Here is a 67976-nt window from a genome sequence, read left to right as displayed (position 1 = left end):
AGCAAAATGGCCCCAGGAGCACAGTGTGGATTTCACGCCTTGGGGAGCTGGGAGCAGACCCTCGATGGCTCTGATCTGGGGTGCACACGAGCTGCAGGCTTTCCCCTCCCTGTTCCAGCCCTGCTTTCGGCCCAGCTGCCCCCTGACTTTGTTTGCTGGGGCAGCTCACCCTGCCCACCCCACGAGCAGCCTCCCTGTGGCGGATGGGTGGCTCAGCCGCGGCTCCGCTCCACTTATCAAGGCTTGAAAAGCCCTTCCACGGCTGATCCCGGTCCCTCCTCCTGCGATTCCCCTCCCAGGGTGGTCTGGGGGCAGGTTGGAGCAGGAGGAGCGAGGGATGCGCGCACGCAGGGCTGCTGGCTGCTGAAAGGGGATTTGCATTCCAGCAGATTCCAGGGGCTCTGTCCAGCCACTCTCTCCCCTCAGGGCTCTGAAATGTGTTCTAAGGCCCGTTCCCAGGCAGCTCTGGCAGCTGTTTGATGTGGTGGCAGCGCTTTTTAGAGAATGGCTGGGCCGGTGACAGAAGTGAAACTCGAATATTCTCCAGTAGGCTCTGCGGTTCCTTCATTAAAAACAGACAGACAAACAAACAAATTACAGCCCATTATGAGCATGTCCTTCGGTTCCTCTTCAAACAGCTTTTTGCTGTTTTAGAAAGCCTTAAATAAGGACACAGTCTCCCCAGTCTTGGCCATAAACCCTTGGCTTTCAGCATTCCCTGTGCCTCTGGATCCGCTGTCTTTGCTGCCTTCGAAGTGTCTGATGTGAGCTTTTAATTCCTTTGGCTTTTCCTGGCGAGAGGCTTCAGAACAAGATTCCTCGTGTGCAGCCTTTGATGTTGCACCACAAAGAATCTCCCCCTTTTTCCAAATGCTCTGCTGAACCCCCATTAAAAACAAAACAAAACAAAACAAAAAAAAAAAAAAAAAAAAAAAAAAAAAAAAAAGAGAAGAGTTTCACGTAGCCAGGCTGGGAGGAAGTGGGGTGACCCATGGAAATGGTTTTTGTGTTTTTGTGTCCCTGACAAAGGCCCCAGTGCTATGGTGATGGGCTCAGCCAAAAGATCTGCGCTCATTTGGGCAGGGCTGGGCCGAGTTTTCTCTGCAGGCTTGGAAACATCACGTGAAACACTCAGGGGAAAACCCAGCCAGAATTTTCCTCCTCCAAAAGTGCTTTTAGAGACCTGTTTTGCTTCCTCTGACACTTGGTGGCTTTTGCTTTGTCAGTGCTGAGCTCCTTGGGATTCTGCTGCCCTCTCACATTTGGGCTCATGGGGTTGTTTCTGCTCCCAAAGCTGAGGGAGAAGCATTGTCAGCATCACAGACTGGGCACAGCTCTGCCTTGGGTGAAACATGCTGGGAAAACCCAGCCAGAATTTTCCTCCTCCAAAAGTGCTTTTAGAGACCTGTTTTGCTTCCTCTGACACTTGGTGACTTTTGCATTATTGGTGCTGAGCTCCTTGGGATTCTGCTGCCCTCTCACATCTTTGCATTTGGGCACATGGGGTTGTTTCTGCTCCCAAAGCTGAGGGAGAAGCATTGTCTGCATCACAGACTGGGCACAGCTCTGCCTTGGGTGAAACACACTGGGACAACCCAGCCAGAATTTTCCTCCTCCAAAAGTGCTCAGAGACCTGTTTTGCTTCCTCTGACACTTGGTGGCTTTTGCTTTGTCAGTGCTGAGCTCCTTGGGATTCTGCTGCCCTCTCACATCTTTCCTGGGGTTGTTTCTGCTCCCAAAGCTGAGGGAGAACAATCAGCATCACAGACTGAGCACAGCTCTGCCCTGGGCTGGCTGAGGGGGTTTGGGACCATTTTGTTTGGGCCCCTGCTCAGACACCAAACCCCGAGCAGGTGCTTTGGGTGCAGCCTGTGAACCCTCAGCTTGGTTAAAGGGCTTTGTTCCAAGTGTGCTCTGCAGAGGAGAAACCCAAGCACTGACCCCTTTCAGGAGCATCTGATGCGTGCACCGTGATTAGAAAGGGTAGGGGAAGTTAAAAATAACCTGTGGAGGAGGCATTCTAATGAGCAATTATCATTCCTCTCCATTGACTTTTTGCAGCAAGGCTCTCCATGTGTTTAGTCTTCTCCAAAGAACATGCCAGATGTTAGAGTGAGTGACTTGTTAAGTCCCTGAATTCTATTCTCACTGGTGTTCTGAAGCAGTGTCAGGTTCTTTTTATTTTTTTTCCCCTTTTTATTTTTTTTTTTTGTAACTATTAAAATAATTGGGCCCTGAACATTCTGACCTGATAATGCAAAAGAATCTTGGCTGGCTTTCCTGAGGGTCAGGATTTGTGAATAGAAAACTTGGGGAGGGTTTGCCAGAACAAAGAAATGTTTCTGCATGCAAAGATCTTCAATAAGTTAATCTGAGGTGGAATCATCTGGCTTCAGAAATCATGCCTCCTGGCAAAATCTGACTTTTGCATTTCAACATCCTGAACTTTAGTCTCCAAGGAAGCTTTTGTGCTTGTGGGGCTCTGCTTTTCTCCCTCTTTAGAAATAATTGACGACGAGGCCGATTCCAAAATTTTCATATTGGGGGGGGGGGAAAGCGATGAGGAAAAGCAAAAGTTCCCTTTACAAAGCCACCAGAGCCTTTTGCCATCCCCATCCCCTCTCAGGAATCTTAATTGGATTAAAATCCAAATCTGTATATTGTGATTTTGCATGCCATGGATCCCACCCTCTTGTTTTTAGGCGCATTGGCCAAACTCAATGAAGTGCACGGTCAATGTTTGAGCTCTGCCTTTGGTGTCCCTCGGTTGGAGCTCATTAAGCATTCGGGGAATAATAATTCTGGGACTTGAACTTTGATCTGAGGAATCTGGGAAAGAAAGGGCCGGAAATTGCAGCAGCCTGATTAGCTACCCCAAGTTGATCAACTTTTCTGCCAGATGCAGGCAGAGCTCCCAGAGGCTCGCAGACAATGGTGGGGGTGAGGCAGAGCCGTGTTGTGTCTGCGCTCCCATCACATCCCATTACTGTCTGCCATGCAGATGGCACTTTGAGCCACCCCACAGCCAGCCACAGCCTTTGTCCAAAACATCTACTTGCCAAAAAAATTAATAATCATTTTCATTTCATTTATTTTTTTTTTTTTAACTTTAAGCGTTCGCGGATTTTCACACATTTCGTTCCGTTAGCGCTGGAAGCATCAAATTATCTCGAGAAAACTTTTCCATCAGAGCTTTGCCTGAAATTTTCCTGACTCTGAATTTGTGGCAATTTCAGTGGGACGCTATGAATTCAAGTCAAAGCCACAACTAAATTTTGCAAAGGTGGAATCGGCCTCGTCGCCAATCATTTCTAAGGAGGGAGAAAAGCAGAGCCCCACAAGCACAAAAACTTCCTTGCAGACTAAAATTCAGGGTGTTGAAATGCAAAAGGAGGCAAAACTGGGCCAGGCTGTGGGGTTTTACATGGGCAATACTTTACTCCCCTGGAGGAAATTTAGATTGGGGTATAAAAGCTAAAATGCTCAGATGTAGAACAAGGCAGGGGTTGCCATGTATTTCCATTTCACCCAAAAGCACCAGGAGAATCTCAGCTGGAATTCAAGCACATGTTGTGACAGCCTAAACTCGATGAGGAACCAGATTCAGAGCTCTGCTGTGTCTGGCTGGGGATTTTGTGACCTTGGCGACTGAGAGCTCCCAGCTGGAGCTGAGACAGGAGTGGGATGGAGCTGCTTCTCCCAGAGCAGAGCTGGAGACTTGGAAATCTCCTTCTTGGGAAGGAGACACCCCTGCCACCGCCAGAACACCTCCATAAAACCAAAATACTGACCCCTCCCATCTATGGAAAACCTTCCTGATTGTTTGGTTGTTTTTGTTTTTCCTCAAAACTTTTCAGTTTCTGTCAAGAGACGCATCAAATATCTACCTCAATATCCAAGGGAAATAAATATCCACAAGCTCAGTGCCATGTTTCTGGAGGCTTGGCCAGCTGGCAAAGCAGGAATGGGATGTGGAGCTTTTCCAGAAGGGCTTCTGATGAAGACAAATTTCTCTTTTTTTTTCCTTATTCCCGCTAGAAATCAAATACTAAATATTGTAGTTGAAAACCCAAATGGTTTAAGTTCCAGCAATAAGACATCCTGGTGCCTTGTGCCTGCAGCGCTGTTTGATCCCTCCTTGGTCCCTCTGCTGTCCCAGGCTCGGGGGTGATGCAGTTCTCCTTCACATGGAAATGTGCTCAGGATGTTTTCCAGGAGGAAAATCACTGTCAGGGCGAATAATATTGTTTGAAAGAAAGTTTCCTTCTCAAATGGAAAAAAAAAAAAAACCGTAATATGGTTTTGGCAGGCTCCCATCTGCCTCCCATTGCAGACACTCCATGTTGTGGTTGTGTGTAGCATCAGGAGCTGCCTGTAATGTGATTTTGGAAATTCTGTGTTGAGTGGCTGGGTCTCAGTTTTCATGGTGGAGAGGTGTCTCCTTGTCAGAGCGCCAAACGTTCTGTCAGATCCCGTTTTTCTGTCCCTATATAAAGCCGAGCTTTGGTTCCAGGCTCGGTGACGGAGGAAGCTGACACTATTCCAACATGTTGTTCATATCCTGAAGTCTTTTAATTTCCCCTGGCTGCTGTTGCGACAGCACCACTCCACTGAATAAATTAATCACAACCCAAGATTTGTTGAATCTGAAGCCTCAAAAGCCAGGTTCCGCTTGGGGCTTGGAGAAAGCTGTTCCACTGGGGTGCTCTGGCATTATTTTTTTCCCCCTCCGTGGGTGAAATGGTTACAAGAACCTCTGCTATTGTTGCTAGGAAAAAAAAAGTGGCTTCCTGTGATAGAAAGTAATTTTTTCAAATAGGAAACATATGGCTGGTCCCTGACAACAAAGTAATATTCAGGTGCTGGTGGCATATGCCTCCAGTGCTGCTGCAGGAAGCTGTCTTGGAAATCTGGTGGCAGAGCCTTACCCACAGTGATTTTCAGGAAGTGGGGTGTGGGGATGGAATCTGAACCTGGTATCAGTAATAAATGCATTTACATTTCTAATTTTTACGGGGATTTCTTTGCTGTAACTGCTTCAGGAGTCTCTGCAGTGCATCCCTGGTTAGCTGTGATAGACAAACCCTGGGTGAGGTCTGGGGGGCTCTTGGATACCCATCTGAGGAATAAAAAACCCCAATAATTCCATAGTGAGAGCCCCTCTAAGGGTTTGGTGTCTCTCATGAGGAGCGACAGGAGTCAGTAGGTTTAGGTTGGATATTGGGGAAAATAATCTTTATTGTGATGGTGGTGAGGCCCAGGCACCAGTTGCCCAGAGAAACTGGGGCTGCTCCATCCCTGGAAGTGTTCCCTGCCTCTTCCATGGATTTTTGGGAGCTCCAAGAGCTGCTGGGGTCATTATTTATCCTGAGTCAAAATGTTTTGTTGTGACTCTCAACCTTAATACAGCCAGGGCTTGGGCTGAACCATAGCTGGGGATATTTTTACCTTCCAGTACTGGAATTTTTGCCTCTAATAATTAATAATATTTCCTATGTGAGCCAAACTTCTTTTTCTCCTGGGTTCTGGCTGAAAATTTGAATTTTTACTTGAAAATTAAAGTGTTGTTCATCATAGCTCAGATATTCAGGTTGTTTCTCAGCTTGAGCTTGGGTTGGGCTTGCAGCTCAAAGTGAATTTGGTCAGCAGGAGCTGATGGGGCTTTGCCATGCCCAGATCAGCCCCTCTGGGGTGAGAATCACACACCTTGGGTGCCAAACTCACCGTGGTTTTTATTTCCCTGCACAGGATCCTGTGTTTGGGGTTTTCCAGAGTGCTGCAAACCCCGCTTTGCGCCGAGCTTGCCTTCATTACTGCTCAGCCACCCCGTTAGTGCTCTCACACCTGCAGCTTCCTCATCTACACGGCTTTAACCCTTTGGAGAAATGTCAGGATGGGAGGTGAAAAAAATCTCAGGATTTGGGGTGACTTCTGTGCCACCTTTGAGTTTGTTTCATCCCCATATTTCAGGAGTGATTTTTGTTTGGCAGCGAGCTCTGAGGAGGCAAACTCAGCATTATCTTGCAGCATCAGGAAATAAATGGACAAGCAAGGATGCCAGAATTTCCTAGTGGAGATCCTGAACCCTGGAGGAATCTTCTCCAGAGCTGCAGGAAGATGCAGAGAGCCACAAGAGCCGGGCAGGATTGATGGAGTGCCTGCAACTCCGAGTCTCTGCCATAAAAGTGACAAATGGGGGACAGGAGTGGGGCTGCTGCAAACTTAGCATGACTGGAGGAAAAAATAAAAATGCACAGGGTAATTTATTGGCAGTGAAGAACCATCAGCAGGAGAGAGGGAACTTAATTCAGCCTGGTTAATTAGGTATGGGACTGAAACCTTGGTCGTGCACAGCTCCAGCCACGGAGTCGCTGGGGCGCTCTGAGGATTCTGCAAAAGCTTGAAATGAATTTTAATTGTTGGTTCCAGGCTCTGCCAGAACAATAACCAGGAAAACCCCCCTGGAAAGGCCTGGGGTGGGATTCCACCATTACCAGAGGCTTCACCCGGGGGTTCTGAGTGTCCAGAGCTGTTTTAGCATGGGGGTTTTAAACATTTTCTTCTGTTTAAAAGGGCAGTGTGGGGTGGCACAGCCTTTGGTCATCTCCAGAGGTCCCTTGAACCTCAGTTCTTCTGTGATTCTGTGCCCACCCAGACCCTCAGCAGCCCCCCAAATTCTGGATGTAGCTTAACACCCACCCTCTTGTCCCCAGCCCCCTAAACACCCAAAATTACCTGGGGATGACTTTGTTAGCCTCTTAGACATCCCCAGGTAATTTTCCCTTCTCCCAAACCTTAGGAAGCCCTAAATCCATAAAAGGAGCACAGCGTGGATTTTTGGGGAAGGGTAAAAGGAGCGCAGTGTGGATTTTGGGAAGGAAATGGAGAAAAGGAGGGCAGTGTGGATTTTGGGAAGGAAAAGAGCAAAAGGAGCAGAGTGTGAATTTTTGGGGAAGGAAAAGTGTGAAAGGAGAACAGTGGGGATTTTGGGGAAGGGCAAAGAGAGCATGGTGTGGATATAGGGAAGGGAAAGGGCAAAAGGAATAAGCATGGTGTGGATTTTGGGAAAGAAAAGGGCAAAAGGAGGGCACTGTGGATTTTGGGAAGGAAAAGGGTTAACGGAGCAGAGTGTGGATTTTGGGAAGGAAAAGAGCAAAGGAGCATATTGGGGATTTGAGGAAGGAAAAATAAATCCATATGGGTTACAGTGGGATGGAGAGGGAGAAACAGCAGCACCATCCAGGATAAAAAAAAAAAAAAATAAAATAAATAAAGATTCTGCGGGATAAAGCACAAAGAAGATGTTTTTTATGGGGCTGGGTGAGGCTGCTGTGCTCAGAGGGGAACCCTGATAAAAGGAGAATTTCATGTGATGTCACTGCCGACACTCACTGAGGCTCCGGGCAAAGGCAGTGTGGTCAGCCTGAGGAGGAGGACGAGGAGGAGGAGGAGGAGGAGGAGGAGGAGGAGGAGGAGGATGAGGAGGGCATCCCAGAAGGATGTTGTTACAAATAAAGCAGCACCACCAACCAAACCGCGCTCGGGCTGTGCCGATCCAGGGCAGAGCTCGCCCTGCAGAAATGATTTGTTGGACAAGCCCAGCCGGGAGTGGGAGCAGGGGGAGGAGGCTGCGAGGAGCCTTGGGATGACTGATGGGCTCGGCTGAACATTTCATCCCATTTCCACCTTCTGGGAAAGGGGGCTGAGCTGGGCTGGGCTGAGCCGAGCGGGGGAAGGGGGAGAAGTGAGAAAAGGCGAATGGAGACAGGCTGGGCTGCCGTGGTATTTTATTTTTCGCCGCTAAATGCAAAATTGATTTTTTTTTTTTTTTGGTGGTGCATTAAAAAAAAAAAAAAAAAAAAAAGGCAAGCGAGCAGCCTCTACCTCTCTGTTTTAATTCCCAGACAAAGGAAGCTGAAGCAGACACCCCAGACAATGGATGGTCCTGTCTCCCTTAAGCATTTGCCTTTCTCAGCGGTTAAGGTTAAAAAAAAAATTAAAAAAAAAAGCAAAACCAACCAGAAACCCCCTAATTGAAGGAATGAATTAAAAAGATGACCCCGGAAAACGTGGCAGCCTTTTTATTTGATGAGGAATCAAGTTCACAGCGTGTCAGCAGAGGTGCTGCGGCCCGGGCTCTTTTATTTGAACATTCCTTTTCAGCCCGCTATCATCCTCTCATCTTCTCCCTCCCTCTTTCCATCCCTCTCTTCCTCGTCTCGCGTCCTTTTTCCTTCCTCCCTTTTTTCTCCATCACCCCCTGGCCCTTTTTTCTCCTCGCTCGCCAGTCCAGGCATTCTCACATACATTACCCCTGCCTTTCATCTCGGGAGTGACCTGAAATGACCTTTTGCCTGGCACTAGACGTGACTTAACTGATAATAGCAGAGACTCGGGGGCCTCAAGCGGTGGCTTGTCTCGGCACGTAGAGGGAGGGGAGAGAAGGAAGAAGAAGAAGAAAAAAAGAAGAAAAAAATTCAAAAAACAATCGTATTTTTTAAAGCAGAAAAAACAATTTAAAAAAAAAATTATTCTTTTTCAAAGAAGAAAAAAAATTGAAAAATTCTTCTTTTTAAAAGAAGAAAAAAAAGTAAAAATTCTTTTTAAAAGAAGAAAAAAATTTTAAAAAAAGTCTTTTTAAAAGAAGAAAAATATTTCAAAATTTCTTTTTAAAAGAAGAAAAAAATTTTAAAAGATCCTTTTTAAAAGAAGAAAAAAAATTTTAGAAAAAGGTCTTCTTTTTAAGAAGAAAAAATATTAAAAAAAATTTCTTTAAAAGAAGAAGAAAATTAAAAAAAATTCGTTTTAAAAGAAAAAAAATTAAAAAAAATTCTTTTTAAAAGAAGAAAAAATTTTTTAAAAATTTTAAAAAAATTTAAAGAATTAGAAAAAAATGAAAAATGTAGAATAAAAATTTTTTAAAAAATAATTATTTATTTATTTATTTTTACAAAGGGAAAACACGGCTTTCTCTTCGCAGCAGCATTTCCTGCGAAGAGCTACCAATTAACGACACTTTTGTGCTGTTCTTTGCCCGTGAGATAAAAAAAAAAAAATCCTTCAAAAAAATCTTCCCTGGGAGTCTCGAGCCCGGAGCTGTCGAGGAGCAAAAGGAGAAGGGAACAAAATCTGTCTGCAAGTGGTTAAAAACTCCAGAGCAGCATTTTGATGCCACTGGCTACTGGCGCTCTGCATTGCGTCTTCCCCTTCTTTGTGCTCCAAATTCTTGTTGGAACAGCACAAATGTCCTTCTGTCTCCAATAATCGCCACTTTTAGGTGACTAATCTGGGCAAAAGGTTATTATTTGCCTTCTTAATGTCCCTTGAAGCAGAGATAAGATTGCAGCCGGCCCCGCTGGGGCTGGGGGATTTTTAATTTTCGCTATTTATTTGGATACTCGCTGAGGCTGGGTGAGTTTCCACAGCAACCACCGGGAGTCTCGAACATGAAAGGGCTCTTATTGTGCCATGTGGTGCCTCGGAGATACAGAGAAAGGAGGAGGCGGGGAGGAGAATTCCTCTTTGCAGAAACAATGGCCAGACGTGATGTGAACTTTTTTTGGGGGCTTTATTATAAAGTTTGAAGCGAGGGTTGGGGGGTTTAGGGGATGAGCTGCAGTCTGCAGTGAAAAAAAAAAAAATTAATAAAAAATGTGCTGAGTTGCAGAAGTTTGGGGAGAGAGGTGTACGTGTGTTTGTAGAAATATTAATTAATGAAGTGGGAAATGAAAATTTAAGCTTTAATATTTGTATTTAGGGTTTTTTTCTAGCAGATCGTTCAGCCCAGGCAGAGCTTAAGGGCAGAACCCAAAGTGTGTTTTTTTAAAAAATTTATTTTATTTTTTGAACTTTGTGAAGAGAAAGGGAAAGGGGTGGGCACGGGGATGTGGAGGAAGGTACCAGAGTGCAGCCTGGCCCTCATTGTCCCACGGAGCCACTGAGCTGCAGACAATGGGCAAACCTGGATAATGGGGTGACCAAAGGGTGCAGAGCGTGAATGGCTGCGTGTGGGAGCAGCTTTGGAGCAGGGGAGCTCATTAATTCCCATTTTCTGCCACCTTGGCTGGCTCCGGTGCCACCCCAGTGTCCCTGTGCCGTGTCCCCGTGTCCCAGAGGGGATTTTTGGTGCTGTGCTGAGATTTGGGCTTGGCTTTGCCCCGCCTGTGAGGCACACTCAGATCCCCACCCTGTGAAAAACTGGGTGCAAAAACATCCCCAAATATCCAGGAATTAATGCAAATCCCAGGGTTTTGTGGGGGTCACCATCCTGGTTTCTCCTCCCCAGCTGAGCTCATGAGTTCTGGCACCTGCTGTAACTCAGGGAGACCCAATGTCCTTCCCAAACATCCATTTCCGACTCAATTCGGGGTTTTCTCTCCCAACTCCAGCACTTGGGGTGAGGGCAGAGAGGTGGGAATGTGTGAGAGGGGAGCAGGGATGGACCTGACCCAATTTCATTCCCAAACATCCATTTCTGGCTCAATTTGGGTTTTTCTTTCCCAGTTCCAGAGTTTGGGATGAAGCAGACAGGTGGTAATGTGTGATAGGGGACCAGGGATGGACCTGACCCAATTTCCTTCCCAAACACCAATTTTCGACTCAGTTTGGATTTTTCTCACCCAATTCCAGCGTTTGGGATGAGGCAGAGAGGTGGGAATGTGTGATGCAGGAGCAGGGATGGACCTGACACAATTTCCTTCCCAGACACCAATTTTTGACTCAATTTGGATTTTTCTCACCCAATTCCAGCATTTGGGGTGAGGGCAGAAAGGTGGTAATGTGTGAGGGGGCAGTAGGGATGGACCTGACCCAATTTCCTTCCCAAACATCCATTTCTGAGTCAATTTGGATTTTTCTCTCCCAATTCCAGAGCTGGGGTGAGGGCAGAGAGGTGGGAATGTGTGATGGGGGAGCAGGGATGGACCTGCTGCAGATGAGAACTCTGCTGGTTCAGCTCCAGGGCTCAGCCTGAGGTGGCACGGAGGTGTTATCCAAAATATTCTGATTTTCCATGGCGTGTTGGTGCTGGAAAATCCCCCAAACTCCCTGGGCAGTCCCCAAAACTCCCTAAACAACCCCCAATTTCCCCTGTGAAACTCATGCTTGGATTTCCTTTCTTTGGGGTGATCCTGCAGCTTGCCCTGCAATTTCCACCCTTCAGCCATCACAGCTGAGCAAAGCTCTTGGAGTTCCCCTGAAATTTCAGGGAAATGCCAACTTTTGGTGAAGGAAAAGGGATTTCACTGGGGTTTAGCATTGCTCCAGCAGCTTTGAAACAACCCTGAGTCATTTCTCCAGCGCTTCTCGTTCCTCTCTGCCCTGCGAGGTTCAAATCTTGGAGTGTGAATTGTCACTAAATTAACATCAGGCATAAAGAAATAAAATTGTGGCTGAGTTAATATTATAATATTATTAGTTAATATTATTATGGTATGGGAGTAACCATCTTTGGAGTGTTTAATCTCATCAGCTGCTTCCAGGTTTGTGGAATATTGAGTATTTGCTGGCCTGGAATATAATATAATATAATATAATATAATATAATATAATATAATATAATATAATATATCATGTTATATTATATCAATATTATATATATTATTAGTATATATTACATATTATATACTATATATTATAGATATTTATTATTTATATAATATTATTTATTGTACTATATTATATATAGTATATAATATATAATTATTAGTATATAGTATATAGTATATAGTATATAGTATATAACATATAACATATAACACATAATATATAATACATAATATATAGTATATAGTATATAGTATATAGTATATAGTATATAGTATATAGTATGTAGTATATAATATGTATTATGTATTATGTATTATGTGTTATATAATATTATATAATATTATGTGTAAATATAATACAAAATTAATAATTAAAGAATTAAAAAGTATTGTGTGTGGTGCACAGTGTGGTGCTCATAAAAAATTTAAAAAGTTAAAAATTATAATAAAATTAATAATATAACAATATAACAAATATATGATTATATATAAAATATTATATAATATTATATATAACATATAATGAAATTAATGATTAAAAATTAAAAAGTATTGTGTGTGGTGCACAGTGAAGAGGGTGATGCAGCCACAGGGACAGCAGCGTTTGCAGCACAAGGGGCTTTTAAATTCATGGGCCATCGACAAACATCCCCTGACAGCCACTTTGACCCTGCAAACTCCTTAAAGGGGATAAGCCAAGTTCCCAACAGGCAAAGAAAGGAAAAGGGAGATATCGAGAAGAAAGGAGAGTCCTTGGAATAAATCAGTGACCAGGCAGTGCCTTGAAAAGGCAGGGGGTGTGTGTTTGATGAAATTACAAACAAATCTTGATTTCCCTCCCCATTTTTTTTCCCTTTTTTTTTTTCCCTTCTCATTTAAAGTATCATGTCTGCTTGAAGTTGAGCTGTTTCCAGGTTGGGAATGCAGCACAAGTGATGCAGCTCAGCTCCTTCACAAGAATTGCACTTCAACATCTCTCCACGAGTATTTATCACAGGTACCTGTGCACACAAAACATTTAGCCTTGAGACAGCTCTCTCCTGAGAGAGGAGAGAAATTAAATTCCCTGAGCTCAACGCTGCTGCTTGTGCAGTCTGTCTTTTCCTCCTCCTTCCATACACTTTATTTTTAATACAAAACCAGAGGCTGTCACAGGTGAATGCCTGCTGTCATTTATTACCCTGCAACAAGACACTGGGAAAAAAAAAATCATCATTAATTTCATTTGTTAGACTGAGTTGAGCCCCCTGGAATTCTGTGGCTGCGTTTTTGCTGCATTATTTGCTGGCTCAGCTTTATCACAGCAACTTTTGATCACTTTTAATCAGGGCCCAAAGTTGTGTGGAAGATCAGGGGGATGCTGGGACAGCCTTGGGAGCTGCTGTGCTTCCTGCCCTGCCCTTGCACCATCCTCAAAGTTCAATTTCCTTGTAATTTAACATTAAACATGTCTGGGTTACCTACCAGCCACTCTTATTTAGTGTTCCATCAAATTAATGCAGTAAATTATTCTTTATTTAATAGGTCCCAAAGTTGGAAGAGACCAATAGTTTGGCACATTTTTGTACACATCACAAACTTTCACTCCATTTTTTGTACATTTTTGTGCACATCACACACTTCCACTCTGTTTTTTGTGCACATCACACACTTCCACTCAATTTTTCTACATTTTTGTGCACATCACACACTTCCACTCCTTTTTTGTACATTTTTGTGCACATCACACACTTCCACTCCATTTTTTATACATTTTTGTGCCCATCACAAACTTTCACTCCATTTTTTGTACATTATTGTACACATATCACACTTCCACTCCATTTTTTGTACATTTTTGTGCATATCACACACTTCCACTCAGTTTTTTGTACATTTTTGTGCACATCATACACTTCCACTCCGTTTCTTCCCTCTGCTTCTGCCTGCTGGGGGTTGGAGCTCTTTAGTAGGCTTTGCAATCTTAATTTCCTTTTTAATTCCCAACAGAATCAGCCCCAAAGTCTCTTTGAGTCAGACTTTGTCTCTGGTACCAGCTCTGGAGATCCCTCCTTGGCATCCTTGGCTCTCTTATCTGATCTTCTGGAAGTTTCTCTCTTGGGGACATTGGGGACACACCATCATCTCAACTTGGGCTGAGTTGTCTGGTTTTGAATGTTCTCTGACATGACCTAAACTCTGAGTTTTTTGTCCTGTCCATAGCAATGAAGTCTCCTGGGTTATTTTGCTCTCAGTGCAAGGTTGGAATGAGCTTTTCTAGAGCAGCTCCACCCATCCCAACAGGCTCCAGAAGTCACCCCGGTTATATCCCAGCCCCAAACACCCAGAGCCTGTGCCAGGGCTGTGAAATGCCCATGGAAAAGCCAGGATGGCTCTCCAGACACTCACATGCTTCTTGCAGCTCCAGCAGGAGCCCAACTCCCGCTGAAAACCAAGAGATTTGAGGTTTCTGACTCACTGGAAGCCTTTTTGAAAAGCTCTCCAGCGGCCAAAAGCGAGCGTGACAGTTCAGAGGAGCACAAACCCAGCCCCACCCTGGAGAGCCGTGCTTCAATTTGTCCTTTCCCACCCAGAGCTGCAGGATGGATGCTGAAACAATGGGGACACAGACACAACTCCTGGGGAAATGCAGTTTATTCCCTCTGTAGCGCTTCCAGCGGGCACAAGGCGGCACGGGCAGGTAGGGCAGGGCTGGCAGGGCTGGCACAGGCAGCAGTGCCCGCTGTTTGCATATGCTGGAAAAATCGGGATGCGCCTGCAATGCCCCCGGGCAAGGGAGATGCTGGAAATAGCATGGCCACGGTTCAAGCTCTCGCAGCACAGTGGGAACCGATCCAGGCTCCGCTGGTGTCAGGAAGGAGAGCAGGAACGCGGTTTGTGCCTCCTGAGGGGGAGAAGAGGAGGCAAAGCTGTCCCAGCTGGAGCTGCTGGCTCCGGTTAAAAGTGGCAGAGCTGAAGGAACAATGGATGTTCTTAATGGATGGTGCCCGTGCCTTGCTGGGCTCTGTCCTCACCCTGCGTTGGGATTTGCAAGGGAAGAGAGGAGAATCATGGCTCCACGTTTCAGAAGGCTGATATTATATTTATTATATTATATTATATTAGTCATGTTATATTATATCCTATCCTATAACCCTATTGTATTATATTATATTATATTATATTATATTATATTATATTATATTGTATTGCATTGTATTGTATTATATTGAATCATATTATATTATATAGTATCATTATATATTATATAGTATCATATTATTCTATTCTATTCTATTCTATTCTATTCTATTCTATTCCATTCCATTCCATTCCATTCCATTCCATTGTATTATATTATATTTACATTGTATTCCATTCCATTCCATTGTATTATATTATATTTACATTGTATTCCATTGTATTCCATTCTATTCCATTGTATTATATTATATTTACGTTGTATTCCATTGTATTCCATTGTATTCCATTGTACTACATTCTATTTACATTGTATTCCATTGTACTATATTCCATTGTATTATATTGTATTATATAATATCATATTATATCATATCGCATTGTATATGCTATACTAAAACTATACTAAAGAATAGAGAGAAAGGAGACATCAGAAAGCTGGAAAGGAGTAGAATGATAATAAAAACCTGTGACTGCTCAGAGCCTCGACACAGCTGGACCAAGATTGATCATCAAGTCAAAATAATCCACATGAGATTCAATATTTATATAATATATGTTTTTTGTGTATATAGTTATATATACATATGTTTATTTATATAGATATAAATATATATTTAATATATAGAAATTAATTAAATAATAAACTATACCAAAGAATAGAGAGAAAGGATAGATCAGAAAGCTAGAAAGGAATAGAATGATAATAAAAACCTGGGACTGCTCGACAGAGCTGGACTAGGATTGATCATTAAGTAAAAACAATCCACATGAGACCAATCAAAGATGCACCTGTTGGTGAAACATTTCCAGACCACATTCCAAGCAGTCAGATAATTATTGCTTACAATTCTTTTCTGAGGCTTCTCAGCTTCTCAGGAGAAAAAATCCTGGCAAAGGGATTTTCATAAAACATATTATTATATTATATTATATTATATTATATTATATTATATTATATTACATTACATTACATTACATTACATTACATTATATTATATCATATTATATCATATTATATTATATTATATTATATTATATTATATTATATTATATTGTCATATCATATCATATCAATCACATAATATATCTGCTATACTAAACTACACTAAAGAATAGAGAGGATACATGAGCAAGCTAGAAAGGAATAGAATGACAATAAAACCCTGTGATGGGAGGGTGAATTCTGTACCCAGAGGGTGGCAGACCCTGGCACAGGTGCCCAGAGCAGCTGGGGCTGCCCCTGGATCCTGGCAGTGCCCAAGGCCAGGCTGGATGGACACTTGGAACGCCCTGGGATGGTGGGATGTCTCTGCCAAGGGATGAGCTTTGGGGTCCCTCCCAACCCAAACCATTTCAGGACTCTCTGAACAGCTCAGGGACACGAGGATGTCTGAAATCACCACTCTGCGTTATCAGTTCAGAGCTCAGGGCAAATCCTTTCAGCCCCTGCCCCCTGTTCTCCATGGACATCCATAAACACCTGATTTCAGTCCTTGGCACATCCCAAAAAACCTTCTCAGATGGTCCAGGAGGAGATAAAATCCCAATTTAGCTGCCCATTAGGAAAGTCCCCTGTTAGGGACTTTATGCATCTGAGGGGAACCAGGGACTTTCCTGAGCACAGGAAAGCTTTGGGATGTGAAGTGGAAACAGCGAAGAGAAAAAAGCTTTTTGGTCACTGCATTTGGGTTTAATTAGCCTGCCACGGCTGCTCCTCCAAACCAGCCCAAAACTTTCTCTGGGGGTTTCCAAAACCTCTTCAAGCTCTGCATGCACTGGAAATGCAGCCCAGCTTGGTTTTGTCATGTAGGATTTGGACTTTTTCTCCTATGATCCTGAAGGAAACAAGGGAAACCAGAGATGTGTGGGCAAGGAAACAATTTTTTTAAAGAAATGACCTCACTTGGCTGCCCTTAGGAGCAACGTGGTTCTGAAATGGATTTGTGTGAATCCATTCCCACTATGCACTGTCACAATCTGCAACCTAAATTGGGTCTGTGCTCTCAAGGTCTGGCCCATTTGGGCTCCAGAAATGTCATTTCTGTCATGGTTTGTGCTGCTCCCATCAGCCTGTGGAGCCTGGCTTTGCTCAGGCACCGAGGTCATGATGAGTTTTAACTTATTTTAAATTTAGGGGCCTCAGAGTGTAATGTCCCATGCAGTTGTGACTGGGATTAGTGCTCCTCACCCTGACAACATTATGGCCTGTGTTATATCATTTTAATTCTTGCACTTGGGTTTTTCCTGGAGGCTGTGACAGAACCAGCAGAGACTCCAGGACAAAAATTTCTACTCCTTTTGTGGAGGAGGATTGAGACATGAGAGCAAAGTGAAAAAAAAAAACCTGAAAATACAATGAAAAGCTTTAAAAACAACCCATGCAATTTTGCAAAATTGCTTCTCTTCAGCAATTCCCTGTGAATTTGGGGAAAATTTGGGGAAGGGGGAGTTTGCTGCTGTGCAGGGCTCAGGCACAGCAATGGTGTAAATTGCAAATTGAAGTGCCAAAACCAGTCTGGCCTGTGCAGGTCACTGGAGTAGACACAGCTCTTGCCTGCAAGCATTTGTAATCTAAAACCCCGGCTCTATTCCCACTGGAGGTAATGACAAAACTCCTTGTGATTGCAAACGGAACAGGATTAGACCCTAACTAAATAAAAGGAGCTTTTTTTTTTTTTTTTTTGCAGTCACCAGATACTCCTTCCCCACGACAAATTCAAACAGCTTTTGTTCAGGAGTCCAAGAACTGAGTTTAGTCTGGAAAAAATAAAACAACACAACTTCTTTCCTCACTTTCCAGCAGGTTCGGAAAGACAAGATTTGAAAGAGAGAATTCCCATCTGTTATTGGAGCATTTAATCATTCTCCAAAAGGCAGCAGAGTTTTTATTTTCTCTGGGGAGCCAGCAGCATTAGCCGAGGCATAAAGCAAACTCCACCAAGTGTAGAAAAAACTCACCCTGATGTCCTGTTTGACAAACTGACCCGCGGGTCACAACCTGAGTTTATTGATCCGTGGGGCCTTGTCTGGGTGCCGGGCATGTTTTCTGGACTTTGGTTTCAGCTGCATTCCTCACTTCTCGGAGAGGGGGTGTGGATTTCTGCTAGGAGCAACCACTGGGAAGGAAGTAATGTTCATTAAGTGTGCAGGCAGTGCAGGACCAAGCATGCTCAGTGCAAAAAAGCTTCGCTGCCCTGCCTGTCAAGCCCGAGGTTTGAACTCGGTCCAGAACGCCGGATTTACTTTTCAGGAAGAAACCCTACCTGCCTGGGCTGCTTTCTTTTAATTCTCCCTTCCCTCCTCCTCAGAGGAGCGCAAACAATGTTCTTTTGATGCTTTCCTGCGAGTGGGAATCTCGCCCTGGAGAAGGAGACAAAACTTTGCTACCTGTGAAACGAAGACTGCTTAGGTCAGTACGAGGGGGCGCAGAGGAACTTTGCGAGCAGCTTTTGGTGACTTTTGAACTCCCCTCTTTCTGCTCTCCTCTATCCCTTCCCATCTCCAGCACAGCTGAACTTTTTAGGGGAAAAAAAGAGAAAAATATAATTTAATATGTTCAGCAGTTGTTCAGCAGTTTTCTGCTTGCTCATTCTCTCTCCTGAAGGTAAACTTGGTTTAAGTGAAAACAGCCCGAATTTGCTGGGAGCTGAGCTTAACTTTTGCAAAGTTGGCTTGCAAAAGTTCAGCTCAGAGAGATTTTTATTTTCTTCACTTTTTCTTCTCTTTCTTCTTTTTCCTCTCAGTGCAAGCCTGGGCTTCCAGCGTGTGCTTTAAAAGCTGTTCCCCCCTTTCTCTCCCCGCCCTCTGCCTTCGAGCTGAAAATGAGACTCGTTCTTGAATAATAAACTCTGTGTTATCAAGCAAATCTTGTGGCTTGTTCATGTGATTGCTCCCAGTCCCAGCATCGATGGCTTTTGCCTTTTAATACATTTTCCAGCTCTTTCTGGAAAAGGAATTGCAAAACTTTTAGCAGAGAGGTGAGAGAAAGCAATTTTAGTTGATAACTGAGTTTTACTCGGTGGCTGAATTTTTAAGTTTTTCAATTTTTAAGTGCTCTCTACTTTTTGCTTTTAAAAGCATATTTAAAACTCCTGTCTCCCAAAATATTCCCAACCTTGGAGTGGGAAAAGAGAATTTTCCTTCTTTTTGTGAGACTTTGTGCTGCCTAATGGAGATTTTTTCTGAACATAGGCCAAATGGCCAAGAAACAAAATGACCACTGAATAAGAAGTGAAATGGACTTAAATAATTAGAAACTGCCTGTAGTTAATGATTGTTTGAAGTGGGTCAGAAACATTTGGCAGCTCCTGGTGTTAAATTTTGTCCTGGGATATACTTGGGAATAGTTATGTGGTTTATAAAAAGTTGGGATTTAAGTTTGTGTGTTTGAGGAGTGGGCACAGACTTGGATATTTGTTTTAAAAACTGGAGAAATGACTTAAACATGTGAAAATGTGAAATCCTTGTGTTTAAGAGCTGTATATTTATTATTTGGTTGTTCTAAACTGGGAGTTATCCCATGCAGAGGATCTCAGTAGGGAAAAAAGGGATTGCAGGTATGATGAATAACTCCTAGCTGGAGCACTGGGAGTGGAAAATATCTTTGCAAACTCCAAGAATTTTGCAAAAATAAAACCTCAGTGCAGAGAGGGAGAGGAGGATTGGGTTTTGCTGGATCTCCTGGGGCATTCCCACTGGGATTACCTGCAGCCAGGCCAGGCAGAAGGAATCTGCAAAAACCCAAGGCTGGAGCTCTCTGATCTTTCCCTGTGCGCGCCCCCTGAGATCCAGGGGAGTTTTTGATGAGGGAAACGTCTCTGGATTTTGATTTGGGGGCCTGCTGGGGATTGGTGGTGCTGCAGATGGACACGGTGAGGCCACGGGGCTCTCTCTGCCCCTGGACATTCCAGCCCTCCATTTCCTGGGAAATGGGGAGGGTCCTTTGTGAGGCACTTTGCATATTTATGGGAGAGGAAAAAAAAAAATTGCCTTGTGCTTTGAGAGGTGAATAAAGCCAGGCTGCAAAGCTGCACATCCTCGTCTGAGGGCTGAACACAGAGTTTGGTGCCTGAGATTGATCCCAGATCCATTGTCCTCACCCAGGCACAAACAACGTGGCCTCCCCCTTTGTTCCTTTGCAGGTACCCAGATTGCACAGATCCAGCTTTGTACAAACACATTTCATGTTGAAATTATAACTCAGGACAGGAAATATTTTGTGATTATTTAATTTCCCTCCTTAGGGATGAGATTTTTCAATTTATAAGTTTGCAAAAGTTGGAAGTGGAAAAAACTGTTGGCCCAAGGAGCCAAGATATTTCACCTGTGATGCAGAATATTCAGGTCCCCATAGTTCCTTTGCAGGTATCCAGATTGCACAAACCCAGCTTTGTACAAACCCATTTAATATGAAAATATAATTCAGGACTGGAAATATTTTGTGATTATTTAACTTCCCTCCTTAGGGATGAGATTTTTCAATTTATAAGTTTGCAAAAGTTGGAGGTAAAAAAAAAATTCTTGGTCCACAGAGGCCAGGCTTTCACCTGTGATGTGGGATACTCAGGTCCCCATTGTTCCTTTGCAGGTACCCAAATTGCACAAATCCAGATTTGTACAAACCCATTTTATGTGTAAAATTATAATTCAGGACAGGAAATATTTTGTGATTATTTAATTTCTTTCCCCAGGGCTGAGATTTTGCAATTTGTAGGTTTGCAAAAGTTGGAAGTGGAAAACAACTCTTGGTCCACAGAGGCCAAATATTTCACCTGTGCTGTGGGATATTCAGGTCGCCATTGTTCCTTTGCAGGTACCCAAATTGCACAGATCCAGCTTTGTACAAACCCACTTCACATGCAAGATTATAATTCAAGACAGGAAATCTTTTTTATTCATTAAATTTCCCTCCCCAGGGTTGACATTTTGCAAATTGATAGGTTTGTAAATGTTGCAAGTGCAAATCAACTCTTGGCCCACGGAGCCAAGACTTTCACCTGTGATGTGGAATACTCCGATCCATTAAATGAAGATCAGCCAGGTTTTGGCCAAGAATCCATTCATTCTCCTGTCCTCCTTTGTTTTCACCCTTAAATAGAGATATATTTGTTCCTCCACCTCCCCAGGTATTCCCAAGGCAAGTCTGCTCCTGTTTGTGGGTTGCATTTAAATCCTTCTTTATTTCTAAACCAAGGGAGGGGAATTCCACAGTTCCTGGAAAGGCTCAGGTCTTTCTAAGGTTTCATTTACCTTTTCCAAGCTTTCATTTACCTCCAGAGTGGAGCAAGCCATTGCAAATGGGCTTAACCTCATTTTCTGCCCTCATTTTTGTGCCGAATCCTGGGGTTTTTAACTGTTTAAATAGGGGAAAAAACGCTTAATGTGTCCCTCCAAAGTTCCATGGATGGTTTTGCTCTTTGAAATGGAGATGTCTCCATCTGAATCCAGCCACAATCAAGAAGCAAAGGTGAAATTTGGAGGATTTGGAGGAGAGGAATGGGTTGGATCCCATCTCCTTTAGCTGTGGGGCTGCTCTTGGGATTCTGGAGCACTTCAGGCACCTCCCAATGTTCACCCGTCCTTTTTTTATTTTTATTTTTTGAAGATGGGGATTTCTCAGAGCATTTTGAGGATCAGGATGTCAAAATCCATCTGAAACACCCTGAAAAGAGGGGCAGCAGGGATGAGGGGAACAGCCCCACATGGGGATGGCTCTGATGGGTCATTCCTGCATCCTAAATGGGATTTAGGAGCATCCCTAAATGTGATCTCTGCAGGTAAAGGACTCTGTGGTTGTTGGGATGTTCTCCCAAGAGCAGGACTCTCCATTTGGGAGAGCTCAGGGAGGTGGAAAAGCAGGGAGGATTTATTTTTGAGGAATGATGGGATTTATTTTTGAGGAAGGATTTATTTTGAAGAGATGAGGACGTGGAATCTCTTTGGAGGAGGCATTTAAAACTGCATTTTTTCATGTCTAGAGCAGAAATGTGAGGGGAAAACTGCAAATGGTGCCTCGGGCAGTGTTGGGGGTGTCTGAGGCTGAAATGTGCATTACCATCACCCTCTTGTCCTCGAGGAGAACCAAGGAACAGCAGGGCAGGGCACATTTGTACAAACCCATTTAATGTGAAAATATAATTCAGGATAATAGATAATATAATATAATATAATATAATATAATATAATATAATATAACATAATATAATATAATATATAATCCTGTGCCTGATGTTTGCCCCGAAACGCCCCTGGGAACATCCAGAATGTTCTTCTGTCCCACCTTCCCTGTCCCCACGTGGAAACTGCTGCGGGGAATGAGCCATGGAGGAGTGGGGAAAGTTCAAAATAAATCTCTTTACAAGTTCAAAATAAAACCTTTTCCCTCCAGCTGTTGAATTTACCCCAATTTCTCCAAAAAGGCAGAGAGGTGTTTGAGACATGAGCAAAAACCGATTCCTGGTGTTAATGGTGAATTCCTCCTTCATTTTTGCAGGTAGCAGTGGAAATGAAAGCAACTCTGTTTGGCCACACAGGCTCCACAAATGTAAGTACAAACAGAATTTCTTTTCCCACTTTTTTGGTGGAAGTGTGAGTCCAACACGAGATCAAAGCACAAGACTCGTGTTGATGTTGTGTGGGGATTTTTTTTTAAAATAAAAGCAAACAAACAAGGAGGTCAGGGGAAAGTTATTTATTTGACATTTTCCTGCTGGCTTTGCAGAAAATCAGGGTTCATTCGGATTTAGATCCAGCTGCATTTGGGCCAAAGTTGTCTCTGGGGAAGTCTAGGAGGGGACAGGAGAGGAGAAAAGCTTTTAGCTCTGTCTGCTGAGAAACCTCCTGGGCAGCAATTGCAGAAACTCCTGCGGGACTCAGAAGTTGAACTCCTATTTTTAGAAGGATTGTAGGAGCTGAAGTCAAGCCTTTAAAGCTTTTAGGAACCTGGCAAGGCAGGTGGGAACCCCGTGGGATGTGGGAAGTGTCTGAACAGGTTGTGAGAGTTAATTCTTAACTCACCAGAGGGACATTAGCAAAACCCACTCGACTCCGGCATCAATCTTCCAAATATCCAAATCCTTGTAAATCTTGTATCTCCTGGTTCCAGAGGAGCTGAAATGCAGAAATTCTGAATCCTGAATTTGAGCCTCTCAACGATTTTGGGTGTTTTATCCATTGCTTTCAAATCACAAATTAAAATAATGAATGCAAGACATATTTCATGTGTTGCTGCCCTGTGGAGTTCACCAAAGTTCAGGGAAGGTTTTTTTATTTTTGTTTGAGGTTGGGGAGCGCTGCAAAATTTCAGCTGAAGGCTCAGTGCAGATTCTGCCCTCTGCAAAAAAAAAAAAAAAAAAAAGTTTTTTAGAGTTACAACCTGGGCCAGAGTTCAGCATCTCAATCCCCTTTGCCCGGGCAGAGGTGCAAAGAAATGGAACTTTGTGCATCGAGATGCAAATTCCCCATAGAAATGGGGCTTTTCTGAGCTGCTCTGGGGGTTCAGGTGGCTGAAGAAACGAGCTTTGTGTTCCCCGGGCAGCAGGGCCCGGCGTTTGTGCAAAGTGCCTTTGTGTGGGGACGTGTAAAGCCCTCAATGTGCCATTCTTTCTGCTTCAGCTGTGAGAGACTCCCATCTTCTCTATTGATTTTACCCAGAGCTCTGCCTGCCCTTGAAGGTGTGACCTGTACCTCGGGCTAATTTATTTCTGTCATGGCTGCAGCGTGGCTTGGAGGGCAGCAGGGGCTGGGAGGGAGAACAATGAATCCGGCGTGGAATATAAATCCCGAGGCTGCAGCCCTCAGACATTCCAGCACACAGCCCATTCTCCTGCCTGGCATTCTGCACGCTCTCGGATTAAAAAGGGGAAAAGAAAAAAAAAAAGGGAAAAAAAAAAAGAAAAAAAACCCCCAAAAATAAAAGGCAGGCATTTGTATAACTAATCAGGTGAGCCGTTGTGGGTAATCCCTTTGGTCACACACGCTGGCATGGATATTAAAATTTGCTGGGCTTCTAAACCACTTACAATGACATCTTAGTTTGTGAACCTGAATGGAAAAGCCTCACCTTGATGGCCAGGGAGTGCTTTTGGAGCTGAGCACTGGAAATTTGTGTGTGGATGGGCAAAAGGTTTGGGTTTTGTGCTGAAAACTCATTTTGGTGGGCAGGCTGATGGATTATTTTATTTGATTATTTTATTTTATTATTTTATTTTGTGTTGTACCACATTGATTTTCCTGTTCAGCTTTTATAAACTTAAATATAAATTTAAATGAGGTTTAAACGCTGCAGCTGCTGGCCCCTCTCTCAGTGGGGTTTTCTCTCCTGCCCTGCCTGTGCCCCGCAGCCTTTACCTTAAATAACTGGATTTAGGGAATCCTAAATCCTAAATCCACTTCCCTGGGGAAAACTTGTTGCTCCTGAGTTCCCTTGGGGGAAAGCTGAGCATCCTGTGCTGGATCAGAGCTTTGGAAACCTTGTGCTGGCAGTGCAGGCAGCACTGGGGTGGCTGCAGGGATCTCCAGGCTCCCTCCTCACACCTGGGTGAGGTTTTGGGTGAAATTTTGGGGTTTTGGGTGAAATTTTGGGTTTTTGGTCATCCTGTGATGAGGGTGATGGTTTGGGGCTGATTTTCTGCAGTTCAAGGTTGTGCAGCACAAGAGGGGGTTTATAAAACAGGAGTTTGCATCATTCCAATTCGCTGCTTTCCCTGGGCAGTAAATTTAAATTTAAAGAATTTAGGGCTCATCCTTCAGAAGGGCTGAGGCAGGAGCAGCTGCCCTGGGGTTTCTGCTGTGGGTGAGGGCAGTGGGGCCAGCAGGGAAAGTCAGCATTCAAGGCAATGCAGAGCACTCTGGAGCTGGGTTCATTTCATTTCCAGGTGATTTTCTGGGAGCTGCTACCACAGAAAGCACTAAATTAACCTGGGATAGCTGAATTTAGTTTTGAAATTGAAAATTCAACCACCCTGGCCTGTGGAGCCCCATTTGTTCAGCCTGTGTGCCAAATTTAAAGTTTGCAGCTAAATCTGGTTATTTTCTGTGGGATTTGGGTTCCAATGGGTCCCTGTGCCACAGCCATAAAAGTTTGGTTTTCTTAACCCAAAGATTTTGTGCAGAAATATTTTGGTAGAGGGGAAAAAGCAGAACAGGAGGTGACAAATCTGAGTAGAAATGTGAATCAAAAGAAGATTTAGGATCTATGGAATATATATATACATTATTATATTTGTTATAATAATATTTAGTTGAAGTGAAAATGAAGAGCAGCTCACAAGCTGGAGGGAACCTGAGGTACTCAGGGTTTCTCTGCCTCTACCAAAATGCTTTTGTGCTTCTGAATGGTGTTTCATTATTAATTGATGTTTACAGCTTGGTGATTTTGTGATTCCCTCCCTAAAATTCAGGTTTTGGCAGTGGTTTCAGCTCTTGCTGCAGAGGCTGGGGTGGGACAGGGTGAAAATTTCTGCTGTGGCCTTTTTGGTTCCTAATGACACTCAATTTCATCTCCACATCATCCTGGCTTATTTCATTGATATTTTCTCCCTGCATGCACTGGGCAACTTTGGAAATTAAAGAAAGGGGAAATAGAATAAATAAAATGCTCAAGACCCTCAATGGAGCAGCTGTGCAGTGGGAATTCTCCTCCTTTAGACCCTCAGAGCTGTCAGCACTGAAGACATGAATTCAGTCGATGTTTCCTTGATATTCCGGAGGTTTTGGGGTTTTTTTCCTTGTTTTTGGGTGTCCTAAAAAGGTGTTGGGGTGCTCAGGTTAACACCAGAGGCAACTGTGAGGGGAGAAATGAGTCCCAGGGCTGATGGCAGGAACAGAGAACACCGAAACCCTCTAGATAAGAAGTCCAAGGTGTAATGGGGGATTTTTAGGACTGAAAAGCATCCCATTAATTCAGCTGAATTTTTATTAATTAACATCTTATCAACTAAAAAAATCACTCTTTTTTTCTTTTTTTTTTTTATTTTGGTAGCAAAACGAAGCGGAAAAAAAAAAATACCCAAAGCTGGGTCTGAGAGGGATGGTTGCAAAATAATTTAAGAGCTGAGGTGGCCTTTCATGTGCTGCCCAGATGTGCAGCCCCAAATGTCTGTCCTGGGAGGCTGATTATGGAATACATGCATTTAGAGCTGGCAGCAAAGGGAGAATTGATTTCTTTCTGGAGTGCAGTGGCTGTTGCTGTGCTGGAGATAATTAAACATCAGAGCAGAAGCAAAACTGAGCTGGAAAAGGAGAATTATTGCACCTCTAGGTGGGAAGAACTGTGGGATTGTCTGCACTGGGGTGGGCAGAAGTTGATTTTTATTAAAGTGGGGATGCACAGATAAAGTGAATTGAGTGACTTTGTGGTCTTGGTGGAAGAGATTTTGTGTAAACTTGATTTGGTTCCAAACTATAATGCAGTGAAACCAAATTCAAGCCACTCTTATTGTGAAGCCTAAACAGAATCTTAACAGTTCTCAACCAACTCACCTCAAAAATTAATTAACATACTTTGGTTATCTTGAGTGCTCTGCTGCAGATGCTCAAAGTCCATTTTTGATTTTATCATTCTCTCCTTGCAGTATTTGGTTTTTTTGCCTTGCAGACTCCAAGATAATGTGCTAATTTCAGCTTTCACAAGGAAAAAAAAAGGTGTTGCCGAGAACATCTTTGAGAATATGAACCCCAAAGGTGTCGATATCAGAATTCAGATAATTTTAGTCTTATTTTAATTTTGCTTTCGGAAGTTCAGGTTTGTAAATGCTGGAGGTTTATTCTGTGCCCTGGAGGGAGTGGTGGGATTTTAGTGTCACAACTGGGGATCTGATTTCTGTCAAGTGGCTTAGCACTGATTATCCCATCCAAGGAGGGAAAAGAGCTTGGCTGAGGGATATCCAAGTTGGGATGAAATAAATTCCATGGAATGACAGGAGGGGTTGGGAAGGACCTCAAAGCTCATCCAGTCCCATGGGCAGGGACACCTCCCACTGTCCCAGGCGTTTCCAGCCTGGCCTTGGGCACCTCCAGGGATCCAGGGGCAGCCACAGCTGCTCTGGGAACTCCATCCCAGCCCCTGTCCCAATATTTCATCCCAAAATCCCATCTAAACCAGCACATGGAATCCTGGAAGGGTTTGAGGGGCCTCAAAGCCCAACCAGTCCCACCATGGGCCCCACAACTCCCAATGTCTGAGGGGGTTCAAGCCTGGTCCTGGGCACTGCCAGGGATCCAGGGACCGCCACAGCTGCTCTGGGAATTCCATCCCATGGCCTTTCCACCAATCCCAGCCAGAAATTCCTTCTCAAACTCCCACCTAAACCTGAATTCCATCCCAGGGCGTCCTCACACTCCCAGCCAGAAATTGCTCCCCAAAATCCCACCTAACCCTAACCCCAACCCTCTCCCAAGATTTCTCCCCAAAATCCCATCTAAACCAGCACATGGAATCCTGGAATTCTTTGGGTTGAGGGACCTCAAAGCCCAAACAGTCCCACCATGGGTGCAACACTTCCCAATGTTCCAGGAGGTTCCAGTTTGGCCTTGGGCACTTCCAGGGATGCAGGGGCAGCCTCAGCTGCTCTGGGAATCCCATCCCAGCCCCTCCTCACACCTCCAGCCAGGAATTCCTTTCCAAACTCCCACCTAAACCTGAATTCCATCCCAGGGCCTCCTCACGATCCAGCCAGGAATTCCTTCCCAAAATCACACCTAACCCTAACCCTCTGCCAAGATTTCTTCCCAAAATCCCATCTAAACATGGAATCCTGGAATGGAGGCACTTCCCAAACCTGTGGTGGGTTGAGAAATTGTAATTTTTTAGAGATTGAGACCAAGAAAAGCAGGAGCCTGGTGGGTTTTATTCCCCCTTTTGGGGGACAGGTAATTTAAGAGCTCAGTGTGTGTCTCAGCTTCCTCACCTGTCAGTGGGGGAATTGCTTCACAGGGGACTGTAAATATCATTATAATGATCCTTGGGATGTGCTTTCATATGCTGGGAAGGAGAGTGGGAGCGTTCACATGTACCAGAGAAAAGGGAAAAAGTAGGTTAGGCCTGTCTGAGCTTGTCATGCTTCTCCTGTGTCAGCAAACTCGGTGAGACAAGAGAAAGGAGAGGAAGAGAGATCAAAAGAATACATTAAATTAAAAGGTAAACAGGGAAAGTTAAACTTAAAGCAGCCAGGAGGGAGCTGCACGGGGCTTGGCTGTGTTCATCTGGATTTTCTATCCCGGGCCAAGGCCTTGGTCATCAACAAAAATCCCGAGGAAATTCCTGTGCAGGGAAGAGCTGGGGGTGCTCTGCATGAGGGGAGAGGCCTGGGGAGGGAATTTGGAGGAAATTTGGAGGAAATTGGGAGGAAATCTGGGGGGAATTTGGAGGGGAATTTGGAGGGAATTTGGAGGGAATTTGGAGGGAATTTGGAGGGAATTTGGAGGGGTTTTCCCCTGGCAATGGAGAAAGCAGGGCCCTGGTGGAGCTGGGATGCTCAGGTTGGCACGCTGGCAGCAAAGGAAAGATTGAGTTATTGCTCACTGGCAGGGGTGAGAGGCATTAACTCTTTATAAATGTGGTTTTATGTCCTCACAACTCTCAGCAAACTGGGTTTTAGGGACTTCCTAAAGATTCTGGAGCAGCTAAGCTGGACTTTAATGTTGAATTTTGAGTCTAAGTGTCCAAGGCCATGTTGGACAGGGCTTGGACGGCCTGGCCTTGTGGAAATGTCCCTGCCTGAGGTTTGAGATGAGCTTTAACCCTGTGAGCAGACAGAGCTCTGAGCTGTGCTGATGTTCTGTTCCCTTTAATCTGTTCTGTCTGAGGGTGAAATAGGCCAAGGAAGCTTTAAATGCAGATCTATACCGTGAATTTTCCATATAAAGTAGGTGGAGGAGAACAAAAAGCACATGGGGGAAAATTCCTGACAGTCAATAGACAGAGGCTTGGTTGTATTTTTACAGAATGATAGGTCAAACACCAGGCTGCCAAAAGCAATCACACCACTTGTAATCTTCTTTAACTGTATCCAGTCAGAAAAAAAGATGAAAAATTGTTTTTCTGCCTTTGAAGAATGGAAATATCTTTTCCCATTCCCACCCTGACCTGTTTTACTTGGAGAGATTCTGGGTCCGCTCACTCAGCTAAATTATCATAAGCAGAGTGAGATGGAAACAAAAAACTTGCCCTAAAATTCTGCTTTTTTGCACCTCCAGCAGGTGGGGAGGTTTTTTTTTTTTTGAGGAAAAATGCTTGATTTGCATGCTGAGCCTTATCTGTGGCAAAGTTGGGTGCTTGCAGGCCGGCTTTGTGTGGTATAATCTGATTTCTGCACATGGTGAGGCTGTTTGGCTGTGTGTCATGTCCAACCTTCCTTTTGGGGAACCTCCACTCACCAGGAGTTTCCTCCAAGGGGCTGCAGAGGAGTTTTTAAACAGATTCAAGATAAACAAAAGTGGTGGGATGGGGTAGGAACCTCTTGGGAAACCAAAAGGGGAAGATTCCCCTGGCAGATGAACTGTGCTGAGGTAACAGAGCCCAAAATCAGGTGAAACAACCATGGGGAATGTGGAGAGCTGGATTTGAGGTGCTCACACCTGAAAAACATTTTGGTTTGTGAGTGCAAAATCCCTGCAGCTGGAACATCTGCCTGGTGTGCCACTGGCAAGGGAATGGGGCATGGAAAGGTAGGGAGATCTCTGTATTTGTGTTTTAATTAAAATTAAATGTGGAGTAGCAAAACCAGCTTGGTATTTTAGGAGATTTGTGCTGTGGTGGGGCTGAGTGTTGGGGATGTTGTGATGAAGCTTCTTCATCTTTCAAACCTTGCAAAAAGATGTTATTTTATTAAAACAAAAGCGCTTTTTGGGAGGAGTGGAGCAGTCATCCAAGTGCCTGAGGATTTTGTGTGTGATTTTTGTGTGTTATGCTCACATTATCTGTAAGGGCAGGTGGGAACAGGACAAAGGGGAACAGCTTCAATGCCCAATGTTGGGCACTGCCAGGGATCCAGGGGCAGCCACAGCTGCTCTGGGAATCCCATCCCAGGCCCTCCTGACCCTCCCAGCCAGGAATTCCTTCCCAAACTCCCACCTAACCCTAACCCTAATCCTCTCCCAACATTTCGTCCCAAAATCCCATCTAAACCAGCACATGGAATCCTGGAAGGGTTTGAGTGACCTCAAATCCATCCAGTCCCATCATGGGTCCCACACTCCCAAGTGTCCCAGAGTGCTCCAGCCTGGCCTTGGGCTCTTCCAGGAATCCCATCCCAGCCCCAGCTGCTCTGGGAATTCCATCCCAGCCCTTCTCCCAACATTTCATCCCAAAATCCCATCTAAACCAGCACATGGAATCCTGGAGTGGTTGGAGGGACCTCAAAGCCCAACCAGTCCCACCATGGGTCCAACACTTCCCAATCCCCCAGGGAGTTCCGGCCTGGCCTTGGACACTTCTAGGGATCCAGGGGCAGCCACAGCTGCTCTGGGAATCCCGTCCCAGGGCCTCCCCACCCTCTCAGCCAGGAATTCCTTCCCAAAAGGAATTGGCAGAGAATTGGCTGAGATTGGATATTCAGGGGGAAATCCTGCTCTGTGAGGGTGGTCAGGCCCTGGCACAGGATGCCCAGAGGAGTTTTGGACACCCTAAATATCCAAGGCCAGAATGGACAGGGCCTGGAGCACCCTGGGATAGTGGGAGGTGTCCCTGGAAGATTCCATGGCCTGATGAAGGTGACCATCCTCACCAGCAGCAGTGAGGCAGAAGCTGCAGAATGAATTTGGGGTTAAATATTCCCCCCAGGGCTGTCAGCAAGCACTGCATCCAGTTTTAACCCAAATGGAAATCCTGTGGTGCTGCTGTGGTGCAGTTTTGGATGGAAAACCCACTTGCATATTTTTAATTACTCCCTTCATGGAGAATAAATTGCAATATTCTGGTGCATTTGCAGAACAGAGTAACCCAGAACCAACTCTGGGCTCCTCAGCAGGGTAAGGAAATTTCGGGTGACGTTTGTAACTCTTGCTTTGAGATTTAATGCAAATCTGAGTTATGGCAGAGAAGAATATTTAGCTTTTAATTCAGAAGTGCACGTGGCGAGTGGCATCTACCACAGCAAAAATTGGGGTTTTGAGGCACCCTCCAAACTCCTTCACCTTTTGATGCCATTCCTCAGAGCCAGCTCAGCTGGTTGATTTAGTGATGCCATAAAACAGGAGCCATCTCTGCTATTTACAGACTTGTTTTCGTGCTTCCCTGATGGTGCTTAAATTTTCTTACCCCTCGTGCCACCTTCCCAGAGTGTCAGCCCATCACAGCCTGGTTCTTCTTTCTCTTTAAATCCTATTTTTTTTTTTGCTTTTTTTGCAAACCCAACAGCAGCCACTTTCCCTTTTCCCAGTAGTCCCCAAGCAGTGAGGAAGGCTGGCCACTGGCCAATTCATTTAAACCTCTGGAATAATAGTTTGCTCTCTAATGAATAGTCTGGCTTTAAATCTCTCCATTCGAGGGTGGTGGCACTCCTGAAGCTGACAGGTACTTATGAGACACTGAGGAAAGGTCATTTGTTGGGTGTTACTTTCATTGATCTGGCCAGAAAACCTCCTGGCCGTTCCTCTGTGCTCCTTGAAGGCAATAAAAAGAGGCAAAAAAAGCGAGGCAGAAAATCCATTCATTTTCTCATATTTGCTTCAGAAGCCACAAACAACCCATTTCCAGTCAGCAGTTTCCTATTTAAATGTCACAGAATTCAGCCTCACAGTTGGCATCGCCTTATTCTGATCAGGGAAACTGAGGCACGGAACAGGGGGATTGTTTTTCCCTGGCCACCAGGTGTTAATCCTGGGCTGGAAGCTGGGAGCTCCTTGCTGTGGCTGGCAGAGAGCTGGAGGAGCACAACTGGTGGGAGATTTATTGCTCATTTCATCCCTCTCTCCCCGCACCCATAAATCAAATGCTACCATTTTCTTCCTGAAGCTGGAGCTTAATGAACCTAAAAGCAATCTGAGGAAGTAGCACCAAAACCTGGCTGTGCTAAAGCCCTGGTCCATCTACAAATGAGAACCCAGAGCATTGGCAAAGTTATTTTTAGTGTAACTTGAGTTTAGTTTCCATAGGAGTTGCCAGAGCCATATTTCAAGGCCTGGCTTCTTGATGCCCAGGAGAATAAAGTGACTTTGACATCTCCTAAACCAGGCTGGGAGGGAATGGCTCCTACCTGGATTAATGATTTTGATGCCTCAGATTTTAGCATTTATATTTTTCAGGTTCTGTGCTGCTTTAGTGTGTGGGTCTGGGTTCCCATCAGGGCATGGTGAGCTCTGTGCACAGAGCAGGGAGACAAAACAATTCCTGCTCCAGCTGGGCACCAAGGACAAATGACCCAAATCTCAGCCCAGGAGCACAAACACCGTGGGCTGGAGAGAGAAAAACAAGCAGGGTGGGACTGCAGGGGCTAAAGCTGGAATGGGACAATGAACTGCAAGGTGCAAATGGAGCAGAACTGATCCAAGGGAGAGACCCCGGGAGCGCTCGTGCATTTTGGGGCCATTTTGGGTCATCTTGGGTTCATTTTGGGACCATTTTGGTTCACCTTGTGTTCATTTTGGGACCATTTTGGGTAATCTTGGGTTCATTTTGTGACCATTTTGGATTCACCTTGGGTTCATTTTGGGACCATTTTGGATTCACCTTGGGTTCATTCCCATGTCTTGCACCTTCATCCATCTTCTTGCACCTCTTCATCACCAACAGGAAAATGGTCCCTGTTGGTGATGAAGAGGTGCAAGACTTCCATTTTTTGGAAAACACCTCAGGATCTGTTTCCCACCTCAAGCTCTGCAATAATTATTCCTCCCTCAGAGCATGGTGAGCTGTTGGATTCCCATGTGGAAAATGGTCCCTGTTGGTGATGAGGAGGTGCAAGACTCCCATTTTTTAACTCTGTGATCTCTACACATCTCTGAATTCTTTCACGAGGTCAATCTACTTCTGTTAGGAGGAGGAGGCAAGGAAAAAAAATGGAGGTAAATTGCAGCAACAAAAGTGAAAGAGAGGGGAAGCAGAAGGTATTTACTTCTCACCTGCTACAAATTACCCTGCAGCAGAAAGCAGGGAGGAGGAGGAGGAGTGGGATGGTGCAGAACAAAAGGCTTTTCTGCCTCGAAATGCACCAAGGTGGGAGCTCTGCGTTTCTCAGGAGTTTGGTTTCAGCAGCCAGACACATCCTTGGGAAGGGCTCTGGGGGCTCTTTCTGCTCCCTAATGACACTCAGGCTTTGTCCCCTGGCCGGGCAGGGTTTGGCTTGCAGGCTAAAGTTACAGTTGGAGCAGAACTCGTTCCATATTGGCTTGTTTGATCCTGGGAGAAGGGGAAAAATCTGCTCAATGCGGTTCTCATTAGCCAAAAAAGCTGTAACATGCTGGAGTCATTAGTAGTTTGTTGATTGAGTTAACCGTGCAAGGCGGGCTGCAATTGATCATCTGCATTCTCATTAAATATGCTGCAGTCTCGGGGAGGTTGTTATGGAACTGCTTGGAAGGCAGGCAGGAGCAATCTTGGTTTCAGCCCAGAGCACCGGTTTTAAAATCTCTTTTGACTTCAGGCTCGAAGTGCATAATTAATATCAGAGATGGGACTGAGGTGTGACATAAAAATAATCTTTCACTGGAGTGTAACTGGGCAGGGTCGTGTTTCAGCTTGAAACGGGGAGGCTGAAACTTGAATCCAAATTTAAACTTTCTTAGTGCTGCAAGAGGGAAGTGGTGAGGGGTCTGTGGCTGCAGCATTTCCACTTGGCCCTGTCTTGTAGGTATTTGAAGGAAGGAAGCATTGCTGTGCTTCATTTAAAGATAATGAGGTCTAATAAACCCTAACCAAAAGTCAAATTCACTTCATCTTTGCCTTGCTCATAAGCGAGTCAATAAGTGAAAAAAGATCTGTGTAGAGAGAGGTGATAGAATTTCACTTTCAAGAAATGGGTGAACAGGAGTTGCTGAAGAGTGTTACCTTGAAAATATATCATGATCACTTTAAACCTTGTCTATGTCTTTCAGCTTTTGAAATGCTGAAGATCACATCTTGAGGGAATTTGTTGGAGCCTTTGAAGTATTTTTATGTTAGGCCCCTATGGCAGAAGATTGTACAGATCAAGAAAGTACCGAGTAGATTTATTCACAGAAAATGCATTTAAATTACCCAGCTATACGGGCTCACATTCTTCATTTATAGCCTGGCGTCTGGGCTCTGAAATCCTCCCAAGAGCTGAGGTCATAGGATTGGAAAATGAGCTTCTGTACACCATCCTCGTGGCCTTTGGATGTAATGGAGTCTGCACTGTGTGGTAAATTGGACGGAATTCAGAGAAGAGCAACAAAAACAATTAAGGGAGGAGAGGAACTGACTGACATGGAAAGATTAAAGCGTTACAAATTTGTGGCTTGGTGAAGCACAGACTACTGCGAGTGGTTGGAAGTTTCTGGAGACAGGAATGCAGCTTCAAAAAAAAAACCATCCCTGCTCTTGTCTGAACATGGTTTTGTTTGTGTGTTTGTTTGAAAGGAAAATCTTTTCCGAGCAATATCCTCATCTGGTGTGGCTTACCCCAGTGCCAGTGCAAACAATGGAGCAGGGAGATCTGGGCCAAATTATTCTGTCTGAAAATGTGGCCCTTGCACTCCTTTAAAGCTGGCACAGCAGGGGTGGAAGTGGTAGTTTAGGGAGGCAACTGGTGCCTTAACTCCTGCAAGGTAACTCCTGGTTAAATGGGGGTTAAATGTGGAAGATTTTTGGGTTTCTTCCTTCTATAGCACCTCTACAAAATGCTGTAAGAGTCAGCAAGCTTAAAACATATAATTGCTTGGCTGAAAACTGGCAAATAACGGGCAGGGAGGGCATTTCTGTTTCCATGCTCTTGCAGAAACACAGGCAGCTTTAAAATAGGAGAGAAAAGTCTGAAATAGTCCCAGAATCTGTGGTGTGAAGTTCTGAGGGGCTGCACGTGTAACCCAGCCCTGGGTGAGCAGCCTATGAGTAGCCAGGCCCTGAGTAGAGCCAGGCCCTGAGTAGAGCAGTCCATGAGTAGAGCCAGGCACTGAGTGGAGCAGTCCCTGAGTAGCCAGGCCCTGAGTAGAGCAGCCTATGAGTAGCCAGGCCCTGAGTAGAGCCAGGCCCTGAGTAGAGCAGTCCATGAGTAGCCAGGCACTGAGTGGAGCAGTCCACGAGTACTCAGGCCCTGAGTAGAGCAGTCCATGAGTAGCCAGGCTCTGAGTGGAGCAGTCCATGAGTAGCCAGGCACTGAGTGGAGCAGTCCACGAGTACCCAGGCCCTGAGTAGAGCAGTCCATGAGTAGCCAGGCCCTGAGTGGAGCAGTCCATGAGTACCCAGGCCCTGAGTAGAGTAGTCCATGAGTAGCCAGGCTGTGAGTGGAGCAGTCCATGAGTAGCCAGGCACTGAGTCGAGCAGTCCATGAGTAGCCAGGCCATGAATGAAGCAGTCCATGAGTAGCCAGGCCATGAATGAAGCAGGCCATGAGTAGCCAGGCACTGAGTCAAGCAGTCCATGAGTAGCCAGGCCATGAATGAAGCAGGCCATGAGTAGCCAGGCCCTGAGTGGAGCAGTCCATGAGTAGCCAGGCACTGAGTCGAGCAGTCCATGAGTAGCCAGGCCATGAATGAAGCAGGCCATGAGTAGCCAGGCCCTGAGTGGAGCAGTCCATGAGTAGCCAGGCCCTGAGCAGAGCAGTCCATGAGTAGCCAGGCCCTGAGAGGAGCGGTCCATGAGTAGCCAGGCCATTGAGTAAAACCATCCATGAGTGTCCAGCACTGAGTGCAGCAGTCCATGAGTAGCCAGGCCCTGAGTGGAGCTGGCTGGGGCAGCCCAGGTTGGCAGCCCAGGCTGGCAGCCCCAGGAGCCCAGAGTGCTGTCCTTGCTCAGGGGATTTGGGATGGAGGCTGCCCTGCACACACAAGGCACGGATTGTTCGCAGGGATTGAGTTACAGCGAGGCTGAGCAATTAAAAACAGGGAGGAAAATGAAGTGTGAAGCCCCTTGGGCTGAGGAACAGTCTCAGAAGGGAAGTGGAGGAGGCCCTGGTCCTTGGGAATGGGACTTGTCCTGAGGATGGGGTGTTAATGGAGGCATGGTGGCCAGATTTGAATGAGAGGTTAATTCCTGGCTGTCTCCCCTGGTGTCTGTTCCAGCTGGGCAGGGACAGATCCCGTCCCAGGGCTGGAGCCTGGTCAGCCTGGCTGCACGGGGAGCTGAGAAGCTGCCACCTTTCCCATAATTGCTTTTATGGGGCAGCTGAAGCTGCCAGGGAGCAGCAGCAGGAGCTGGAAATGTGGCAGCTTCTGCATGTAAGTTGTTACAAATATCAGTTTCCTTTGTAAGCCATGGTCTTCACTGAGGGGTGAAGGGGGCCAAACCTCTGTGATTAGGACTAATTTTGAGTTCTAAAACTGCAAAACCCTAAAGAACCTGTGGAGATTGTGGTGCCGTTACCTCCATCGTGATTCCTTTGGGTCAGGAGGAGTGGGGAGCAGTGACTGCCCCATCCATTCCTGCCCATCCCAGCTCGGTGGGTGAACAGTGACTGCCCCATCCCTGCCCATCCCTGTTCTATCCAGCTCAGTGGGAGTGGGAAGGAGCAGGGACTGCCCCATGCATTTGTGTCCATCCCAGAGCTTTGCAGCTCAGGTGTGAGTATTGACTGTCTCATTTCTGCCCATCCCTATTCTATCCAGCTCAGTGGGCAGTAGGAAGGAGCAGTGACTGCCCCATCCAATCCTGCCCATCCCATTCCTGCCCATCCTAGCTCAGTAGGTGATCAGTGACTGCCCAATCCATTCCTGCCCATCCCAGTTCTATCCAGCTCCGTGGGGAGTAGGAAGGAGCGGTGACTGCCCCATTTCTCTCCTCCTATTTCTGCTCAGCTCACCGGGTGAGCAGTGGCTGTCCAATTCCTCTCCTTCCATTCCTGCCCATCCCATTCCTGCCCAGTTCAGTGGGAAGCAGTGACTGCCCCATTCCTGCCCATCCCAGTGCTGCCCAGCTCACCTCAGCTCACTGGGTGAGCACAGACTGCCCAATCCATTCCTGCCCATCCAGTTCCTGCCCAGCTCACTGGGTGAGCAGTGACTGCCCCATTTCTGCCCATCCTAGCTCAGTGGGTAAGCGGTGACTGCCCAATCCATTCCTGCCCATCCCATTCCTGCCCATCCCATTCCTGCCCATCCCAGTGCTGTCCAGCTCAGTGGGGAGCAGTGACTGCCCCATTTCTGCCCATCCCAGCTCAGTGGGGAGCAGTGAGTGCCCCATTCCAGTGCTGCCCAACTCACTGGGTGATCAGTGACTGCCCAGTCCATTCCTGCACATCCCAGTGCTGCCCAGTTCAGTGCTGCCCATCTCACTGGGTGATCAGTGACTGCCCAGTCCATTCCTGCCCATCCCAGTGCTGTCTAGCTCACTGGGGAGCACTGACTGCCCCATTCCTGCCCATCCCAGTGGGTGATCAGTGTCTGCCCCATCCCATTCCTGCCCATCCCATTCCTGCTCAGCTCACTGGGTGAGCAGTGACTGCCCCATCCATTCCTGCCCATCCCATTCCTGCCCAGCTCACTGGAGAGCAGTGACTGGCCCATTCCTGCCCACCCCATTCCTGCCCATTGCAGCTCACTGGGTGAGCAGTGGCTGCCCCATTCCTCTCATCCCATTCCTGCCCATCCCATTCCTCCCATCCCATTCCTGCCCAGCTCACTGAGGAGCAGTGGGGAGCAGCAAGCATCCCCCTCCAGAGCAGAGTGTCTGGAGAAGCGGGATTTGGAGTGTGAGAAGGAGGCAGCCAGACAGGAATACGGAATGTGGGCTGAGGATGCCGGGGGGAATTGTTTCCATAGAAACCCAGCCATGGAGGCTCGCACTGCTCCCCCACCTCGCGCTCACAAACTCATGTGATTGCCTTCATGGTCACCAGCAAGCGTGCAGGGGAGTGGGTGATGAGGAGAACTGGAGTTTGCTGCAGGTGTGGGAGCTGCCTGAGGGACCTGGGTGGCTCCAGCGCTGGGATGTGCCGCAGGAAATCAGAATGAGCTCCTGGGCACTGAATGGTGCCCCACTGGTGTCACACAAAGGGAACCAGGCCTCATTTCTTTTAGATAAATGAAGGGGGGAAAAAAGGGGTTTTCATTTGTTTCTTGCTGCATTGTTCTGCCACCTTTGTTGGCCGGGCCTTTTGCAGACATCATCTCTGCCTGTAAATGCACAGCATTCAGCAGTGCCTCAGGAAATGCTGCTCTGAAATGTCCTCCAGGGAAGCACAGGCCTCTCCCTGCCACAATTTATCAGGGGCCCTGGGAGCCTGTTCCCTTCATTTGCTCCTGGAAAGATTTCTTCGTGGAAAATCCAAGATGTTCAGGGCTGATTTCTGTTCCTGCAGCCCCTTCAAAGAAAGCAGCACCTACAAGAGCTCCCCAAAACCTCCAAATGCAACCCCACATAGGAGTCAAATAGGAGTCAATAGGAGTCAAATTTTGTGTGAAGAAGATGTTTAAGGAGGTCAGAGAACACTCAGAAATGTGGAGGTGCCAATGTTTAGAGTAGATGTGGGGTTTGGGCTTCTCTGGCCATCTCCTGGAGTTTCATTTGGGCCCAGCTGATTGGGTCTGTCTGATTTTTTCCCAAAAACCTCTAAATGCAACCCCATATAGGAGTCAAATAGGAGTCAATAGGAGTCAAATTTTGTGTGAAGAAGATGTTTAAGGAGGTCAGAGAACACTCAGAAATGTGGAGGTGCCAAGGTTTAGAGTAGATGTGGGGTTTGGGCTCCTCTGACCATCTCCTGCAGTTTAATTTGGGCTCAGCTGATTTGTTCTGATTTTTTAAAGCAGCCAAGCTCCACAATCCACAAACTTCATCTTTTATCCTCTTTTTAGAGGAGACTCTGGGTGTGGAGGGGAGAAGAGAGCATGAAGTGGAGATTTGGATGATTTTGGACATGATTTGCTCTCTGTCCTGTTCTCTGAGGAATGGCTGCACAACCAGAAATACATGTGATGTTATTTTTCCAGCTGCACGTGGTGGGGTAAGGAAAATAAAGGCTGAAATCTTGAGGGAAATGTCTCCCATCTCTCCTCCTGGTTTCCCCAATCTCAAAAAGTTTCTGGAGACCCTGAGAGCTTTAAGAGTAACCCAGCTGTGGGCTGGTCCTTGCTAAGCACAGATAATGCTCCTGCAGCTCCGAGAGGAAAACATCTGAGCTTTGGGAAGGCTCAGCTTTGGGAATGGCACGCTGCAAACGTGCAGGGCAATGCAAGAGCTGCAGGTTCCACCCAGGAGAGAGGAGAGCCCCAAACCTGGATTTACACAAAAGGATTTTCCCTCTCAGATTTGTGAGAGTTCAGAGTTAACCCCCACCCATGGTTCACTTGTTTTGTGCTGGAAATGCTCTCAGGATTCACAGCTGAGATTGTTCTCCTCATTTTCCTGTCTTTGTGGGGAATTGGGCAATATTTGATATTTTCCTTACTCCCCCAGTGACAGGGGAGTGTGTCTGTAGCGTTGAGGCACCCTCATTTCAGCTGAAACCTCTGTGTGTGATGCTAAAACTGAAATTTTGGCTGCAAGAGAGTTAATTTTCCTCATGGCAGCCAGCACGGGGCTGTGTTTTGGATTTGTGCTGACAACAGAGCTGATAACACAGGGATGTTTTAGTTCCAGCTGAGCAGAGCTTGCACAGAGCCCCTTTTTGCACCTCACCCCTCAACGAGGCTGCACAGGGAGCAGGGAGGGGACACAGCCAGGACAAGTGACCCTGAGCAACCACAGGGATCTCCCACACCACGCTCAACATAAAAAACCCTGAGCAGCCGCTCTGGATTTCCATAAATAAAGAGAGAAAAGGTGCAGCCTGTCCCCAAATCTTGTCTCTGAGCAAACATCTCTCACTGCTAGAAGGAGAAAATTCTTCATTTACTGATGGTTTTTTCCCCATCAGTTAGTGAGGAGAGCAACTTTGTTGAGCTTTTAATCTGGGCAGATTTTTGCTGAATTGCCTCTGCATATAAAATGGAATTGGTTCCATTTCCCACCTCCAAAAGCTGAGTGACCACAGGGATTTCCCACACCATGCTCAACATTAAAAAATACTGATCAGCCACTCTGGATTCCCCTAAATAAGTAGAGAAAAGGTGCAGCCTGTCCCCAAACCCCGTCTGTGACCAAACATCTTCTCTGTCACTGCTAGAAAGAGAAAATTCTTCATTTACTGATGTTTTTATCCCATCAATTACAGAGGAAAGTGACTTTGTTGAGTTTTTAATCTGGGCAGAGTTTTGCTGAACTGCCTCTGCATATAAAATGGAATTGGTTCTATTTCCCACCTCCAAAACTGTTTTTTTTTTTTTTGCGATTGTGTTGGGTGATCTTTGTGGAATTATTCCTTGACTTCTATCTGAAATCCATTGGTGATGGTTATTTAAGCTTTTTTCAGCGCTCTCTGGTTGTTTTAATTTCAGGGAGTCCATCGAGGAGTTTAAGTGTGTATTAGTTATCATATTGATGGATCAGCCAAGCAAGGAGCATTTGGAAATGCACATATTCCTGTTCCATTGACCTGGGAGATTTGAAGGATGAGGCTCTGCATGCCATTAGCACTTGGAGCATCCATAAACATCCCTTGGCAGCTTTCCATTTGGGTTTGGGATATTTGGAGTGAGATTTTTGTTCCCATTAATCCATCCCGGGGTATTAATTGGTTTGTTTGCCATTTATTTCACATTTTTCACTCAAAGGGGTGTTGGGTTTGTGCTCAGCAGACTCAGGGCTCTGCTCCTGCTAAATCAACCCCTCTGATGGCAAATAAATCCCACTGGAGGCACGAACAGCATCAATTCCTTGCTTGTGAGTCTGCTTGGGGTTGATACGAGGAAAAAGAAGGAACTGTGGCCGAAATTTGCTTCCCTTGATCAGGTGATGATCTTTGAATGGTGATTTTCCCACTGCTGATTGTGATTTTCCCACAGCTGATTGTGATTTTCCCACTGCTTCACCCCAACTTCTTTCAGATGTAACCCTGCTAAAATAAGCACAAACTGGTTAAAATTTGGTGACTTGGTGATGCACGATCCAAGGAGATCTCTCCAGTCTTTAATTCAGGTGATCCAGATGTGGAATCAATATTTACACCCTCTCTGGGAGTGTTTGGAGGCTAAATTCACTCAAATGTGGAAATCACTTTGTGATCTTTGGGTAAAAAAATTATAAAATGCAGGAACACAAGCTGGGGAGTGTAAAGAATATTGAGAATATTATTCTCTTTAAAATTCCAAGACCCCCAAGGTTTCTGCTACAGCATCTCTTCAGAGTCCTGGTGACTGCACCAGAAGTTAGGTCTGGTCCTTAGGCAGAGAATTAATCTGGACTATTCTTACAAAACCCATCTCAAGTGAAACTTTTGCCGATATTTTTCCCAGAAGATTCTTCTCTTTCAGTCCAGAATTTTATCAGCGATTCTTATGCTAACAGGGGTCAGGAGATGAGATGTTTCTCACGTTACACTTGAAGCTCCTCATGAATAGTGGCCTGTATCACCTCTATTGTCTGTCCAAAACATAAGCAAGCAGACATAAGGCCAGAGGAGAAATTTAAAGAGTGCTGAATAAGCCAGCAGGACGGAGCAAGAGCTGAGATAGTCGGGGAGGGAAACAAATACAAGGTGGAGCAGATGGTTATTTGGGGAAATATCCGAGCAGATTAAGCTGCAGAATGAGCCAGGCCCCAGCTCTGAAGTCGCCTGAAATCTTCAGAGTGAGATGAACAGAAGCACAGGCCAACATCACTGTAGCCAAAATAAATGAGAGGTCATTATTCCCCTGTGGATTTTCTTAAGTGTTAAGTAGAGCACATCAGGCTTTTCACAGGAATCTGAAGGGGGCTGCCATGCTCGGGACCATCACTTGCTCCTCTGCAAGGCCAATCTGTCCACTTGAAAACAATTTTTATTGTCCTTCTCTCCTTTCCCTAATTATTTTCTTTGCCTTTTTTGTCCTCATATCGGTGTGTGCATTGTGTAAAAAAAAAAAAAAAAAAAAAAAAGAAAAAGAAAAAGAAAGCTGCAGCTTGAGCAGGATGAGAATCCCCAAAATACATGGCACTGGAAATTCCCATCGTGTGGAAATTTCAGTTCCCCCCAGGCCCTTCAATCTTTTTCTTCAGCGAGGCTGCAGCTGCCATCTGATTTGTATTTATATATGCTCTTTATAGATATTAATGCAATAACAGATTAAACCTAAAGTAACTGTTACTACACAGAGACATCTCAGGGGTCTGATCTCGCAAACATTAATGCCTCTGAATAACTTTAATCTTGTGCATTGTGTATTTGAATTTAATGGGGACTCTTGCATGCCAAAGTTTCTCACATTTGCGAATGTTTGCTGCAACTTCAGACTTCCCCCATATGTTGATGTCAATTTGTTTTTGCAACCTCAATACGGTTTAGAAACCTCAGCCTCTGATCACGGTTTGTGCAGGGCTGTTTTTGCAGCTCTGCTGCATTCACTGGGCCTGATTTCCAATGGGAAAAATGGGAAAAATGGGAAAAAATGGCATAAACCCTCACTGCTGACCCCACCACCTTAGACCGGGCTGAATTTCCCTCTCAAGGGCTTCTCCAGGATTTATTTTATTTAGCAAGCCCGTAGGTAATGAGGGTTATGATGTGGTTCCTTCCCAAACCTTTTTCTGAAGGTGAATTCCTGAAAGAAACTGGAAAAATTTGGAAAATAGCCCAGTGGTGCTGGAAAAATACTTGGAATGTCCAGGACCACAGGGAGGTGAATCCAACACACCCAGGACAGGGCTTCTCCAGGCTTTATTTTTTTTAAATAAGTCTGTAGGTAATGAGAGTTATGATGTGGTAATGCTGCTTCTTCCCAAACTTCTTTCTGAAGGTGAATTCCTGAAAGAAACTGGATTGAAAGACTTGAAAAATAGCCCAGTGGTGCTGGATAAATACCTGGAAAATCCAGGATCCCAGGGAGGTGAATCCAACCTGTCCAGGGCAGGGGCTTCTCCAGGCTTTTCCTTTTTTTAGCAAACCCATAGATATTGAGAGTTATGAGGGGTCATGCTGTTCCTTCCCAAACCTTTCTGAAGGTGAATTCCTGAAAGAAACTGGATTGAAAAAAACTTGAAAAATAGCCCAGTGGAGCTGGATAAATACCTGGAGTGTGCAGGACACCAGGGAGGTGAATCCAACCTGCCCAGGGCAGGGGCTTCTCCAGACTTTTCCTTTTTTTAGCAAGCCCATAGATAATGAGAGTTATGATGGGGTCATGCTGTTTCTTCCCAGACGTCTTTCTGAAAGTGAATTCCTGAAAGAAACTGGATTGAAAAATTTGGGAAATAGCCCAGTGGTGCTGGATAAATACCTGGAGTGTCCTTGGGAGGTGAATCCAACCTACCCAGGGCAGGGCTTCTTCAGGCTTTATTTTATTTAGCAAGCCCATAGATAATGAGAGTCATGATGGGGTCATGCTGTTCCTTCCCAAACCTTTCTGAAGGTGAATTCCTGAAAGAAATTGGATTGAAAAACTTGGAAAATAGCCCAGTGGAGCTGGATAAATACCTGGAGTGTGCAGGACACCAGGGAGGTGAATCCAACCTACCCAGGGCAGGGCTTCTTCAGGCTTTATTTTATTTAGCAAGCCCATAGATAATGAGAGTCATGATGTGGTAATGCTGCTTCTTCCCAAACCTCTTTCTGTAGGAGAATTTCTGAAAGAAACTGGATTGAAAAACTTGAAAATATCCTAGTGGTGCTGGATAAATACCTGGAATGTCCAGGACACCAGGGAGGTGAATCCAACCTGCCCAGGGAATTTGGCCTCTGCTCCATGGGAATGAACACAAAAGTCCATCTTGTGTTGGATCATCTCTGTTAGATTATCTCATCTGTGTTGGATCATCTCTTCTGTGTTTTTAGACGACAAGACCTGTTTAAAGAGATTATTTTCATTATCTTTTTACTAAATGTAAGGTTTTGATAACAAACCTTAAATAGGGTTGATCTGGGGATGTTTTATGGGCAACCAAAAATCTTGACCTCTCCTGGATGGGTGTTAAAGCTTCTGCACATCCTCCAGTGAGCCCAAACAGCTGAAATTCCTCATTTTGTGCCTCTGGAGCTCTGAACCCACTCAGAGCATGCTCAGCCTGTTGTAATCCACTGCTGAAAAAAGCAGTGCTCACCTTGGAGTTCAATAATAATGGTAATTTCACAGCCCGATGTCAGGGTAACAAACTCTTCCACCAGGCAACTGCTGTGACCACCAGGAAAGTTTTATTTCTCCAGGTTCAACAGTTTCCCTGTGACTGATGGAGCCTTGGAGGAGAGGTGACTTCCCTCCAAAAGGAGCACTGATATTTCTGTGTTTGCAGTTCAGGCTCACTAACCACTGGCATCAATCTGATAAGCATCTGATAGGCTCCAATTATGTCATTCCTCAGCTTTGGAGTGAATAAAATTTATTTTCTAGCCCACAGGAAGGTGAATAGATTGGTTTTGTTCCTGTGTCCTGGCGTTATTTAAGATTAAGCTCCTTTTTCTGTGAGTTATCACCATATCTGCCAAGAGCAAATCTATTTTTGTGTTATGTTTAAAAGGGTAGGAGAGGGAGAAGAACAATAAGAGGGTGAGAACCAAGGTAACAAACAGAAGGAAATCATTAGATATTTGAATTAATGAGATGTTTGCTTAACTAGCACAAATAACATTGCCCATCACCACTCTCACAATTCAAGGAATTCCCAAAACTGATCAATCTGAATGGCACAAAGTTGTGTGGGACAGTTTAATGACCAAGACTTTTAAAATTTATTATTTTCAAATGTCAGAGGAAATTCAAAAAGTTTTATCAGTTTTTGGCTGCCACAGCCCTGTAGGAAATCCTCATGCTCTAAGGGCTGCACACTTGGAGAGGTGTAGATGGAAATATCTAAAATTTAGGAATGCTTGTAAATATTAGGAATGTAGATGTAAATATCTAAGAATCAGGAATCTGCTTAACCTGTGAGGAGAAGGGGACAAGTCCAGAGATGGAATGATCTGAACTATTTAAAATCAGTTTCTTAGCAGTGTTTCTTGTGTGGCGAGACTCCCTCAATAATTTTGATCAAAAATCATGAATACAGTGTCAGCTCCAAACATGTAATGCCCAGAATTTAAAAGTTTAGTAGTTGGAAGATGCAGATAAAGACCCAGAGGCTGATTGGGGATTTTTGTGTGTTTTTAGGTAGAACCCATCATGCTGAAAATCTTTCTAGCAACTGTAGACACAACTTTTGAAATAAAAAAGGATTCTTTTTAAAACCAATTGGCACCACTGAAATATTTTTGTTGATTAAATGACTGAGGGCACGCTGCTGATGAGGGAACAGGATTTAATTGCTGCTGGCTGAGGATGGGCTCTGAGGCTGTGTGGGTGCTGGTTCTTGCCCTCAGGAGGAGCAGCCTCCACATTTCATTGGGAATCCTGCTGTGGTTCAGTTTTCCACCCCTCCAGAAGGAGAAATAAATCCCATAGGTTATCCCCAGCCCAAGCCCTGTGGCTCTGAGCAGAGATCCCAGCAGGGACATTGAGGAAGGACAGTAAATAAACTCATTTTTGTGCCTCTCCTCCCCTCAGGTGTGTCCTGATCCTGTTCCAGATGGGCCTGGGGGGCTGAGCTGGTCTGGGACACCCTGGGATGGGCTGGTCCAAACTGGGAGCTGCATTTTGGTGTAAACTGAGAGCAAAAGTGGCCCCAGAGATCAGAGTCCCTTTGGGCCCGCCGGGAAAATCCAACCTGGGAGCTGCCAACATTTGTGGATGAGATTCCATTGTTTTACTAGGGGTGAGGGCAAGCCGTGGAGAGAGCCCAGAGCAAAATTTAAGGACTTTTTAATTTCATGGCATGGTGAGGAATAGGAAGCTGGAATGACTCCACCTTGGGCTTTGACTCTTCATCTTGTTGTCATTCCAGTTTAATGCATTTTGGTGTCAGCTGAGAGCAGAAGTGGCCCCAGAGATCAGAGCGCCTTTGGGCCTGCCAGGAAAATCAAACCTGGGAGCTGCCAATGTTTGGGGATGAGATTCCATTGTTTAACCAGGGATGAGGGCAGGCTGTGGAGACAACCCAGACCAAAATTTAAGGGATTTTTTAATTCCATGGCATGGTGAGGAATAGGAAGTTGGGATGACCCTGACCCCACTCTCAGCTTTGACTCCTCATCCCATTGTCATTCCCTGTCCCACTGAGGCCCAGAAATTACAGAATTGTCCTGATATCTGTCCCTCCCTTTATTTAAGCACCTAAACCATGTCCAACCTTGTAATTCCATGCACATCCTCCAAATATTTTAGCACCTGGATGATACTGAAGGCCCCTTCCAACCCAACCCAACTTTAATTCTGTCATCTCACCCACCCTTGGGTTTTCATTTTCTCATCTACCTTTCAATAATCTCAAGCTGCCAGGTATTTATTTATGGTAAATGTATTAAAATACTTTTATTTAGCTGGAAATGGACAATTGCAGCACTCTGGATGTGGAGAAAGCTGAGATAAGGAAGCATCAGGGATATTTTGCAGGTGCTGCTGGAGGAGCAGAGCCCTTGTTGCATGGATTGCTTTAATGCTGACCTGGAATTGTTGGATTAATCACGGCCAGGAGCACCAGGAGCATAGAGAAAGTGTCTTTGCAGTGGGAGGAAACCAAAGCAATAATGACATTGCAATGCTGGGATTGCACCTGGGCAGCTGAGTTCCCAGAAATGCACAGGACAAAGGGCTGGCCCCAAAACTGGGGCTTGGCCTTGGCTTTGGGCAGGGAGAGATTTGACTCTCTTGGGATTTTTCGCTTTGGGATTTTCAGGTGGAGATTTTTTGCTTTGGGCAGTCCAGGTGGGGATTTTTTAATTTGGGCAGTCCAGGGAGAGATTTTACTCTTGGGATTTTTTTACTTTAGGCAGTTCGGGGAGAGATTTGACTCTCTTGGGATTTTGTTCTTTGGGATGTTCAGATGGGAATTTTTGCTTTGGGCATTCCAGGTAGGAATTTTTAGCTTTGGGCAGTTCAAGTGAGAATTTTTTACTTTGGGATGTCCAGGTGGAGATTTTTTACTTTGAGCAGTCCAGGGACAGATTTTACTCTCTTGGAATTTTTTACTTTGGGTTTTTCAGGTGGAGATTTGTTGTTTTGGGCAGTCCCAGGGAGGGATTTTTTACTTTAGGATTTTCAGGTGGGGATTTTTAGCTTTGAGCAGTTCAGGTGGGGATTTGTTGCTTTGGGCAGTTCAGATGGGAATTTTTTTGTTTTGGGATGTCCAGGTGGGTTTTTTTTTTTTTTTTGCTTTGGGATGCCCAGTTGGGGATTTTTTTGCTCTGGGCATTCCAGGTAGGGATTTTTGGTCTGTCTGTCCAGAAGCAAGGAGGTCCCTGGCTCTGCTGGCAGGCCCCACACTTTTTGCAGACAGATGCTTCACCCCAAGCCCTGATGCTGCCTTTGCTCCATCCCTGAGCAAGGCAAACAGAGAATCTTCTCTTCATCAACTTCATTTGCAGTGATCGCTCCCCAAGCTCCTTTGAGAGAGAGGAGGAGAAGGAACCTGAGAAAACCTCCCAAAAGCTTGTCCAAACCTATTTTAAAACCAAAAAAAACCCCCAGAAAATAGCAGTGTGCAGGTCTGTGTGCTGCTACAGCAGAGGGAGGAAGATGCAAGCAGGGCTGCCCAAGCCTTGTGGGGCTCTGGGAGCTCCAGGGCTGGAATCGTGGCTGGAGGCAGCAGCACCCTTCAGTCCCAACAGGATTTTTGGGCTTTATTGAGCCATGAGCACAAACTGAGCCTTGCAATGGTTGGAAGGGGAAAGGTAAATTGGGGAGTGTCTTCTGCATGCAGTGGAATGATGAAAAAAGAATTTTTTTAAAGTTGATGACAACAAGAGGCTATTTTTTTGGAATTATTAACAGAGAGGGAAGTCTAGGTTGTAGAGGCTTTATGTTTTCTGTGATCTTGTTGGTCTTCTTTAGGTCGTGGAGTGATTTCTAGGAATTAGAAGTCTTTTTATGAATGGCAAAACACCTTCTAATTATGATAAAACAAATGATGACATGATATTATCTCAGCCTTCTCATAAAACTAAAATAAAAGATTTTAAAACACCTCTCATCACCTCAACTCTAGATCAGAAAAAAAAAAATTCTATCCAAAAGCAGTGGGCAGGGGTTTGCCCAGAGCTGGAGATGTCCAGGCAGGGAGGAGCTGTGGGACCCTGTGGGATGGCAGGAACAGCCCCAAAAGCCCTGGGATTGCAGCCACATCCCCGTGTGGGGCTGCTGAACTCACTGGAACCGCTCAGGGCTGGTTTTCTGTGGGCCAGGATGGTGCTGTGGCCGTTCCTTGGAGGTCACTGAGGTGTGAGGGCTCCCCAAGCTCCAAAATCTGCTCCTCCAAAACACTGTGGGATCCTGACACACCCACACTGTGTCTTTGTGTCCCCTGCAGACAGAGATGTGCTGGTAGATGTGCAATAGAAATATTCTGCGTTTGCCTTCCTGTTCAAATTCCCTTCCAGCCTCTCCCCTCCCCATCCCAGATTTCATTTTTCCAGATTTCTTCAGCCTGCATTCAGCTCTCCTGTTTTACTGCAGAGGGATTGCCTGTGATCCAACATGATTTATTTATTTATTGTTCTTTGTCTGGGCACCTCAGGCCTGTGCTGGAGCTGCAGTTATTTTGCAACTCAGCTCATGGGCACTGCCCCATTTTGCTGTTGTTGTCCTGGAGTTCTCAGTTCCCATCCTGGGTGCTTCCCTGTGTGGGCACAATGAGCTGCAGCATTCACAAAGCTTTCTTCTTGTCTTCTTTCCTTTCTTTTTTTAATTTATTTTTAATTTCTTTTTATTATTTTATTTTCAAGAGGCTGCTGAAATTCAAAATTGCTGAAATCTGCTCGTAAAAGATGTCAAGAGGCAAAGGATCAGGAATGATCCTTTAAGGGCACTCTTTGATATTTGGGGAAGTGAACCTTGAAAACCTCCCTTGTTTCCTGTTGCTCCATTCCTTGTTTTCTCTCATAAAGTTTTTTTTTTCCCTTTTCTGAAGACTTCCAAAGTACACAACCTCTCTGAAAGTCTATTGCTCCCTAAAGAAGGTCTTTCTGTAGGTTTTGACCCAGGTCCATCTCCTGTCCCAGCTGCAGCTCCTTTTCCTTTGAGGTGAGGCCAAAGCTGCTGAAATTCATGTCAGGGCTGGAGGTTGAAGGATTATCCAGCCCAGAGGAAGGGCTGGGGCTGCTGGGGACATTTCACCTCCAGTTTCCTGTTCAGGATGATACCAGGGGATCCTTCTGGAGCCAAGATTTGTCTCTCACCACTGCAGATCCACTCTTGTCTCACTCCTTCCTTCCACACTTGGTTCAAGTTCATTTTTCAGATATTTAAGGCACAAAATCTACCTTTAAAGAGGAAAAATTTTGCAAATTATCTCCTCTTAATCATTCTTATGTTCTGGTGAGCTGCACTTTTCCCTTTTGCCTGTAGCTCCCTGCCTCTCCCAACAATCCCCCCAGCGCTGCAGGAAGGGAATTGAAATGTGCTTGGCAGCAAAGCCTCCAGAATATTTTGTCATCGATCCAAAATATCTTCTGCCACTTCACCGACGCGAGGTCACCCTGATTTCATCCCAGGGCTGCTGTAGAAGGTTTTTTTGGTGTATGTGTGTGTCCTGCCTGTCCTCACCCCTCCCCAGCTCGTTTTGGTGGAGGTCCAGTCGCTGCGTGAGGCAGCTCCGTCCTCGGTGTGTGTTGTGAGCTGGGAATTATTTGGTGGCTAATTACTGAATTGCTCTGCAAAACGAGGCTGCACATCCTGCCCTGGGACACCCTCGACCAGGCTGCAAGGAAAACAGGCTCCTTTAAAATGTTTCCCTAGAAAATGCTTGGTTAGCAGCAGAAAATACCTGTCTGCAAGAGAGACCGTGTTGCTTTTAAACAACAGCAAAAAAACCCTGTGTGATTCCTGCTCTGAGCAGGGCTTGGGATGACACCCAGCCTTGTCCAGTGTGGCTTCAACATCTCACCAGGAGGATGAAATGTTCTTTTCTGCGTGTTGTGATCCGGGAATTTGTGAATTGCTGCATTTGCCCTGGAAAACAAGGGTGCATATCCTGCCCTGGGACGCCCTGGAACAGGCTGCAAGAAAACCAGGCTCCTTTTTATGGTGTTTCCCTAGAAAATGCAGAAAATACCTGTCTGCAAGAGAGACCTTGCTGCTTTTCAACAAAAACAAAAAAACCTGTTGTTTGTTTGAGAAACAAACCTGAGATTCCTGCTCTGAGCAGGGTTTGGGGTGACAACCAGCTTTGTCCAGCATGGCTTCAAAATCCCACAAAATCTCGCCAGGAGGATGAAATTTTCTTTTCTGTGTGGTGTGATGTGGGAATTTGGTGGCTAATTACTGAATTGCTCTGCAAAATGAGGCTCTGGTTTAACCATCCTGCCCTGGGACACCCTCGACCAGGCTGCAAGAAAACCAGGCTCCTCTTTAGTGTGTCTCCCTAGAAAATGCAGAAAATACCTGTCTGCAAACCCAAAACACCAGCTCTGTCTGCAAGAGAGACCGTGCTGCTTTTTAACAACAACAAAAACCCTGTGTGATTTCAGCTCTGAGCAGGGCTTGGGGTGACACCCAGCCATGTCCAGCATGGCTTCAATATCCCCCAAAACCTCGCCAGGAGGATGAAATTTTCTTTTCTGCGTGTTGCGGTCTGGGAATTTGGTGGCTAATTACTGAATTGCTCTGCAAGACGAGGCTCTGGTTTAACCATCCTGCCCTGGGACACCCTCGACCAGGCTGCAAGAAAACCAGGCTCCTCTTTAGGATGTCCCCCTAGAAAATGCAGAAAGTAACGGTCTGTAAGAGAGACTGTGCTGCTGCTTTTAACCTGTGTGATTTCAGCTGTGAGCAGGGCTTGGGGTGACACCCAGCCTGGCTTCAATATCCCCCAAAATCTTGCCAGGGGGATAAAATTTTCTTTTCTGCGTGTTGTGATCTGGGAATTTGTGAATTGCTGCCTTTGCCCTGCAAAACAAAGGTGCACCTCCTGCCTTGGGACACCTTGGACCAGGCTGCAAGAAAACCAGGCTCCTTTTTATGGTGTTTCCCTAGAAAATGCAGAAAATACCTGTCTGCAAGAGAGACCGTGCTGCTTTTTAACAACAACAAAAACCCTGTGTGATTTCAGCTCTGAGCAGGGCTTGGGGTGACACCCAGCCTTGTCCAGCGTGGCTTCAAAATCCCCCAAAACCTCGCCAGGAGGATGAAATTTTCTTTTCTCTTCCCTTTCTGGTCACGTTTTACCAGTGGAGTTACTCAGCGAATTAATAGGTATAGAAATGCAAAGCTCTTTTCTTATTACACGCCATCGATCTGATTGCAGTGTCATTAATTGAAAGACTCTGGAAATGTGATGGATGGTTCAGTTCAGGATTCCACATTCGTTTTGGCATAGCCCTGCAGGAGAAAAGCTGCATGAAGCTGATTGAAGGGCTCTTTTTGTCTGACATGAATTATTCTTTCATTGTCAAACCTTGTAACAGCATTCAGACATAGGGAGATTTACAATGTGAAATCCTAAATGGGGTCTATTCTTAAAATAAAATTAGAAAAAAAAAAAAAGAGAGAGAGAGAGCTTTATCTTGCAACGTTGAAAATAGCTATGTTAAAAAAAAAAAAAAAAGACAACCCCACAACTATTCCTCCAAATTAAATATCTTCTGCAAAACCCAAGGGGCTGATGTTTCTCACTTAATTTTAAATTATTCTGATGGTGAGGCCTTAAATGAATAAAACAATTGCTTTAATCACATAACGCTTGTCAACATTTTTATTACATCCAAATATATTTGTTTGTCTGGGAGGGTTTGTTTGCTCTCCCCACTGCTGTCATTCCCTCAGCTGAACGATTTGTCCGATTTGCTGGGAATCCTGCTCGTCCTGGAAAATCACACCAGGCTCTCCTTCCTCTTTGGGGAAAACCGAGGTGGACCCTGCTGAAATGTTTATTTAAGGAAATCGTTCTGCATTTTAGAAAACATTTAAAAAAAAAAATAAAACAAACCCAAACCACCAGCTCTGTGTGCAAAGATTTCAGCTTTTCCCAGCTGCTGGCTGCAGGCAGATCTTATCGAGTGAGCTTTGGGTTTATTTAATTTTTATTATTTTGCTGTTCCGTGGTTAAATTCTGCGGGTTCTTTTGTCTCTATCAAAATTCCTGCCAGGCTCTGCGGCTTGGGAGATGCAACCACTCCAAAAAGCAGCAGGAGAGGAGCAGCCCCGCTCCTCTCTACACCCCCAGATCGCCGTGCAAAGTTGATGAAGAGTTTGGAATGCCAAGCAGCCACCCAACTCGTGGGCTCATTTGAGAATAAAACACTGAAATAACATTATCCGAGATGGGAATCAATGTCATGCCTGTTACAAGTGCTGGAGCTGGGAGAATAGCGAGATTACACAGAGCAGGCAGATTAGATGAAGAAGAGCATTCGATTACATTCCATCTGATTAGTGCTGTCTATTCATCTGCGTGGGGCTTTTTTTATTCTTCAAGAAAGCTGCCTTATTTTTATGGGAATGGGCTGTGTTGAGAAAGCCGAAAGCTGGAGGAATTGGATGTAAAATCGTGGTGGGAACAGGCAGCTCTCTGCTTTAACCATCCTCCTCCCTCAGCTCCTTTCCCATCCCCGGATCTGCATGCCTAAATGTTTTAGCAGGCAGATCACCGCAGAAATGACCATTTTTTTAATATTGTTTAACCACTTTTCACCCCCAGAAAGGCATCAAGTGATCACTCTCTGCCTGGCCCCTGAAACAAATGCCCTTTCCCACCTGAGCTGGACATTTGCAGGCAGCCAGCCCGGCCCCATGACCGAGATGAGCAATTCCCATTAAAGTGGGGACAGAGCTTTTTTATCCCGAGCCTGAGGAATAAACGGCACTGATGGGAAATGTTGTCCTCATCCCCCGCCCCCTCCCCCTGCCTGTCTGCATGGAATACCCTCCCCAACGTGGATTTTTGAAGGTCTCATTGTTCGGCGAGAGGGTTGAGATTATTTTTGTAGGGTTTTGTTAAATATATATATTTTTTGGGAGGGTTTTCCTGGTCCCGGCCACTGCAGGTGCTGCTCCTCACACTGGGAATCTCCAGCAGTTCTGCAATTCCCAAGTTTGGGGATGGAGCTGGGTCAGAGCACAGCACCCTCTGAGCAGCGGGGTTTTTCCAGCCCCTTCTTGCTTTATTTTCAGGCTCTGGGATGCTCCCAGCCAGGGCTCCTCAGGCTGTTCCTGCAGCTCTCCTTTAATTCTGAGCACCTCCAGTGCCGTTAGCAGCTCCAACCTTCCAGCCACAGGCTGTTCCTACAAGGTGAGGGAGCTGGGGAGGGGTTGCTTTCATTAGTTACTCAAAATTGAGGATGATTTAATTTCATTTTTTTTTTTTCCTTTGCGCTGCCTCGAGCTAAATAAACTCAGTTCCTCCGAGCCCAAAAAGCAGCGAGGATATTTTGCCTTTGGTGTCACAAATTATCCTCCCATGGAAGCTGAGATCAGGAGAAAGGGACACAACGAGAGAGTTTGTGCAGCCTTGCAGGACTCTCAGCGTATTCTACAGAAAGGGGGGGAAAATAATGTTTATTCTCAAAAAATCTGTGAAACCGCTTCATTTTTGGAGTTGCCCGCGCTCCGAAATGCGGGCTGGATAATTTCTGCAAATTCAATTAGAGTTTGGAGCCCGTGGCCGCTCTGATCAGATCTGTGTAAATAACATTGTCCCCAGCCTGTGCTGTCACCTCTGAAATGCTCTCTGGATCGCAGCCTAGCTCTGTCTTTTCTTGTGGTGGAGTCAGGGTGGTGCTGGATTTCGGAGCTTTTTGCATTTTATTGCTCTTAATTTTTTTTTTTAATTTAATCTTTTTTTTTTTTATTTTCGTTCCTTTTTTTTTAGTCTGTTTTGATTCTGACAGTTTTTAAAGGTGAGGCTCATTTTTTTGTGAGGTTAAGAAGAAGGAGAGAGTAAAAGGTACCGTATCTTTCTTCTTAATTGTTTTGGCTTAAGTCTGAAACATCTGAAAAAAACACCCTTAAAATGATCTTAGAAGTAACAGTCGCTTAATTAATAAAAAAATTAGTAACAGATTTAGCTTACCCTCTTTATGGACTTAACTTCTGGAAATTAGGCATCCACTCTGTCTCCTCTGCAATAATCAGTTTCTTATCTAACAGATATGAAACGACCAAATACATCTTACATCCTTTAACCCAGCAACAATTACTCCAAAAAAGAAAAACTAAAATAAAAATTGAAGCGCTGCTACAGCTCAGAGCATCTTTTTACTTTAAACCCCTCAAAGTCGCCCGTTCATTCCCATCCCAGCTCAGCTTAATTCCCTTTTATTGTGTCGTTGGGCTGCAAATATACAGTGCCATGCCTAATTGCGCTGCAATCCCACATTAATAACCTGCAACTTTGCATCCCAAGCAGCGAGGAGCACGGAAAAAAAGGCAGAAACAGATGCAATTATTTGTTGCTGGCTAAGTTACTGTACGTGACCCAGGTGCTGGAGGACTATTTGCATGTGTTTCTCACCTTTGTTCACCCAGACACATGGGGATCTCGAGCTATTGCTGACTAATTGATAGTTGTAGTAACTGCTATAGGCTCCTTGGATTAGAAATGCATGCAGACGTGTGTCTTGATTCAAACATTAAGGAACACACACACTCTCACTTACTTCCACGGGCAGAAAGTCTTCGTACTATTAGAGGTGTGTGATGGAGATAGCAGGACATAAAACAGAAGGGAGAGAGACACAGGGAGAGAGAGAGAGACGGAGACAGAGAGATGGCATGCAGCATATATACCCCTACAAATAGTTCTAAAATGCGTTTGCAAATGCAGAAGTCTTCAGAACCATCCAACAGTTCAGCACAACCCTTTTTATCTCTTCTCCGCGGGACGTCTCCATCCAGATTACTCGAAAAAAGCGGAAAAGGTGAGAGCTCTGCCATCTTAGCTCTGAATTCATCTGATTTCCTTTTTTTTTTTTTTTTTTTCTCTCTCTCTCTCTATCTCCCCCCCCCCCCCTCCTTCTCTCCCTTGTATTCCTTATGCCATTGTCCATTCTTATGATGGCAGCCGCCCTTGCTCTTGAATGCAAGTGTCACAGCGGGAGCAAAAAGGGTTCAGGGCTGCATTGTCAAAGCCATGGTTGCCTATTGTTTCTTAGCCTTTCACTGCTCTGCTTTTCCGAGCCTCTTTCCCTATCAGTGGCCCCTGTCAAGGGGAGGAGTAGGGAGAAAATTGCAAGAGTTAGTCGTCCTTTTTATTGCACACTGTTATGATAAACAGCCCCAGCAATACATCCCACAAAATTAGGAATTATAACGACGGGACGGGGGGAAAAAAAAGGAAATTTCTTTGTAGGTTTGCGTTTGGCGCTGCCCTTATGTCAAAAGCTTGGTTTTCTTAGGAAAGACTTTTGTATTGGTGGTTTTTTTGGTTTTTTTTTTAATTTTTTTTTTTTTATGCCCAGCAAAAAATAGAGGCAGCTGCAAAGTGAACAGTGAGCTATTTAGCCACAAGGTAAAAATTTCCTGTTGCTATTTGGATACTGATGCTTTTCAATTTTAAAGGTGTGTGTGGGGGGGGGAAGAAAGCATGACTGAAAGCATTTCTCTAGCTGTCCACCCATCCATCCATCCATCCATCCATCCATCCATCCATCCATCCATCCATCCCTCCATCCATCCATCATCCATCCTTGTGTCCATCCATCCATCCATCTCTATTTTATGTTTTAAAGCAATAGAAAACGGGCTTTAAAAAGGCCAGGGAGGCTGTTTGCAAGTTGGTTTTATTTGGGGGGGGAAAAAAAATAATAATAACAATAAAAAAATCTCTCAGTGCAGAATGAGGTTTGTGTTTCAGCTGATTGAATCTTGTGCTGGGAGATGAAGGGGGATGAGTGTCCTGCTCGTGCTTTGTCAGGGCATTCAGAGTAAAATCTTGTCACAATTTCTTCCTTTGGTGGAGAGGGGAAAAAAAATTAATACAGGCAGGAGTTTGGCTGGCATTTCAGCATGTGTTTGATTGTCTTGTGTGCACAGGCCAGCTCTGCCCGTGCTCCAAACTTCAGGGAGGTTACAAAGTCGTGGCCTCAAAAGTTTTTTTGTTTTACTGCGTTTGAGGTGAAATTGCTGAGAGGAGAAAATTGTTTCTACAAAGGGGCTGCTCCAAAGAGTGCAAACATATTTATGTGTTCAAGCTGTAAATATTTTATTCGTTTCACTTTAAATTTTAGTTTTACTTACATTAAAAAAGAATCTGACAAAGTGAAAGAGAAGCAAATGCAATTTGGTTTGTGCTTTTTTCTGTAAATTTGAGCATCATCCTTCGAATCCTTAAATTTTTCCTCACTGCCCTCAGTGTACAGGATATTTAACAGTCTGGGGGTTTAATTTTTGCAAGCCTATTATTATTTTCTTTTGGCTGAGCTGTTACATGATCAGGAATTATTAAAAGCAAACATTGCAGACCGTTCAGATATGTGCTGCTCGAGGCTGAATATCTGAGCCGTTGCAAACGTCTCGTGCTATTTTATCATGTCTAATAATACCAGGCACAGATGTAAATTTGGTTTAAGTCTTAGAGAAGCTCACAGAGAAATTCTCCTCAAACTGCTTGGGCTTGGTTTTGGCTCTGGTGCAGAAAATCGAGTTGACCAAGCCTCCAAATGAGAGGTTTTGGTGGAAATTTAGAAAAAGGGCCAAGATATTTCACCTGGGTTCCCTCTTAACTCTCAGGATGCCAAAATAGAAGTGATTTGAGGACCAAATTCTCCCAGACAACTCGCTTTGCCTTTTCTCCCCCGTGCTGGTGCTTTTTACACTCATTTATTGCCCTGCACCGCCAAGTTCTAGGTCAAGTATGCGCCTGTTTGGAATATCTTTACGTTTGAAACTTTTTTTTTTTTCATGAAGAAATGATGAAAGAACTCTGGCCTTGTTTTAAATCAAGCTCTGAATGCAGCTGAGGCCACCCTGGGAGCACAATGTTTAATTTCCATTCGACATCTGCCTTATATTTCCCATTGCAGCCCAGGCTCTGCGTGGAAGGAGCGCTTAGCGCTGATAAAAAGTTTGGCATCTCTTTTGTCAGAGGTTGTAATTTCTGTTCTCTCAATCTGGACTGTCATTTTGTAAAAAATCTTTTGTCACCGGAGCTGAATGGAAAACCTGGAATGCGCAGGAGATTAAAGAAATGGGGGAAGAGGATTCAAACGTGCGCAGCGATTCCGGGCGCTCCCCTCTCCGAGACAGATGGTGCCTAATCCTGATTTTTCCTTATTCCAGTGGCAATTCCGAGCTGTCCCTCTGAATCCACAACTGAATGCTGATGAATCAGGATCGGGCCTGGCTCATTTCTTTGCTTTTGGAGGCTGTGGGTTGATCTGGCAGGGATTTCTGCAGGCACAGCTCTGCCCTGGCACTCCTGCTGAGAGGTGCCCACTGAGTGACTCCAGCACTGCCCCGAGCCCCACTCTTCCTCCTCCTCCTCCTCCTCCTCCTCCCTGACCTTCCAATTCTAGGAATAAATGTCTGATATGAGGGGTTTTATTTAGGTAGGTCTGGGGAGGGAAATCTCAGAGAAATTGGTGGGGTTCTCTTTAGGTAGGTCTGGGGAGGGAAATCTCAGAGAAATTGGTGGGGATTTCTTTAGGTAGGTCTGGGTGGGGAAATCTCAGGAAATTTGATGTGTCTGGGCACTCCAGCGTGGCTGAGATCTCAGGTTTCCAGGGGATAAAAAGAAGTTTTTTCATAGCAAAGGCCAAAACATTTAGCCCCACATATGAATTTTAAAAAGGGTGATTCAGGGGGAGAGGTGTTCCAGTCTGATCTGTTACAGGTGGAGAAGGGAAAACTTCACTCTGTGTGTAATGGTTTAAATTTATTTTGTCTCCTTATTAACCAAAACAACTTGTGTTCACTTTGCTTTTATATAAGAATATAAAAATGCTTTTTTTGCCCCAGATTCTGTTCTGTAATCTGAAGTTGAACTGCTCGGTGTGCTGCCAGCTCAAGTTCCAGGCACCTCTTTCACTCTTTCTTGTGGGATTTCAGTGAGCAACACTTAATATATCTCATATTTTTATTATTTTTTTTCCCCTCTCATAGGAGTAACTTCAGTGGGAATTGCTCATGAAAAAGAGATCGCCTGGATTCTTCTGGAGCTGGGAGTCAGGGCCAGAAATCTGCAGGAAGGAACAAGAGGAGGATTTCAGCTCTCCAGAGCTCCATCCCACCTGGAGCTCCAGGCAAGTACCATTCCCCTGGCTGGAGTTCTCACACGCAGAAATTGTCTCAGTGAGGTTGGACTGCATTAAAATGTGATGAGAATTCGGTGCATTAATCAGGGATCTTGTCCCCTCCATGGTCAGAGTGCCACTGGACACTTGTGGAGCATTTATCGAGTCCAAAATGCAGCAAGAGCCAGCTCGGAGAGCTGTGTCAGGAAAAGCTGAACTTGGCTTATGAGCCTTTGGCCAATCCCAAATCCATTTTTTGTTACCACTTTAAATCACTGATTAGGCAGCCCTCTGCCTTTTCAGGATTTTGGGGGCTGCAAACACCCAGAACTGAGCCCCTGTTTTAAACAGAAGCGCAACTTTTATTGACGGGAATGCATTCCCTGAGCCAGGATGGAAATTGTGGAAATTGTGGAAATTCTGGAAATTCAGGGTGGAATTCTGTGTCCAGGTGGGCTCTGCATGCCATGGGCAGCACCTTCCCAGGGTATTCCATTGCTTTCCTTCTTCCTGCTCATGGAATTCATCCCTTGATGGGAGCAAAGCTTGGCAGAAAAGATTCTTTAAAAGTGGAAGAGACTGAAATAAGGCACGAAAGAACTTCTCTTCCACTGGGAAAAGCCTGCTTGGCACAAAACATGTGCCAGAGTTTAACCAAACCAGAACTCTGAGAATGAGAACAGCAGAAAACTTTCACGTGACAGTGTTGGCAAGAAAGAGAAATAAGGATTTTTAAATGGGTCAATTGCTCTGTTTTGGTGTTGTGGCAGAAGTGCCTCATGTGCTCAAATCTGCCTTAATTCACATTTCAGAACATTATTTCTCTTTCTCATGAGGTGATTTGGGTGGAGAGATGATTTGTGGTACAACTTCAGTTGTATTTATACACCTGCAATCTGCTCCATGTCTTTCATCAGGATGTGCATGGAATTCCCACTTTTATTGACACGAATGCATTTTCCTGAGCCAGGGTGGAAACTGTGGGAATTGTGGAAATTCAGGGTGGAAATTCCTGAAAATTGTGGGCATTGTTTTCTTTCTTTACATTTGCTTTGACTACGAAGGACTCAACCTGGCTGTGAGCTACAGGTTTAAAAAGGGAATTTCACAGATTGTGTTTCCTCCTGTTCTTTGGGTTTTCCATCATTTTTTTGTCCATGGTTTGAGAATGGGCACTTCTGTGGTGTCACCTTTGAGGGCCTGGTTGCTTTTTCAGTTGCTGCTGGACTTGGAGGCATTTGGAGAGTTTGAGATGGGATTTTGGGAAGGAATTCACGGCTGGAATTCCTTCCCAAAGGAATCTGTGGCTGCCCTGGATCCCTGGAAGTGCCCAAGGCAGGGTTGGATGGAGCCTGGGACAACCTGGGACAGTGGAAGAGGTCCCTGCCCATGGGATGGGCTTTAGGGTCCTTCCCAACCCAAACCATTCCATGATTTCTGTAAATTGAACAGTCCTGTCCAGGCCTTTATCAAAGCCAAAGAACATTTCTCCACTGTAAAAATATATTAGAATATATTTAGGATTTATTTCTATTCTAAATATAAATAGAATATTTTCTTCTTATTATTATATTCTAAGATTCTAAGGGAATCTTAGAACATAAGAAGAACAAGAGAGGTACAACCTTTTTATTACTGTTTTTAAATTTTATCTTGCACCTGTAGAAGCTGTGAGCAAGGAGAAAAGATTTGTGTTTAGCAGTGGATTCAGCCTCAGATAAAATCTAAGCCCTTAATTTAAAGCAAAAGCTGATGAGGAGTTTTTCACTAAGACATTTTCCTATTGAAAACTGTAATAGCTCAGTGAGTTAAACCCTGGGAGAGGTTTGGTTTTTTTTTCAATATCTCTTTGCAAAGAAATGGAGAAAAAGTTTAGTTTTGCTGAAGTTTTCAAAATTGCTGGAAGAAGCACAAATATTTTTGTGTCATCCCATGTGATTTAAGATGATCCCAGAGCTTTGTAAACTTTCTGGGGTGACTCAACTTTTGGAGGTGCAAAAAGGGAAAATGGGATGGGGAGACACAGAATGGAAGGAGGTAAATAATCAGGTTTATAGTTGAGTTCAGTAATTAAAATCATGATAAATAAAAGTAGTGAGAGTTTAGTGTTCAAAGCCAGTGTTGGATGGGTGTTATTTAATTTATTAAGTGACATTTATTAAATTGAAGCTTTAATAAATTATATTTTGGGGATCTTCTGGGCTGTCTGGTTTGGGGACAGTGTTGGGAGCAGCTCAGACCAGGGGCTGGGTGACAAACCCTCCTTGTCCTGAGGTTTAAACCCAACTTGTTGTGGCTGCAGATGACAGGCTGAGCCTCCCAGAGTCCTTGTTGTCCTTTCAGTGTGTGCTTCATCAAGCAGGCTGTGATTAATTGCAGCAGAGCTGCTTTTAATTGGAAACAGAATCTCAGGCTGAGCTTCCCTCCATGTACAGATCATATGGGGGCTGGATGTGCTGATTTGTAAAAATTTGTATTCACTGTACATAATATTATATATTTTAACTGATAATGTTTTATATTTTAACTGTAGAAATATATCTATCAAATGCATCTATTTATCTATGTAATCAGTATGTATCTATCCTTATAAATAGATATTTTCTCTCTGATTCAGCCATAATCCCACCAATAGCTCTGCCTCACATTCCTGTGCTGCTGTGGCAGGCCCAGCTGAAGTCACAGGAGTTCTGTGAGTTCAGCTGCTTGTGGGACCCAAAAAATAGGTATTCACTGTAAATAATATTATATATTTTAATTTTAGAAATAAATCTATCAAATACATCTATTTATCTATTTAATTTATATATAATAAATTTATCTATTTAATTAATACATATATATCCATACAAATAGATATTTGGTCTCTGATTTAGCCATAACCTCACCAATAGCTCTGCCACACATGACTGTGCTTCTGTGGAAGGTCCAGTTGAAATCCCAAAGTTCTGTGAGTTCAGCTGCTTGAGGGACCCAAAAAATATGTATTCATTGCATATAATAGTATATATTTTAATTGATAATATTACATATTTTAATTGTAGAAATATATCTATCAAATACACTATTAATCTATTTAATTAATACATATATATCCATATAAGTAGATTTTTGCTCTCTGATTCAGCCATAATCTCACCAAGAGCTCTGCCACACATTTCTGTGCTGCTGTGGCAGGCCCAGCTGAAATCCCAAAGTTCTGGGAGTCCAGCTGCTTGTGGGACCCAAAAATAGTTATTCACTGTACATAATATTATATATTTTAATTGTAGAAATAAATCTATCAAATACATCTATTTATCTATTTAATCAGTACATAGCTATCCATGTAAATAGATATTTGCTCTCTGATTCAGCCATAATCTCAGGCATGGTCCCTCTGTGAGGTCACACCTCGAGTGCTGTGTCCAGTCTGGACCTGGAGGAGCTGGAGCGTGTCCGGGGCAGGGAATGGAGCTGGGAAGGGGCGGGAGCACTGGGAATGGCTGAGGGAGCTGGGAAGGGGCTCAGGCTGGAGAAAAGGGGGATCAGGGGGGCCCTTGTGGCTCTGCACAGCTCCTGACAGGAGGGGACAGCCCCAGGTCGGGCTCTGCTCCAGGGAACAGGGACAGGAGGAGAGGGAACGGCTCAGGGTGGGATCAGCAGGAATTTCCCCATGGAAAAGTTGTGAAATACTGGCAGGGGCTGCCCAGGGAGGTTTGGAGTCCCCATCTCTGGAGGTGTCACAGGATGTGCACTCAGAGCTCTGGTGGGGATTGGGCACAGGTTGGACTTGATGATCTTGGAGGTTTTTTCCAACTTTAATGGTTCCATGCATCACTGGAGTGCCCAAACCCAGAGGAACTGGCTCTGTATTGTGAAATGCTGGAAGGGGCTGCCCAGGGAGGTTTGGAGTCCCCAGACCGGGAGGTGTCCCCTGGATGTGGCACTCAGAGCTCCGGTGGGGATTGGGCACAGGTTGGACTTGATGATCTTGGAGATTTTTCCAACCATGCATTACTGGAGTGCCCAAATCCCAGAGGAACTGCCTCTGTATTGTGAAATACTGTCAGGGGCTGCCCAGGGAGATTTGGAGTCCTCATCCCTGGAGGTGTCCCCTGCATGTGGCACTCAGCTCTGGTGGGGATTGGGCTTGATGGTCTTGGAGGTTTTTTCCAACCTAATGGTTCCATGCATCACTGGAGTGCCCAAACCCAGAGGAACTGGCTCTGTATTGTGAAATGCTGGAAGGGGCTGCCCAGGGAGGTTTGGAGTCCCCAGACCGGGAGGTGTCCCCTGGATGTGGCACTCAGAGCTCTGGTGGGGATTGGGCACACGTTGGACTTGATTATCTTGGAGATTTTTCCAACCATGCATTACTGGAGTGCCCAAATCCCAGAGGAACTGCCTCTGTATTGTGAAATGCTATCAGGGGCGGCCCAAGGAGGTTTGGAGACCCCAGCCCTGGAGGTGTCCCCTGGATGTGGCACTCAGCTCTGGTTGGACTTGATGATCTTGGAGGTTTTTCCAACCTTAATGATTCCATGCATCACTGGAGTGCCCAATCCCAGAGGAACTGGCTCTGTCTTGGCTTTTAGACCTGGAACCTGCAGCCCAGGCTGGAATTGTTGGTTTAACCCTGAGCCAGTCCTGGGCCAGCTGGACAAAGCAGCTCTGACAAACCAACAACCTAAAATGCCCTGGGCTGCACACTGGGAGATGAAAACCTTATGAACCACTGAAATAATTTCATTTCTGTGACATTCCAGGCTGGTTTTGACTTCAGACATCTCCATGAACTAATCCACCCTAAAGTTGGGCATTGATGATCATGCTCACTGGGTTTTGTACAAGAGGAACAGAAACCATAACCCAAATTCTCATCTCTCACTGCTTTGTCCCCCATTGTGACATCAGTTCAGTTCTGTGGCATCAATCCCAGGCTCTAGAACAGGAGTATTACAATTTTGGCAAAGGGATATATGATATATGGAAAAATATGGAGCTGCTGTAAGTTGTGAATGAGTTCTTGGTGATTTCTGCATGGATTTCAGTGAAATCCAAACCTTGGGAAGCGATTCTGGCTTTAAGAAAAGACTGGCAGACACTGGCAGCACGTGCAAGCCAGACACACAGAGGAGGAAATTTGTGTCAGGATCTCTGTCAGGTACAATTTGAGCTGGGAGGTTTAAACAGAATTAAATAGTTTGTGGGGAAAATTCACTACAGGAATGCTGGACTGGAAGCTGATTTCACAGCCAACAAACTGCTGGGAGCCTTTCAGGGAGCTTTTTGGGATTTTTGGGTCAAACTCTTCCCAACATGAGGATTATTCTACTTTCCCTTATTGACAGTGAGATTTTCACCCCTCTACACAAGAAGCTGCTGGCGGAACTTGGCCCCTAAATGGCACAAAGCGGCAATAACAGGATTTTAAAAGTGACCAAACTCTGGGTAATTCCTCTCAGCAAAGTGATCTGGTGCTCTGCTGCTCCCAGCCTGGGCTGGGCCAGGAAAGGCACTCCCAGGTCAACAGCTTCCATTTCCTATGGAGCTTTCCTGGAGAGCTCAGTCCCACTCAGGAGCCCTCACAGGAGGAGCCAACAGCTCTGCCACACATCTGTGCTGCTGTGGCAGGTCCAGCTGAAATCACAAAAACTCTGTGAGTTCAGCTGCTTGTGGGACCCAAAAATATGTATTTACTGCACGTAATATTATGTATTTTAATTGATAATATTATACATTTTAATTGTAGAAATATAGCTATCAAATACATCTATTTATCTATTTAATCAGTATATAGCTACCCATATAAATAGATATTTGCTTTCTGATTCAGCCATAACCTCACCAAGAGCTCTGCCTCACATTCCTGTGCTGCTGTGGCAGGTCCAGCTGAAGTCCCATAAGTTCTGTGTGAGTTCAGCTGCTTGTGAGACCCAAAAATAGGCATTCACTGAACATAATATTATATATTTCAATTGATAATATTATATATTTTAATTGTAGAAACATAGCTATCAAATACATCTATTTATCTATTTAATAAATACATATCTACCCATATAAATAGATATTTGCTGTCTGATTCAGCCATAATCCCACCAATAGCTCTGCCACACATCTGTGCTGCTGTGGCAGGTCCAGCTGAAATCCCAGCAGCTCTGTGCGAGTTCAGCTGCTTGTGGGACCCAAAAAATATGTATTCCCTGTACATAATATTATATGCCAGGCCTCCAGCTTGTCTCTCTTTGCACATTTCAAGTGCCTTTATTTGCAGCTGGCTGCTACTTTGGGGTAGGTGCTGCATTTTCCTATTTCCCTAATTTCTGGATAAAAGGGAGGCACTGCAGCATCTGTGGGAATGAGCAGCTCCTGGTGCTGCCTTTTCCCATTTCCCAGGAGGTAATTTCTGGATTTTCTGGATAAAAGGGAGGCACTGCAGCATCTGTGGGAAGGAGCAGCTCCTGGTGCTGCCTTTTCCTATTTCCCAGGAGGTAATTTCTGGATAAAAGGGGGACCTGTGGGAAGGAGCAGCTCCTGGATGGTGACACATTGGTGGCCCTGCCTGCTGCCACCCGAAGGGCTCTTTGGGGACAGGCAGGGGGGGATTTGAGCCCACAATATTATGTCTCCAAACAGAAAACACCCGACCCTAGGGCAGCTGTAATGGCATAATAGGATAAGTGCAAGGCAGAAGCAGCAGGGTATAATAGGTACTCAGCTGCCTCTGTATTTACCTGGATGGAAGAAAGCTGGGAAACCAGGCCAGCATGGGGACAGTGGCAGTGTAAGTGCTCCAGGAGGTGGCTGTGGGTGAAGAGAAAAGGCAGCAATCCCAGGTGTTATATAATAAATAATAATAATATTTGTGCTCGGCCTGAAAGGCCTCACCCAGCTCTGAGTGCTGCTGGGGCCTCTCTGGTGCTGGGTTTCCTAATTCCTTCTCTCCTCCTGGCTCTCTAAAAGCCTCTGCCTGGTGGTTTTTTGTGCTTTATTATGTCTGGAGTGGAGAGAAGCTTTCATCTAGGCAGAAAAAGCTCTGGATTTCAGCAGCTGGGAGGGCAGGGAAGTGTGGTGGATGGCCAAGGCTGTTTGTGGTGTTTCCATCCCTGGGAATGTCCAGGCCAAGCTGGGACGGTGTCCCTGAGGTGAGATTGAAGGTCCCTTCAACCCAAACCAGTGTGGGATGGGGAAACAGGAAACCGAAAGGGGAAATCCCAGTATTGAGATCCATCCACCTTCCTCATCCACCTTCCTCATCTGCCTTCCTCATCCACCTTGCCCATCCAGCCCTCCCACAGGAGGGATTTTGCTGCAGGTCCCAGAGTGAGAGCAGCTTTCATCTTCCTTTCTCTAGGCAAATAAACCCCTGGATTTCAGCAGCTGGGAGGGCAGGGAAGTGTGCTGGATGGCCAAGGCTGTTTGTGGTGTTTCCATCCCTGGGAATGTCCAGGCCAAGCTGGGACGGTGTCCCTGAGGTGAGATTGAAGGTCCCTTCAACCCAAACCAGTGTGGGATGGGGAAACAGGAAACCAACAGGGCAAATCCCAATATTGAGATCCATCCACCTTCCTCATCCATCACGAGATCCACCTTCCTCATCCAGCCCTCCCACAGGAGGGATTTTGCTGCAGGTCCCAGAGTGAGAGCAGCTTCCATCTGCCTTTCTCTAGGCAAATAAACCTCTGGATTTCAGCAGCTGGGAGGGCAGGGAAGTGTGGTGGATAGCCAAGGCTGTTTGTGGTGTTTCCATCCCTGGGAATGTCCAGGCCAAGCTGGGACGGTGTCCCTGAGGTGAGATTGAAGGTCCCTTCAACCCAAACCATTGTGGGATGGGGAAACAGGAAACTAAAAGGGGAAATCCCAGTATTGAGATCCATCCACCTTCCTCATCCACCTTCCTCATCCAGCCCTCCCACAGCAGGGATTTTGCTGCAGGTCCCAGAATTCTGGGCTAGCTGATGCTCTGGTGGAATCTTTCAGGCCCAGACACGACTTTCTGGCACTCAGAACCATTTTTAAGCTGGGTTTTCTCTGCTGCTCTTTGATGTAGGCTCAGCTTTGCTCGTGGCTCTGTGGCTTATCTGCATCCCTGATTTCACTTTTCACTTCTTTGCTGACTTGGGTGCAGATCCTCCTGTTTAAGTGATGAGTCATTTTGACTTGGATGAAAATTTGCATTTTTTTTTCCACAGGGGCACTTAGGAGCAGGTTAAATGAACCATTTAGATGATTGAGAGAGGGAGATGCCAGGGGAAGCGGAAAGGTGTGCTCTGCTATTTTGTTCCTCTTTGCTTCAGATTGCTTTTATTCATTTAATTCCTGAGATGGGGATTCTGAGCAGTGCCTCCCTCAGCATTGCCTCCCTTTCCTGGATTCCTTGGGCTGAATTATTTGGAATTCATTGATGGATTTGAAATTGTTGTTTTCCCTGTAGTGCTGTGCCATCTAACAGCAAAATCCAAAAATTCCAGGAATTTTCAAGGTGGAGAGAACTGTTGGACATGCACAGAAAGATGCACATAGGAGTCTTTAGGAATGAAAGATGTGGAGTTAAAAAATAAAACTTTAAAACATAGATTTTGTGAATTTTCTCAAGTGGAACCAGTGGTTTTTAGGAGGAAAATCTAGCTTAAAAAATCCTAAAGTATGAAATATAATTAATGTTTCCAAGAGGGAGGGGATCCTTCCCAAGCTTTTGTGGGAAAAAAGAATTTTTATTTTATTTTATCATGATGTGCTGAAGTACAGGTTGTCACACAAATTACAAAGAGCTGAGGGACATAGCCTGACTTTGAATCTGAAATCAGAAGGGGGATTTGTTATTATATGATATATGATATATGATATGATATATGATATTAATTATATTATATTATATTATATTATATTATATTATATTATATTATAATATATATTTTCCCAAATATAATCCAAAGGTTAATGCCATCACCTGCCAATTTGGAAAGAGAGGTTGAAATAACTGAAGCATTTTGAGTAAAGATGATTTGTAAACCCATCCCCAGGCTGAGTCTGTCCTGCAGAAAAAGCAGGACCTGTTGAAATGTCACTTATTGGGAGTTTGCTGCTTTCCATTGTGGTTAATTCTGAGTAAATGGTGTATTAATAATTGGGTTAAAGCAACTCTTCCCATGGAAATGTAGGTTCTTGCCTGGCCTATTTACTGCAGCATCAGGGGCTGGCCTGTTTTCCAGGAGTGTTCCTCTCACAGGATGCATAAATCCTGTCTCACAAAAGGGAAACTGAGGCACAGATGGGGAGAAGTGGCCTGAGAAAGGATCAAGAAGGCTTGGAGGAGGAGCATTCCAAATTTTAGGCTCAAATTCCTCATGGCACAGCCATTTGTTCTTCCAGCATTTGTCTTGCCCCTGGTTATTGATGGATAATTTGGGTGGAGGTGAGCACACACAGAAAAATGCAAATTTAGGAGCTGGAACAGGCTCTGATGGCTGAGGGGGCATTTTGGGAAGTGGAGTTTGTTATTAAACAACCTCTTTATGTGGGCACAGCTCCCCAAACCCGAGCTCTCCTTGCCCTCCCATTTTGGGGCACCCAAGCCCAGCAGGATCTTTATTCTCGTTGTGGAGCATCCCCACAAACCCCACAAACCCCAAAACTCCAAACCCCCACTTTGGGAAGTGGGGTTTGTTATCAAACACCCTCTCTACATGGGCACACCACCCCAAACCCGAGCTCTCCTTGCTCTCCTCCCATTTTGGGGCACCCAAACCCAGCAGGATCTCAGGAGCATCCCCACAAATCCCACAAACCCTTCCCCACTTTGGGAAGTGGGATTTGTCATTAAACACCATCTTTACATGGGCACACCTCCCCAAACCCGAGCTCTCCTTGCTCTCCTCCCATTTTGGTG

At 45.0% G+C, this 67976-nt stretch overlaps 1 long non-coding RNA gene across 1 annotated transcript; it reads left to right on the top strand.

The window, feature by feature from the left end:
- Positions 1 to 18001: 18001 nt before the first annotated feature.
- Positions 18002 to 58038, top strand: LOC128950032 (uncharacterized). Its single transcript, XR_008484301.1, has 3 exons — positions 18002 to 18138; positions 22222 to 22272; positions 57972 to 58038. It is a non-coding gene; the product is annotated as an uncharacterized LOC128950032 (long non-coding RNA).
- The last annotated feature ends 9938 nt before the right edge of the window (positions 58039 to 67976 follow it).

Source organism: Melozone crissalis, unplaced genomic scaffold (assembly GCF_028551555.1).
Source record: "Melozone crissalis strain CALT ecotype California unplaced genomic scaffold, PUWL_Pcris_2 ptg000372l_1, whole genome shotgun sequence".
NCBI classification, from domain to species: domain Eukaryota; kingdom Metazoa; phylum Chordata; class Aves; order Passeriformes; family Passerellidae; genus Melozone; species Melozone crissalis.
The sequence above is the reverse complement of the archived record's forward strand: the minus strand, read 5'-3'. Positions and strand labels throughout refer to the sequence as shown.